The sequence below is a fragment of the Loxodonta africana genome, chromosome 1 (genome assembly GCF_030014295.1).
Source record: "Loxodonta africana isolate mLoxAfr1 chromosome 1, mLoxAfr1.hap2, whole genome shotgun sequence".
In the NCBI taxonomy this organism is placed as follows: Eukaryota; Metazoa; Chordata; class Mammalia; order Proboscidea; family Elephantidae; genus Loxodonta; species Loxodonta africana.
The window spans coordinates 76730771-76802859 of NC_087342.1; the positions used below are offsets into that span (position 1 = coordinate 76730771).

General features: G+C 40.0%; 8 non-coding genes across 8 annotated transcripts; 4 read left to right on the plus strand and 4 right to left on the minus strand.

Annotated features, from left to right (window-relative positions):
* Positions 1-1153: 1153 nt before the first annotated feature.
* On the minus strand, positions 1154-1235 carry TRNAS-CGA (transfer RNA serine (anticodon CGA)). The gene has a single exon. It is a non-coding gene; the product is annotated as a tRNA-Ser (tRNA).
* A 4107-nt stretch (positions 1236-5342) lies between these two features.
* TRNAV-AAC (transfer RNA valine (anticodon AAC)) lies at positions 5343-5415 on the minus strand. The gene has a single exon. It is a non-coding gene; the product is annotated as a tRNA-Val (tRNA).
* A 3718-nt stretch (positions 5416-9133) lies between these two features.
* On the minus strand, positions 9134-9207 carry TRNAT-AGU (transfer RNA threonine (anticodon AGU)). Its single transcript has one exon. It is a non-coding gene; the product is annotated as a tRNA-Thr (tRNA).
* An 821-nt stretch (positions 9208-10028) lies between these two features.
* TRNAI-AAU (transfer RNA isoleucine (anticodon AAU)) lies at positions 10029-10102 on the plus strand. The gene has a single exon. It is a non-coding gene; the product is annotated as a tRNA-Ile (tRNA).
* Positions 10103-39521: 29419 nt separating this feature from the next.
* On the minus strand, positions 39522-39604 carry TRNAL-UAA (transfer RNA leucine (anticodon UAA)). Its single transcript has one exon. It is a non-coding gene; the product is annotated as a tRNA-Leu (tRNA).
* Positions 39605-45649: 6045 nt separating this feature from the next.
* Positions 45650-45723, plus strand: TRNAT-AGU (transfer RNA threonine (anticodon AGU)). Its single transcript has one exon. It is a non-coding gene; the product is annotated as a tRNA-Thr (tRNA).
* A 6607-nt stretch (positions 45724-52330) lies between these two features.
* TRNAV-AAC (transfer RNA valine (anticodon AAC)) lies at positions 52331-52403 on the plus strand. Its single transcript has one exon. It is a non-coding gene; the product is annotated as a tRNA-Val (tRNA).
* Positions 52404-65910: 13507 nt separating this feature from the next.
* On the plus strand, positions 65911-65983 carry TRNAV-AAC (transfer RNA valine (anticodon AAC)). The gene has a single exon. It is a non-coding gene; the product is annotated as a tRNA-Val (tRNA).
* The last annotated feature ends 6106 nt before the right edge of the window (positions 65984-72089 follow it).

Consider the following 72089-nt stretch of genomic DNA (forward strand, 5'->3'; position numbering starts at 1 on the left):
AGTCAATTTCCACCTTTGAAACATTGCGTATGTGGTAGAATGAATGTTCCTCCTTTAAAACAATATTTGTGTGTGCATTTTCTCCCTTTTGTGTCTACTTTTGAGCTCTTCTTCATTTTTCTATTATTCTGTTCTCACCTGAGCTTAAAAAATTTTTTTTGTATACTTAAATTGGGCCTTGATGTGTATGCGAACCAGTAATAAACCATCCTCACTATTTCAACTAAAAAATTACAAAAGAGTGTTTTCAAATATATTTGTGGAGGTATTAATCATATTATTTCCCTCTTCCTGTCCAGCAAATAAAAAGGTAATGACTCAATCTGGGGAAATTTATTGTAAAATTGTTTTATAGGTCAACGTAGCAGACGGAGGCGCTCAAAGATAAACCAAAAATGCAATATGGAGTCAAGAATTTAATAAAAATCACATTTTAAGAATCATATTTGATATAGAAACTTAGAAATTAGGAACTCATTTACTAACATATAATTGGCTTAACATCTATTTAGCTGTTCAAAGTAGGCAAAATAGTTGAAAATGTAAAAGTGTTTCTAAGAGAGGGGTCCTGTCCATTGAGAGGGAGAAGTTTCCTATGGACTTTAAAATTCAGTCAGAAGCCAAAATGTGTCCTTTTTGCGCCTCGACTTCCTCATTCATATAAGTGCTTCGAAGACCGCCTGGCACATGCGACGGACTCGTATTACCCTAAATCTTTAAGGCTTTCACCAGCCTGTGATGTCAACACAAACATTAAAGATTGCTGCCAGAGAGCACTTCAAGGAAGCTGTTGAGCTCTCTATAATAAGAAAGGGAAATTTTATTCACAAGATTTTCAATGTTTTCTCCTTTTTTCTTTGCTGTTGAAATCAGACGCTCTGATAAGATTTATCAACCTCATCTCAACACTACCAGCATTGTTTAGCACTTTGTAAGTAAGCACCATGTTTCGTGTGGACAGCGGTGAGACTGAGCTCAATTAAGCACCACCCACAGCTCAGTGCGTTCACAGGTGAACAGGCACGAAACAACTAGATAGAATCCTGGATACGCAGGGAGAACACAGAACTCCTGTCACTTAGCGCTCTCCGGCTTGTACAATTTCAATCGCCTCGAAAGTACGTAGTAGAAGGACCCAGACAGAAAAGTGGATCGCTGTGAGCAGGATTTGAACCTGCGCGGGGAACCCCCATTGGATTTCGAGTCCAACGCCTTAACCACTCGGCCATCACAGCTCCGGAAACTGCTTTCAATCTTTAGTCTAAGGACAAGCGTAGGTCGTTTGCCAGGCAGCGTGGGGGAAAAAAACAGCAGGGCAGTCCTTTGGGAAGAAAGGGTCTCACCTGCAGGTCGGCTCCCAACTTCACGCACCTCATGTCATAGCACAACTCTGGTGTGTTCCTTCCACCACCAAGGCAACAGTCGAACGTTTGTACTGTATGTTGTCAACTGGCTATGTGCCAGGCACTGTGCTGGGCGCTGTGGATACAATCCTGGTAAAATAGGCATGGTTCCTTCTATAATAGAACTTAGAATCTAGTGGAAAATAAATCCACTGTTTCCATCTAGGGACGTTAGGGTGTTAGCTAAAGGTAGTGAACTACTGCACAGTGGGAAATTTCCTTACAGAGAATCCATCTTGCTAAGCTTCCTCTGCCGCGAGATCTTTGTAGCCCCTTTGACAAGTGAGGACTCGAGTGACACATGGTATCCAGTGAAGTGAATGTTGAAAAGCCCTCCTTCATCTCCAAGAGTCTTTCGTGCAATTCTGTTTTTAATCCTGAGCCACTTCTTCTGGAGGCTCTTGAAGACTCTGTTCTTCTGCTCACAGAAGGAAGTGGAAAAATTATTGGTACCAAATCAAGTAGCTTCCTGCAAAAGACCTACATATCTAACTAGAATTTTCCTGATGCCCAATCTCAAGGGCACCAATGTGTATAATTTGCCTTAGACAACATTGCCTTAACATTACTGCCATTGTTCATACTCATTCACTTAAATGAAAAGATTTAGTCTTCTTTTTATTCTGAAATATGCATTTCCCCATTTCCTCCGCAAGGGAGTGGGGTGCCAATAACCGGCATAATGTTTGTGAGAGCTATTTCTGGTTACCTTCCATGTCCTCAGTCCCCCGATACTTGGCTTTCTTTGCTTGTCTTTACCCCAGCATAAACCACTTTCATATTGTATTCTCAGTTTTACCTTCTTAATACTTATGCCTTTCCCTAGACCCTTTCTTCTTCCAGAAGACTGCAATACTGAGGAACATTTCTACCTTAGACCCGAATGGATAAATACTGGCTCCAATTTTTTCAACTTGAGTAAGTTATTTAACCTCTCCACTCCTCAGCTTCTGCCATCTGTAAAACAGATAAATAAAATATCACCTACCCCTTTAGGTGTGCTTCGTTAGTTATACACGAAAAATTACTAAATACTTGATTTAATAACAACAACAACAAAAAAAACCTGTTGCCATTGATTCCAACTCATAGCGACCACACACACGGGGGCCCTAGAGGACAGAGTACAACTGACCCATTGGGTTTCCAGGGAGCTGCAGGTGAGCCAAACGCCAAGCTTTTGGTTAGCAGCCAAGCTCTTAACCACCATTACCATCAAGGCTCCCTTGACTCTCTCTCTCTATATATATATAAAAATAGTAATAAATGGTAGAATCACTATTGTTGTTGTCTATGTTCTAGCCATTTCTTTCCAATTATTAGTTTCAACGGACATGAAAATTGCTTTGGAAATTTGAAAAAAAATACCCATATCCAATGTGATATTAAGGAACGAACACATACTGTTTGAATCATAACTCAGGTAATTGCTATCATACAGGTGATTACTAGGACCCTCAGTAAATCAACTAGAAATTGGGAAAATAATACATTTGTCATGGACTGAATTGTGTCCCCCCAAAATACCTGTCAACCTGGCTGGGTCATGATTCCCAGTATTGTGTGATTGTCTACCATTTTGTCATCTTCTATGATTTCCCTATGTGTTGTAAATCCTATCGCTCTGATGTTAATGAGATGGATTAATGGCAGCTATATTGATGAGACCTGCAAGATTAGATAGTATCTCAAGCCAATCTCTTTTGAGATATAAAAGAAAGAAGAGAGCACAGAGACATGGGGACCTCATACTACCAAGAAGGCAGTGCTGGGAGCAGAGCACATCTTTTGGACCTGAGGTTCCTGCTCAGAGAAGCTCCTAGGCCAAGGGAAGATTGATGCATGGACCTTCCTCCAGATCCGACAGAGAAAGCCTTCCCCTGGAGCTGATGCCCTGAATTTGGACTTGTAGCCTACCAAACTGTGAGCGGATAAATTTCTCTTTGTTAAAGCCACCCACTTGTGGTATTTCTGTTATAGCAGCACTAGATGACCAAGACGACGTTCCTTAGAGAATCATGGTAAGGGTTCATTTTTACATTCAACCAGTATCCACTGAGTGTCCATTGTATACTAGTTACTGTGAAAGACGGTGTGTATTCATTGATGAGCAACAACAGGCACGGCTCCTGCCCTCATGCAACTTACATTTCAGTAAGAGAGACAGACATCGATCAAGTTATCAGACTGATAAATACACAAGGAAAGAAAGTACACATTTCTGTGAGCAGTACGAAACTTTCACTTGGGGAGTTCAAGGAAGTCTTTCCTAAGGAACTAATAATTTAGCTCAGGTCTAAGCCCAAGCAAGAGATAACTAGGCAAAGAGACAAACACAGAGCTTTTCCACTAGAGTGGATCTCGTGTGCAAAGCCTAGTGGTGGGAAAGAGACTGATTGCGTGGAGGCCTATGAGCATGGAACATAGACTGCAAGAGATAGTGAGCTATGACGTGTGGGAGAAGTATTTAAGCATCGGACATGTAAGGCACTTTGGGCAGTTGTAATAAGAATTGTAGACTATAACAGTCATAAAACGTGTGGTATATATTAGACTTCTAAAATGCTAGTTTCTACCTCTTCTTTCCTTTATCTCATCAAATACTCAAAATCTGAACTCTGATATGACTTAAGCTGTAAGGAAAAGCCAATTAAACTTCCTTCCATAAGCTTGATAGTTTCACACTATCAGAAAGATTTTGAGAGTTCCGTTTCCTTAGTTCACTGGGGTTATCTTGGGAAATTCTGAGCCCTGGCTCCTCATCTGGAGAGCCTAGTCTCTGCTACCCCCATGTGGTCACCTACTGCAGGTGCGAATATTTTAACACTGGGTAAAAAAAAAAAAAAAAACACTGGGAGTGAAGATAAAATGGTTTCCTTGAATTGAAGGTAGGGAAGTGGAAGCCTTCCCTTCCAGTCTTAGACTCATTCCAGAAGAAAAAGTGTCCTCCTAAGTTTGTAAATTTTGGCAAAATATGTGATGGAACACACACCAAGTCACTAAAATTTTAAATCCTTTCTTCTTTACCTCTCTTATATCCAAGAGATATTTCAGCAAACAGCACGAACACTAAACTGATTCCAGGGGTCAGGATCCCTCCTTCCGCTTGGAACCATTCTCCGCCTGCTGGGCGCTTATTTCGAGCAAAGCTGGGTGCTAGTCGCTGTGTCCTAGGAGAACTTCGTGTAGATCCCACTGAAGTGCCCAGCAGCGAGTGAGCGCCCCGAGTTCGTCCTGGGCCTGAAGTCACCGCCCAACATTACCCACTGCGGGGGCCACGCACTCGGGTTGAAGAGTCTAAGATCAAGCCCCACTGAGAGCCAAGTCCCGGGGAGTCTTTCCGGGGGCGGTAGTGAACGAGCGGGAAAGAGCAATCATGGAAATCAAGGTAAGAGTCTTCTATGAGCAGCACAGACACCCGGGCAGTTCCCCAGGGCAGGAATCGCTTCTTACTCAACCCTCCACTTACCTCTTTTCCCCATAACTCTTAATCCCCCTCCACGCCTGATGATTTCTGGAAATATTTGTATGGTAATAATGATAATATTGTCGGAGACGGGTGTTGTTCTTTAGCTGACATGCGGTGGCGGTCGCTGGTCAGTTTCGAAGCAGAGTCTTTCTTTCCTAGAAGTTCATGAGAAAGTCACTTCGTAGAAAAGCTGCACATCCCATTCTCGAGATTCCAAGGAAGCCGGTCCCACACGCGCGACACAGGCGGGGGCCAGGGCTGCAGGCGCCACCTGAGGTTGACACCTTTCGCGCCTCTCAGAACCCTTAAGGCTGAGCGGAAGGGGAGGAGGAGGGGCCGCCAACTTGCTGGGGCTGCGAGAGGTAGCGGGACGCAAACCTTTTTATTGCATATGTTTGCACGAATCAAAATATAAACAGATATGCCTTCCCTGTCTCGGTGAAGAATCTCGAAATGAAAAAGCTGGGCTTTGTTTCCGCCCGGTTTCGAACCGGGGACCTCTCGCGTGTTAGGCGAACGTGATAACCACTACACTACGGAAACTCTTGGCTGTCAGTTTGCTCCTTCTTCAGACAGAAGTAAATACTCTTGATGCAGTCAGCTGGGAAACTGACTTCGTTATTTTCTTTGTAGAAAATTATCTGATTGTAGTGCTTTTCTTTCCCTCACATGTTCCACTCATTGAAGTCAACGATATTACATCCCAGTGGCTTGTATTTACCAGCAGAAATGTTTTCACCAAATATTTCTACTATAATATTCATAACAGCCCAAAATTGAAAACTATCCCAGTGCTCATCAAGGAGGGCTTCCTTGAGAAAATGACACTGGATCGGAGACTTAATAGATGAAAAGAAGTATAATAGTTGTAGAGAGATTATGGGAGCAGGGATTTTGGTCATTGGGAACAGAATGGAGTGGCTACAGTGTTGGGGGAGGGGGGAATTCCAAGGATTTGAATCAGGGAGTAGAAAGAAATTACGTGGGAGTATTTTTTTTTTTAAACAGGCCAGATCAGGTAGGAAGAAATGTGCCTCCCAAAGAAAGGAAGTTATATTTTAATCTGAATGTGATGACTGAAATTGGAGAGATTTGGGACTAACCTTTAATTCTTGGAATGTAGATATCATACGATGAAAGTTTTCATTTTGTTTTTTAATCAGAGTGTAATTTATGTACATTAAAATGCACAAATCTTAAATGCACAGCTCAGTGAAAAAATTATGTGTCATCAACTCACAGATAAAATAAGCTCAGCAAATGCCAGCCAGGATAAACATAAAGAAAACTATAATTAGCCAAATCGTATTGAAATGGTTGAAAACAAAAGATTAAAAAAAAAAAGTCTTAAAAGCATCTGGAGAGAAAACCTATTACATTAAGGGAAATAAGGATACGAATGATAATGGACTTCTCAACAGGAATATTCAAACAGGAAAACAATAGAAAAAAATATTTTAAGTGTTGGAAGAGAAAAAACAAAATCTGCCAACCTTTTAGAAGGAAGATTTAAGATTAGAAAGTTTTAAAAAGGAAATGATATTTTTTATTCTAAGCCAGAGACTCTCTGTCTGCTATGTTGAGGATGGATTTAAACAGCCAGTCCTAAAGGCAGGAAGAACAGTGGAGTCTCTTGTGGGTTACAGGTGAAAAAGAGATATTGAGGACCCATAGTGGTCATAGAGGAAGGACATGTTATGTACGTTGAAGGCAAAATCAGCGGGACTTTGTAGTGATTTGATGCTGGGGTGAGGGAGTGATGTAAGTCAAGTTTAACCCCAGATCTCTAGATAAATGATAAGCTCAGTTTTTCATGTACTGGGCTAGAGGTACTTATGTGAAATGCAGGTGGAGATGAAAACATGAATTTGAAGCTCTAGAGAGATCTGGCGAATGTTTCAGGATGATCAGCTCCAGCCACAAAGTTAAGGTCCTAACGGTAGATAAAGTTCTGAGAGATACAGGAAGGATCAGCTCCAGAGGTCCATAATTGCGTCAGCAGATAAATGTCAGTCATGGTCAGTGCCAAGATGCCTGAGATTTTTCTGTGTGTTATCATGGTTTAGTGCAAAGTTCAGAGTACTTAATACTTACCAGTCTGTGGGTGCTGAACACTCTTAATTTCCGTGTGCTGCTTATATGGAATTGTAGACATAGACTCAGCAATAAGTAGTCCCAAAACAGAGAAGAAAGTATGATAATAGGTAACAAGGACAGTTGAATTCTGACCTCAGCAGAGTTCTCAGAGTAACAGTGTTTGGAAGTAGTTATCTGTAGTGAATTGGTTATCATGTTTGTCTCATACACTTAAAGTTCGTTGGTTGGACACCTGGTGGAAACACTTCCTAAGACCATGTTCCTTTCCCCACTATCTTCCATCCTCACTCTACCTTATCTTTTACCTTTTTAGGACCTTTTCATTCACATAAACTCACCAAAGTTTATCCAGTGCCTATTGGGAATGAATACCTGGGCATAAAGGAGAATGAGCTACACAGCTGGTCTAAGACAAAACCGGGCCTATGTCAAGAGCACAAAATAGGAGGTGTCCACCCAAGGATCTCAGGCCAGTTGGGATTTAATGGGACCTTGGAATTTTTTTTTTTTTTTTGAGGGAGGAGGCTCTGTTTGAAAGAAGAATAACTTAAGTTGGGAAAGAAATAGTATTTCAATTAGAGGGAAGACCGTTTAGGGACACAGTAAGTAAGATAAGACCCTTTAGCAAAGGCACAACAGTGCATGTGCAGGCTTTGTTAAAAATTGTTTTATAGAGTAATGAACTTTCATCATTTAATACCTTTAAATACTTAACTCTTCTAGAGCTATGTGATATCACTGTGTTAGATTTAACTCCATTTTAAAGGAGTTAAATATCAGTCTTCTGACATATTTGTACTGTCACATGCTCACCAACAGAGTACCCGGTCTGTTGGAGCATTACACTGAGAAGCAAGACGCTGCTTGAGAGGTAAACCATTGCTTGTGGAATGCTGTGCACATGACTAAGGATGGGGTAGTGTGCGTTTGTAGAATCTGACAAATAATACAAATCTATATCTTGGAATGCCAAAAGACACAGAGCAGATAAAATGGAAAAATCTTAGTCTTCAGGGCTTGATACGTTTTTATGACCTTTTATGTAAAAATCTGTCAAGAAAACAAGACTTCAGGTCTCAAAATACTTCCTTCACTTGTCTTCAGTCTCTTCTTAGACATTTTATGTTGTGTCACTAACCATTCTTTTAAGATGACACTGTGATCTTTTCAAAATTCTCAGTGATGTCCTAGGGTCCAGAATCATGCAAAAAAAAAAAAAAAAAAGAGGAACATCTAGTATAGTACTTGATTTAGAGTTTAAATTAGATTTTTTAGCCCTTTATTAGCTTTCCTTACCTTCCTTTATAATTAGTCTAGGGACAAGCTGCAAAGAGAAACTTGAGGTTTGCTATAAGGTATGGAAAGTAGTTAAAGAGATTCAGGGGTAGAGAATTTAAACTTGCCACCACTAACCATGGATCAATAATGTCTTCAATGCACTCTTCATTGCTCCTCAGAATTAACTGATACACACTTCCACACATTGTTTTTAATTAGAAAAAGCTATTAGTCATTCAATGGTCCTTTCTAAACAATTATTGAGTGCCAACCCTATTTCAGGTATGTTGAGGATGCTGAGATTCCAAAAGCAATTAAATCTCTTGCAGTGATCACGCATTCCAAAGGGTATCTGAAAGTGTTTGCTTGTGAAGTTTTTTAATTTCTCATCACTAGATCTCAAAGGGTATGAAAAAAAATTGCTTGTGAAGTTTTTTAATTTCTCATCACTAGATCTCAAAGGGTATGAGAAAGGGACAAACCTCGCCTATGCTAAGCTACTTACCTACCCACCGCTAATCTCATGATTTTAGGACAAATATTCTGAGTTCTTACTCCTGGTGTATGTACCGGGAATACTTTCCATAATACTGTGAAATTTGTGAGATCCAGGGCTCGATGGGACTGCCTTGTTTTTCCGGGTCTGGCAAATTTTCCACCTTTGACAGGGTGCAGTTTTATTACTTTTCTATAGCTCTTTTTAGTGGAACAAATTCGAGTTTCCTTTCTCTGACAGGCGTCCGCCATGCACTGGCTCTGGCTTTTTTTTTACTGTATTGTTAGACCTTCCATTTCTGTTCTCTACAAAGTACCCTTGCTTTCGGAAGCAAAGCTGAAGGCTTGTAAGTTCCATCAGATGTAAATTCAAGTTGTGTGTACAAAACATAGGCCCCACTGGGAATCGAACCCAGGATCTCCTGTTTACTAGACAGGCGCTTTAACCAACTAAGCCACGGAGCCAGCCCTGAGGCCGGGGCGAGTAAAGTTATTATTTATACGTGATTTCACACTTCTGTCACCTTTAACATCTAGTGACTTATTTGTCATGTAATTGAAAAAAAGAATAAACATCTGCATCTCAGTCAAACCCAGAGAAGAAAGTTCTTTTGGGATTACGAATACAGGGTCTAGATTGAGGTGAGACTCTTTCCTTGGGAAATTGGTCCAACCTCAAGGACGCCCCTAGACTCACTGGGCTAAAAACTCTGGAGGCCAGGTAGAGACTGGACTTGGTTTTGTCCTCTACGCCTAATAACCACCGGCCTCAGCGTAATCTCTCTTCATGTTTGTTCATTTAGTGTAGGTGAGTGATACCAGGTGAATACCCTGGATTCCATCCAAATCCGTCTTTCACTTTCTGTAACATCGCAGGAATCAGCAGTTACCCTGTGTTGTAAAAGATTTTTTGGTCACGGAAAACTTGAAATAGGCCGCCCAGCAGAGCACCTGGAGAACAGTGGTTACATTTCCTGAACGTTTCATAGAGTTGTATTGACGCTATCTGTCAGTTTCCACGTCCTCTATATGGGAATAAGCGTGTCTCCTCAAAATATTTGTTCAAGCAATGAAATTTGTTGTGAGGTTTAACTGAGGCTGTTTTCCGGAAGTGGTAGGGTTCATTCAGGTCGACTGTGGAACGTTTCTCCCTTCTTTTTCTTTTCCCTGTGATGGGGAAGGGTAGAAGGAAGAGAGAATTTTCTTTTCTGAAAATAAACTTCAACGAAGCAATACCATTCTGTCATAGTTTACAATTCGGAGGGGAAAAGTTATATTAGCACCCTGGCTGGTTAGCTCAGCTGGTTAGAGCGTGGTGCTAATAACGCCAAGGTCGCGGGTTCGATCCCCGTACGGGCCAGCGCAGCTCTTGTTTTTGCCTCCACGCTCAGCTGAAAAAAAAAAAAAAAAAAAAACTAGTAGGTCTCAAATCACCAACTCCTTGTGGGAGTATCTGCGCATTTGTCCCATTTGATTCCTTCAATCCGCAGAGATACCTCACATCAAGCCGTTTCAACTCACCCACTAACCAAGTTTTCGTTACTTTAGCTTTTAAAACAACATACGAACGTTAAAGTGGAAATTTTATCGAGGAATATTGGATGGAATGAGAGTCGGGGGTGATCGAAGTCAGTGCCTCTTCTAACTTTCTCAGGGTCTGACACACTAGTGTCATATGTGCCCAACAAGAACTTTCCGCCAGGCTTCCTCTCTCAACAGACACTTAAAAATTATTAGTGGTTTTGTTGTTTGTTTTGTTGTTTTTATTGTTGTTCTAAAACGAATACAAGCATATCTCCTCCCTCAGGAGTTTATCATGTTTGGATGGAACCCATGTGTATAGATAAATATTTGTAGGTATTAAAATCTTAATAAAGTGTTGAAAAGCGAAGATGTCACCTTGAAGGCTAAGGTGCGCCTGACCCATGCCATGGTATTTTCAATTGTATCATATGCTTACGAAAGCTGGACAATAAGGAAGACCAAAGAAGAACTGACGCCTTTGAATTATGGTGTTGGAGAATATTGACTATACCACGGACTGCCAAAAGAATGAACAAATCTGTCTCGGTAAAGTGCAACCAGAATGTTCCTTAGACGCAAAGAAGGTGAGATTGCGTCTTACATACTTTGGACATGTTGTCAGGAGGGATCGGTCCCGGGAGAAGGACATCATGGTTGGTAAAGCACAGAGTCCGCGGAAAGGAGGAAGACCCTCAATGAGATGGACTGACGCAGTGGCTGCAACAATGGGCTCAGCATAACAACGATTATGAGCATGGCGCGGGACTGGGCAGTGTTTCATTTTGTTGAACATATGAGTCGGAACACACTTGATGGCACGTAATAACAACAACAATATATAATAATATCTACCATTTATTCAAAAGGAGCCTTAGTGGCACAGTGGTTAAGCGCTCAGCTGCTGACTGAAAGGTCAGCGATTTAAACCCACCAGCCTCTCCGCGGGAGAAAGATATGGCCATCTGCTTCAGAAAAGATTTACTGCCTTGGAAACCCTACTCTGTCCTACAGGGTTGCTATGAGTCAGAATTGACTGGACGTCAATGGGTTTGTTTTCGTTTACCATTTTTTCACTCATTCAACACACTTTTTTTTCAGTAGGCAATGAGCCAGTCACTGTTTCTGAAACTGGGGATGCATCAGTGAACAGAAGGTATATTTTCAGGCGTCCATGGATATATTTCACAAAATGCCAAAGAGGGCCTATAGCACACACACACAAAAAAAGGTTAAGAACTCCTTCGTAAAGCAAAGCTTACTCACTGGAACTGTCCTGCTCCACAAGACATAGAGCCTTTAGAGTAATCACAGGAGAAAACTGGGTAGTAAATAGTCAAGCACACAGGAGGCAGAGAAGGCCAAGGCCAAAGTCTGACTGATTCATCTGAATTCAGATTCAGTTTATCACTTACATAGAGAAAGAAAGAGTAACCAAAGGTGCCAGATTCCTAGGTCCTTCCCCACACACTAAAAAAAGATGACATCAAAATAAAAGGGGCCAGATAACTGCAACACCAATTATGGAATACCCTGCTGCTGAGGAGCCAACTGTAGACTACAGCTAGGCTTTTTTTTTAGTCTGCAGCTATACTCTGAGCCATGGGCAGGGAATAAAGTCTCAGATCTCTTCAGAGCCTGGGAGGTGACTGAGAAACTCTCATGACAGCTTCCTAGAGGAGATAGAGAAGTGAATGGGAAATGGTGTTGTAGAAGCTCCTCAGAAGCCTCTCATCCTCTCAGGTTCAGGAGGATCACAAGGCATTCTGCCAAGACTCAGATTCATGCAGTTTGATTCAGATTCAGGCCTGTATGGCCTATGTGGATACTTGCAAGGTCTTCAAGGTGCCATGGTGGCATCATTCCCCTACAATTACATGCACAATAGAAAAGGAAATCCATACCATCTACCCAGCATTTCTGGATTAAATATGATATAGCAAACAGGTATATTAAGTGACCACGGGATAAATAGATAATCCTTACAATACAAGAGAACTTAAAAAAAAATACTCAATTTAATACCCCTTGAAAATGTTTAGAAAGACATCACATCCAGATAACAAGAACATCACGCTAAAAAAAGAGAGAAACAGAACAAGAAACAGTTCTTAAAGTCTTTTCTCCCACTCCCACTCCCCCAAATAAGTAGAAGAACTGGAAAGTATGGTGGAGGAAAGCCCTCAGGGTATATATGCCAGAGATAAAACTATAAGAAAACATAAGGGCCAATTCTGGAGATCTGATGACCTATAGAGAAAAATCCCAGAAAGAAATGGAGGGGAGGAAATTATCAAATAAGTAATAGAAAAGATTTATGTAGTGCTGAAGAAAAACATGAGTCTTCCAATCAAAAAGGGCCTGAAAAAAATGCATAGCATGATATATTTTTGAAAGACTAATACCAAACTACATCATATTCTAGAAACTTCCAGGGTGGTAGTGATGGTAGGGTGAAGCATTCGCCTATAATGGAAAGATATTCTTTCTGCATCAGACATTTTGTGGGCAACATTGGATGAATGTTAGATGATAATAGAATAATGCCTCAAAATTCTGAAACTGCGGAAATATTTTTTACACAAAATTCCATAACTATGTAAACCATCAATGAAATGTAAGGTCAGAATAAAAAGATTTATAAATATATGATGATTCAGAAAGTTGACCTACAATGTACTTTATTTTAAGAAGTTGCATGAATATATACTCCAGGGAGAGGGAAGAGGAAGAGAAAGACATGGAACTGAGGAAATGGCAAATGCTATCTAGAGGTTCAAAAAAAAAAAGAAGTGAGGGGGTAATCACAGGATAACAGCTGTGCAAGAGGTCTAGAATGCAACCAACCTGGACTGGGGCAGAAGTCCAGAGTACTTGGGAGAGAGAGAAGGGGAGCATGAGGAAGAGATTTAATTTAGAGCTTGGAAAATATTGAGAATATTGGATCAGGATTCATCCTTTGGCTGAAAAAAAGGAAAAGTCTAATTCAAATTGGGAAAATGAATACAATATGTCAATTAACAGGGAGTTCATAGGTACAGTGGGAGTTTGATCATAGCTCTGACTCTGTTTTTCTATGATCTATTTGGTTCTACGTTCATCTGGTGTTGGCTAACATTATAGTGTAGATAATATAGCTGTCAGAAATATCTGGAACAAAGTGCTCCTTTGGTCAGGACTCCCCCTCTCAATCATGAAAGTCTGATTATGCAATCTTTGGTCCCTAGCCTATCTCTGAACTGATAATAGCCAGCAGGGGAATGTTTATTGATTTAAGCCTAAGTTCTTAAATCAACCACCTATAAAAGCATAGGGTTTACATATTTAGCTTAGACTAATTATGAACTGCCCTGGAACTTAAAATGGGAGCAGAATCCCCTGATCTATCTAGGTTTTGTGCATGAGTAGTGAATATCTGAACAAAATCAGAGTTCTATTAGGAAGAAGGAAAGATGAAATGAATACCAGCAACTGTGACTGATGATATAGACTAACTTACTCTATACCTCTCCAACTTCATTGTAGTGTGCCTTCTTGTGCAAGAGAGGCTGGACAAGTTAAAGCTACGTTTCTTAGACTACGTTGCCACTGGATTGCCTGTGTGACTTAGCTCTTGCAGAAGAGATGACCTTGTAAAAGACTTGGAGAACTGAATAGTGCGAGGTGGAGGCTGGGCAGCTCTTGTGACAAGCATGATTGTTGGGATATTTTAGTTTATAAACAGCTATTGTGACAGAGAGGCTAGGGTTTTTGTGGAACGGGCAATGGTGGTAGTAGTAGAATTTCTACTGAAAAAGTTTCATGATATGATTGGATATTTCTCCAATCTGGGTGATTCTGGCAATCCATGCTTGGTTCTGGCTGACCCAGAAATTCTGTGACTTAGAACAAGTCTGTTTTGATTTATAATAGCTAGAGTGGATTCTGCTTTCTGCAACTGAAAACGCTGCTGCAGATATAATGAAGGGAAAGAGTGGAAAATTAAAAAAAAGTTAAACAAAAAAAAGAGTATATCAGAGCCACAGTCAATGTTTAAAGCAAGATGAAATCTGAAAGAGTTTAAGAAAGTGATAGATGATAAGAGAGGACCTTGATATTAGGAACGTTGTAAATGACTACTGCTTTTTTGACTGGCTTACTGCACAATGACGCTTACCCATCATAGATCAATCTACAGTCTACATAGACTTTGTTACTGTTTTATTTAATTGATGACTGCCATCTTTCTTTCTTTTTTTCCTATTCTATCTCTCAGCCATAATAATATTTTCTAGTTACCTAATCCCACTGCTTATGTCCTTTGTTTCGCCTTTTATATCTCTATTACCTTCTACATTTTTGATTTTTGTTTTTGCTCCACAACTACATCCTAGGGGCTTTATCCACTATTAGAACCATCTGAGAACTTCACATGACAGAACTCATTTAAAGAGCTAGACTAAAAAAAAAAAAAACCCAAACCCATTGCCATCAAGTCAATTCCAACTCATAGTGACCCTAAAGGACAGAGTAGAGTAGTAGGGTTTCCGAGGAGCACCTGGTGGATTTGAACTGCCAACAGTTTGGTTAGCAGCTATAGCTTTCAATTAGTACACTACCAGAGCTAGATAGCTAGGTCAGTTTCTCAAAATAAACAAAGTAATGTGTTTTTTAAATATTAGGCTTTTTTTTTATAAAGCAGTCATAGGTTTACAGAGAAATTGCTAGAGAAAGTGTAGACAGTTTCTCCTATTATTAATAAACCAAAAAAACACAAAAGACAAAAAACCAAACCCATTGTCATCGAGTCAATTCTGACTCATAGTGACCCTATAGGACAGAGCAGAACTGCCCCATAGGGTTTCCAAGGAGCGCCTGGTGGATTTGAACTGCTGACTTTTTGGTTAGCAGCTGTAGCACTTACCACTACGCCACCAGGGTTTCCCCTATTATTAATATCTTGCATTAATGTGGTATACTTATTACAGTTAATGAACCAATATTGATACATCATTATTAATTACAGTCCATAATTTGAATTAGGATTCTTTGTGTCATACAGTCTTGTGGCTTTTAACAAATGCATAATAATGTCCTGCATCCACCATATACAGTATCATGCAGAGTAGTTTCACTGCCCTAAAAATGCCTGTGTTGCACCTATTCATCCCTCTCCCCCCGCCCAAAAAAAAAAAAAAAAAAACCCATTGCCATTGGGTTGATTCCAATTCACAGCAACCCTATAGGGCAGAGTAGAACTGCCCTATAGAGTTTGCAAGAAGCACCTGGTAGATTATGAACTGTCAACCTCTTGGTTAGCAGCCATAGCTCTTAACCAGTGCACCACATAGGCCCCTGGTGGATTTGAACTGCCAACCTCTTGGTTAGCAGCAATACCTCTTAACCACTGCTCCATGTAGGCCCCTGGGAAACACTGGTCTTTGTACTAAGTCAATAATTTTGCCTTTTCTAGAATGGCACGTTATTGGAATCACACGGTATGTAGCTTTTTCAGATTGGCTTCTTTCATTTAGCAATAGGCTTTAGAGGTTCCTCCATATCTTTTCGTGGCTTGACAAGTCATTTCTTTTCCTTGCTAAATAACATGCCACTGTATGAACGTACCACAGTTTATTTATCCATTCACCTATTTGAAGGACATCTTGATTGCTTCCAGTTTTTGGCAATTATGAGTAAGGCGGCTATAAACATTTTTATACAGGTTTTTGTGTGTGCATAAATTTTCAACTCATTCTGGTAAATACCAAGGAATGTGATTACTGGGTCATATGATAAGCTTATGTTCAGCTTTGCAAGAGATTGGCAAACTGCCAAAGTGCCTCTACCATTTTTCATTCCCACCAATAATAAATGAGAGTGCCAGTTATACATGTTATAGATAATAGTACATTTATAAACTATATGAAACAACTGGAGAAATTTGATCAATGACTGGATACTTGACCTCATTGTTTTTAAATGTGATAATGATATTGTGATAATGCTTTTAAAGTGTCTTTATATTTTAGAGATGCATACTTAAATATTAGTGTTGTGCCAGGTTATATTGGAGCCTGAAGCAAAAGGGAAAATCAGTGATACTGATCCTGTTTGTATTTAAAATTTGATAGTTTGTTCATCATGAATTTTTGCATTAATTTTGATTCTTAAAATTGCATTAAAATATTATTTGTTTAGATTACTAAGTTTTTTGACGGTTCCCTAAATTTAGCGCTCGAGGCTGATACCTCACTCTCCTCACTCTAATCCTGGCTGTGTTAAATTTATGGATGACATGACATGTCTGAGATTTGCTTCAAACAATAGGGAGGAGGGGGTGGGAGTGGGTTATAGATTAATAAAATTGGCCATAAGTTGCTGATAGTTGAAGGTGCGAACTATGTACGTCGGATTCATTATACTATTCTACCTTTGTATATGCATATACTTTTAAGTTTTTCCATACAATTTCTCTGGCAAACTTGAACCTTTCACCGCCCATTTCGGGGCAGGGAGAGACAAAGTCACAAGGCTCATTCCTAGAGTGGTAGAACTAACCACAGAGATGAAGAAACCTCCGAGATTCCTAGAGTGAACCCGGAAATGACCCAAGGGCAGGTTACGCGTGCTGTCCTTTTATGGTCCCCCGGAGGCCTTGATATTTGTGGTCTTGTTTTTCCGGAAGTGGACACCTGAGATCTTGGGGACCAACTAGCCGAAGCTTCTGTGCCCCAGCAGGGCCGCCAGGAGCTTTGAGGCCTATTGGGAAGGGCCGGGCCTGGCAGCCTGACAAAGGTGGGACTTGGGGAAATGTCGAGAAACTTAGGTCTCGGACAGGAGTTGGCCCCCGTGGCCCACATTATTGCTCAGAAGAAGCCGATTGCAAAAATTGGGAGGTGACAGGCTGAGAGGAAGGCAAACAAGCGCTGTTGCTTCGCCTCCGCACGCCAACACAACCTACGGGGCTTCTGGTAGAGAACCAAGCCGACGACTCTGCAGAAACGCACCTGGCCCAGGAGCTGATGGCAATAACCTGGATACCACCCAACACGTAAGGTACATTGGGAAGCTCACTAGCCTTGTGGACGGTAATAAGTCACTGTTTAGGGGTGTGATTGTGAGGGATGGACGCATGCAGGGAGGGATTCAGGTTCTTGGGCTACAGGTGCTGGGGGAGTTTACCTGCCCTGGATACAAAATCTTGTGGAAGAGCATCACTAGAAGGCAGGTATGTCCTGACTGTGTTGGGTATACTGTTTGAGGATTCTGAGCATCAGGTGAATTTGGAATGTGTAATGTTGGGAGTGGGGTTGGTGTTTAGTATCAGACAATAGCAGTGCATCTCAACAGCCTGGCTCTACCTTAGGACCACCTGGAGAGCTTTAATAAGTTCCTAGGTAATGCTAATGTGCAGCCAGTGATGATAACCACTGGGCTATAGTCAGATCCAAGAGATGCATTTCACCCTTATTGTCCAGAGCAGTAACCATTATTCTGACACTGCTCAGCCTTTCTTGTGTAACAGTGTCCTTGCATGGGGAAAGAATAGAGCACTCTTAGAACGTGAGGAGTGGGAGAAAACTTTTGTACAGCATCAGAGAATCCTTGCTAATGAGGGAGTTTGTCAGTATGACTAATTGGAAAGGTTTCTGACAGAAATTTTACTACTTTATACAAATACTAATTGGAAAAGTTTCTGACCAGAGGTCATATCTCACTTGACACTGTATTTAAGGAAACCATGTGTATTAATATTTAACTTAGGGTTTTATGACAGCCCCAAATCAATTTGCCAACTGCTGCTCTGTTCTGATGGTTAAAGAGCAGAAGTTCCAAGAGTACGAACTGGATCAGTGGATTTACAAACTTCAAAAATTTTGTATTTCTTACCAAAGAGCCTGACTTTTGAATGTGGTCACTTACCTTTTCCAAATTTTCTTAAGCCATAAATAAGTTAAGGCTAATACAGAGTAAGGTAACTGGTACATCTGCTAATTGTGAATCAGGACATCTCAACTGTAAAAGAAAGCTTGAGCTTGAATTAGATATTAAACGATACGTTTCAGCAAAAAAGCTTGGGACAAAACTATGTTAAACATAGCACTGGTAGGACAAAACTACACTGAATTTTATTTAAAGGTTGACTTTTCTCATTGTTTAAAAAAGTGTCCTTCGTTTCTTATAAATCACTTGTTCTCTGCACATTGGCACATCCTCTTGATTGGTTTGTAAGTGGTATGGCTCTTTCTATCAAATTCAAACTCATCTACTTTAGGGAGGGAGCCTTTTAGCAAACGTTAACTTTCTAAAATTATTTTTCCCCAGTTTTAAACTGCCATTCTTAAATATCTGTACTCTTTTTCTATTTTAGTATTGTAAATTTCAGAACTCATTCCCTAACCTGATATATACACTTTTTGGCTAATATGTTAAAATTAGTAATTTTGATCTAGTGTTTTCAGAAAGAAGATGAAATTCCAGATGAGCCTGGCAAGTATTTTTGTACCTAAGCCTTGCTTCTTTTGATTAAATGAAATAATATGTTGAGAAATGGAAATTCCTCAGTGTTTAGGTTATAATCCTAAATTAAGCAACTTATGAAATACTCAGAAAAGAAATAAATCTAGTTCTTGCCTCTTTTTTTAAACAGCCATCCAATTTCTCTGGTCCCAACCAAAACCAAACCCATTGCCGCCCAGTCAGTTCTGACTCCTAGCGACCCTGTAGGACAGAGTAGAACTGCCCCATAGAGTTTGGAAGGAGTGCCTGGTGGATTTGAACTACCAACCTTTTGGTTAGCAGCCATAGCTCTTACCCACTACACTACCAGGGTTTCCATTTCTCTGGTCAGAGAACCTAAATTTCTGACTCTGAATGCCAGGAGGAAATTCAGGAAAAAGAAACTTAATGCTCCTGACTCTCCTACTTTGTACAAACGAAACAGAAAGAAAACATACAAAGAAGCCTTTGAGAAGTATATGCTGTACTTGGGAAGTCACATTAGAACAAAACAAAAAACCCATAGGACTACTTATGAACAAGTATTCAAATAATATAAACACCATTTATATCCAGTTCAATAAAAAAAAAAAAAAAATAGAACCTTTTAAAAAGAGAAGAGACAGCAATTAAGAGGTTCCATGGCCTTAAGTTTTATGGTTTCATGTGGTGGCTGGGGTGGGAGGGCACCGGGAGTGAACATCCTTTTTATTAAAATATTCAGACCCCCCTCAAGTCAAGAAATGTGGGCTTGAGAGCTGTAGTTTTTAGACTTTTTAAGAAACTTAAAATACACATACAGTTGAAATTTTGCATGAGTTTCTGTATGTGCACCCTTGGGGCAGGTGCTATGTATTGTTTATCCAAAATACCTTTCTCCTTTGACTTCCTCCACCATGGTGGCTGGAGAGCCAAAAGTCCTTCCCTGTGACCTGGGTCTACCATTGGAATTCAAGTGAAAGTCACTGTCGGGCTTCTGGAAAGGTTTTCTTAAAGGGAGCGACTTGGCTGGCATGCCCCATCAACTCTTTACCTTGTCCTTCTTTGCCCTTGTCTCTTCCTTTCTGGAAAGCAGAGAAGATTCCTGGAGGAACAGCAGCTATTATGGGGCCGTAATGACGAAAGCCACAACCAAAGAAGATTGAGCAGGAAGACAAGAGGAGCCTGGGAACTTGATGACATTCTTGAACGGTGGTATCACCCCTGGATGATTTACCTCTGGACCTCTTGTCAAATAAGTTCTATTAACTCCTTTTTATTTAACCAACTGGAGTCAAATTTCCTGTTACAGAGAATCCAGTCCTACCTGATGATACCGATTAGTACATATTAGCACCTGTTATGTGCCAGGTGCACTCTTAAACACTTCATTTACTGTTTTAATTCTCACAGTGACCTTTGAGATAGGCTGTTGATTCTCAAAGTGTGGTTTCAGGGTCAGCAGCATCTCCATCACCTGGAAAGTTCTTAGAAATGCAGATTTTGGGGCCTTAACCCTAGACCTACTACTGAATCAGAAATTCTGGGGGTGGGGACCCAGCAGTCTGTGTTTTAACAAGCCTTCCAGGCAATTCTGATGAGTGCTAAAGCTCGACAGTCACTGAGATAGGGCATTATTACTATCCCCATTTTATAGATAAGGAGACTGAGCTGGTGTTAAGTCACTTGCCCAATGTCATACAACTAGCAAGATGACTCTTAAGTCTGTGTCTCTAACCCCTACATTATACCCCTGAAGCCCATCACGTGTTAAGAATTTCTGAGTGAGTGTAGTGGTTTTCAAAATTTGAAAGCATTCTCCTGTGAAAAATGGTATGCTTTTAAGATGATATCTAAGAATTTTACATCATAAGTTTAAACAGTTGTAAAGAATATGATTTCCAGTACATAGTAGATTGTGACATTTTAAAATGTGCTTCATAATTCTGCATGTATTTAGTACAGTCTAAATACTATGCTGATTTAAATCTACTATCATCCATTTAAAAAATAAACAAGCTTTTCTTTAACATTAAAAGCTTTACATCTTTCCATAGAAGAATCCTGTTCAAAAGGGGAAAAATGTAGAAAAAAGCTTTTCTTTAACATTAAAAATTTTACATGTTTCTGTAGAAGAGCCCTGATCAAAAGAGGGAAAATGTGTACTCTAGGCTTTCTGGAGCTATGGAAGCTGGATGAACCTCTGAAACAATTGCCCTGGGATAATTTTTAAACCTTAAACTAAAAATATCCCCTGAAGTCATTTTAAAGCTGAGCAATAGTTTAGCTTAACTAGTAAAAAAGATCTGCCTTGAGCATTATGCTCTTTTAAGAACTATCTACATATATGGGATCAAATTGACAATAGTAACTTGAAAGATTAGATAGGAACCTCAGTGGTCAGTGAGTTTATGTTAATGAGGGAGGAACAACTCAGAAAAGGAGGGTGAGAATGGTTGCACAACTCGAAGAATGTAATCAGTGTCACTAAATTGTACATGTTGAAAAAGTTTTTTTTTTTTACATCCTTCACTTTTGTATGTGAACTCATAATTTCATTGCCCTACCCCACAGAAATATGTTCTATTGTAATGTGACTGTTTTTGATCCACCATATTGTACTTTTCTGCAACAAAAAGAAATTTAAAAAATTTTTTGTGATTATATAGTTTTAAGAGTTACCAATTTGTTTTGTGGATTAAGTTATTGAAATTTTTATTAGTATACGATCAGAAGGAATATATTTTGATAACTTATCAGATATGCAAAGTGAAATTTAATTACAAGTGCATCTCTTAATGATATGGATGGGCCTGAGATTTTTCTAATTAATTCATGTATCCATGGATGAATATTTCTTTTTGCTAGAATGAGGCATAGTTCAGCATTAATTCTGTATCTCTGTTTCATTTCACAGTATGAGGAGTTGTGTTCACATAAGTGAGTAGATAGGAATGAAGGAGTTTTGAAACAGGAATGCAATTTTAAGTTTTTGAGCTCCTCTATTGCATGCCAGAATCACATGATGATCTATCACTAGCAACTGAGTTAGGCCTGCCTTCATTTTTGTTGAAAGCAAATGTAATAACCAGAAATGACCTGTCTTGCAAAAGGATTTTGTTACTCAGTCATTTAAGTCACTCACTTTCTCACTGACACTAATATTTCAGAGTTCTTTTGTTTGGTGCCTCGAGGAGGTCTTGCATCTTGGGGTAGTACAAAAGATAAGATAAAGGATGGTTGAAAGTTATGTCTTTTTTTTTTTCCTTAATGGGAGAAGGGCTGTGTTGAAAGGGTGGCAGGAAAGCAGAATCACCACCTTGATTGCAGCAAGTTCTTAGGCATATCCATGTGGAATTTGAAGATGGAAATAGATTCTCTTAAAACTACTGTGCTCATGTATTTCCCATTGAAAACTAGAGGGTACTAAGAGGTACCTCTTAGAGTCACCATATTTACATTCTAGACCTATTTAAGCAAAGAGATTACTTAAGTTTAAATATCTCTGTATATTTGCACAGAGTATGGAGCTAAGCTGCAAAATACACATTCTTTGGGCTAAAAGATAGGCCATAGTCCTTGGAGTATATATTTGAGTACCTTGAGTCCTTTTAAACCTTTTAAGATATTTTCAGATAAATATCCAGTTATCCTGAATATCTTCTAAATCCAGTAGAATCTTTGTCCTGGTAGCAAAAGGCACAGCCAATTTCTTGAGTCTCAAGAGACTGATCATCATGCTACTTTAGGACTATTTGGCCCCAGTCCTAGGATAGAGTTTCTATGTACATTATGCTGAGGAAAGTGAATTTAGAATCACAAGTGTGTAGCCTGCTTCACTCTTTGCTAGTCCCACATTCCACTGGAATTTCTCCTTTGTTTGTACTGAGTCACTTTCCTTCTCATCCATAACCATGTTGATCCATTTTTTATAGTTAACTTGGCCAGTTGACAAGTTCTTGGAGTTAGACTTAGGTGTTCATGGTGAGCTCCACACTTTTATTCACACTATTAACATAATTCTGTTGGCCTCTTCCTGAAAGTGCTGAGACAACCCTGAAAGTTTAACTAGTTCTGTGGTAAAGGAGATATAGCTTGGGGAAATTTTAATTTTGAATATTAAATTAATGTTTTGTCATTTGTTGAGCACTGACTTGAATGATAGGCTCATTCATTCAATATTTACTGACAGTCATCTATATGCTGGACACTTACAGGATTGGGGAAACAGACAAGGTCCCTGCTCTCACAGAGCTTACAACCTAGTAGTAGGAGACAGACAAAAAAATACCTCTGGTAGATAAAAGCTATGAAGAAAAATCAGAGTATGGACAGAGAGTGATGGAAAGAGGGTGCTATATTTTATAGGGGTGGAGACCAATGGTGCTACTTGCAGAAGGAATTGAATGTTAATTACTTATTACCCTTGCACAAAATTGCTATTGTGGTAGGATGGTGTGAGGTATGGATCCCTGTTGCAGTAAACAAGTTGGCCTTTAGTCCTGGTCTTCAGAGTTGGACCATCCTGAGGCCAAGAGTGGGGGCTGACTAGACCAAGAGGGACCACCTGAGGGCCCAATGCTGACTAAGCCTCGGGAGGCATATAATCCATCATGGCCAAGTGGTAAGGCCAATAAAGTACCTTGGAAGACTGAGGTTCAGTGGAGCGTCCTGGGTGTTGACAGGGAACATCTGTTCTTGGGAGGGTACACACGTCCCATGGGGACATGGAAGCTATGCACCGAGACCCCTCCTGGGCCTCGCCATGTGTGTTTGTGTTCTTTCTTTTCTGCTAAAGATAGCCCTTTCCTCGGAGTTTGTGAGTTGTTCCAAACAAATTTTTTGACTTAAGAAACAGAAGGGGCCAGTACCTAGTCCCGGATGAATGGGGATGAGAGAGAGGGCTTCACTGGCAGCTGGGATCTGAACTGACCAGGAAAGGAAAGCTGAGAGCTCCACAGGATGCAGCTGGCATATGAAGTGGGATTTATCCACCGTATGTTTGGTATCAAAGGTTAATGGTCTCAGCCTTCCTGAACTCATTTCATACAATTGGAATGAAGAGGGGATCTTGAGCAGCCCTCTGACATTACAGATGGACAGTTAAGAGATACTACCCTTTCCTTGGCCTTGTATTTTTGAGGGCCTGAATTTGTGGCAAGCTCAGAAGTGAGGGTAGCCTAGGGACCCCTGAGTCTTGAATATAATTTGCCCAGAGGAGAGAGAAGCTGGCAGAGGGCATGGCCTATTATGTTATTATACTGTGTTTCTTCTGACATCAACTGCAAATGCAGTTCTTCTGACCCTAGAAGCCTAGAGTGAGGTCAGGTCTCAAAGTTAAATAGCCTGAGTCTTCAGATACTAGCTACAAGTTCAAAGATTCTCAGGACACTCACACTTCTGACCCTGCTGGCTACAAAATGGGAGTTCCCACTACTCCCTCAGGACCAAAACCAAAAAAACCAAACTTGTTGCCATTGAGCTGATTGTGGCTCATAGTCGTGATCCTATAGGAAAAAGGTAGGACTGTCCCATAGGGTTTCCAAGGAGTGGCTGGTGGATTTGAACAGCCAACCTTTTGATTGGCACCTGTAGCACTTAACCACTGTGCTGCCAAAACCAAAACCAAACCCGTTGCCATCAAGTCAATTCCGACTCATAGCAATACTATAGGACTTGGTAGAACTGCCCATAGGGTTTCCAAGTAGTGGCTGGTGGATTCAAACTGCTGACCTTTTGCTTAGCAGCTGTAGCTCTTAACTACTGTGCCACCAGGGCTCCTAAAATAAATTCAACTTAGTAAGTAAGCTGTTGCCATCGAGTCTGACTCATAACGACCCTATAGGACAGAATAGAACTGTCCCATAGGGCTTCCAAGGGGTGGCTGGATGATTCAAACTGCTGACCTTTTGGTTAGCAGCCATAGCTGTCAAAAACTGTGCCATCAGAGCTCCCCCTTCAGGATACCAGCCATATACTCTGGGGTCCCTAGGCCACCCTCATATCTGAGCTTGCTACAAATTCTGGGGTTCCAACTACCCCCTCAGGTTTGATAATTCACTACAATGACTCACAGAGCTCAGGTCAGTTTTATTATAGCAAAAAGTATACAAATCAGGAGAGCATAAAGAAAAGACGCATAAGACAAGGTCAGGAAGAGTCCCAAATGTAGCACTTCCATGTCCCCAAGGACACATCACCCTCCTGGTGCATTGATGTCTATTACCAACCAGGAAGCTCACCCAAGCTTCAGTGTTCAGAGTGTTTATTGAGGTTTCAATGAAATGTAGATGTGACTGACTGAATCATTGACCACATGGCTGAACTCAATCTCCAGCAGTCCCCTCCCCATCCTATTGGACTGATATCACATGGACCTTTCTGGCATGGCCAGCCCACACCCAACCAGAGTTACTCATTAGCATAATCTCTTAGATGTAGTTGGAAGGCTTCTCTGAATAGCAGAGACTCCAGTCACTCTGGAAATTCCAAGGGTTTAGTGGTTACCTCCCAGGAACTGAGGACAAAGACCAAATTCTTTGGCTAAAGTAATTCTTCATACCACAGCTATTCACCTGCCCAGGTCATCCAGAAGTCTTTCCAATATTCTAATGTCAGTATGCATTCCTTTCATCCCACCCCATCCCTCCTCAGCCCAGAACCTGCAAACTGCTTGCCACTTCCTGCTCTCTCACTAAGTAACCCTGACATCTCTTTTAGTCGCCTCTGGACTTTGTTCCTGAGCATAAGGTTTCTTCTTACTTTTGGAACAGAAAAAGGCACAACGGATGGCTTTGTGTTGGGTGCCAAAGAAAGCTGAGAAATAACACATTTGCTCTCTTAGCAAGGACAGATTAAACCGTCATAGTGGGGCCAGAAGAGTTTTTGCACTTTTATGATGTCACTAAGCGATTCCACCAATGAGGAGGCAGGATAAACAACCTATATTCTCAGTCTCTTCTCCCAACTGTTCCTTTAACTGAAATCGGTTCTTCCACACCTCTTGTACCACTGGACGTGGAGGTGGTAGGTTTTCCCCTTGTTCCTTATTGCCTCCTCCAGACTGTTCTTTCTTCCCTCCTCCATAAAAACTCCTAGCTTTGAAATTTATGTCCTCAGGCTCCACCATCCCTTCCCCTTAGTTTTGCTGTCATCTACAGACTGTTGGGATAATTCCTCTCATTCCTTGGAGATTTATGCTCCTGGATCACTTTCTGCAGGACTACTCCGACTCCTGATGATTTTAGTATCCATGAAGACACTTCCCAGTACTCTGGCCTTTGAATTCCCTAATCATTTGTCCAGGGTCTTGCAACCTCCTCATGTGGTCAAAACTTAGGCGAGTGTTTTCCAATACCTTTTACTTCGACTCACTGTAAAACATTTTTCATCATGACTTCATACATGCATTTGCGTATGTATAATGGATTTGTGTACGTAAAGTAGTGGATTTTAAAACTTTGTTATAATATGTATTTGTAATAGTTTTACAATCCACTACTTTCCTTGCTGCTTAAAATTAAAAACATAGTGTCAAATATATATTCATTAACATTTAAATACATTTAAAAAATCCAAAATAAATAGAAAAGCAAAAATTAAAAAGCTGGTTGTGACTTTCAAAATTGATTTCTCAATCCACTAATGTTTTTCTGTTCTAAAAGCTGCAGTTTAAAAAAACTGCTTTAGACCTTATCAGACCCACTCCATAATCTTTTCCTCAAGCATCTCACTCTCTGTCAATCACCTCCTATCCTTCTAACTCACTTCCTTTAGGACCTTAACTCCAACAATGGTTTGACCAACTAAGGTTTATAATTCATTGTTTCTGTCTCTTCTCATATCCTCATTTCTCTCCTTACCTAAATTAGATCCCATGGTTCATCTTTACGGTTACTTTCTTGCATACAGTTTCAGCTTACACGCGCCATTATACTTGCTGTGTGAAATTCTAACCCTTGTAAAAATCCACATTTCCATTTATTCATAAATTTTTTTTTTTAATTTATACCCATCTGGGTGAAAATGACAAGAAAAACACACACCAGGCTGACTTGTCCACCTTTAAACTTATGGCCATTAACCTCGAGTAGGTCCTTAGTAAAACCCAAAACCCATTGCTGTTCAGTCTGTTTCGACTCATAGCAACCCTATAGGATAGAGTAGAACTGCCCCATAGGCAGCGGCTAGTGGGTTTGAACTGCCAACCTGTCAGTTAGCGGCTGAACACTTAGCCACTGCACACCAGGGCTCCCCTGTAAATCAGCACATTTCCCTAACATTCACTTTCTCACTCTCCTAGATAACTTTTTCACACCTCTGTCTTCAACAACTTCTCTCCCATGCTCACCTCAGCTGACCTTGCTTTCTATTCCTTTAAGACAATAGAAGCAATCAGCAGACATTTTCCACACATTCTCATTATCTCACATATCAATTTACCAGCATATATTGTGCCTTTCCTCCTAATTATTATAGGTTGTTTGTTCATTCTTTTACCTATGGGCAACCCCAGGAAAAAAAGCCCTCTTTCACTCAAATCACCAATATTTTTTTCCTCCACCTTAAAAAATAAAAAGATCTTCTCCTGACCCCACATTCTCCTCCAGTTGCAGCCTCTTTCCCTTTTTCTGAAAGCTCTTCAAAGAGTTGTCTGTTCTCACTATCTCCATTTCTTTTCTTGCCAGTCTTCCCTGAACCCCCACCCCTGCCCTGGTCAAGCTTTTTGTCCCTAGCAGTCCACTCAAATAACTTTTGTCAGGGTTGCAATGACCTTCTCATTGCTGAACCAGTCAGTTTTCATTCTTTGCCTTACTTGTCCTATCAGTAGCATTTGACACAGATGTTTCCTGCTTCTTGAAACATTTTCTTCTCTTGGCTTATGGGACACTACTTTCATTTGGTTCTCTTCCTACCTCACTGGCTACTCCTTCCCAGTCCTCTCTGCTAGTGCTTCTCACCTTTGCACCTCTAAATACTATGACCACTTCTCTTGGGCCACATTTACACCCTGGACGATCTCATTCATTCTTTTGACTTTAACTCCTATCAATTTGTGATGTTTCCCAAATTTAAGTCCCTGTGTCTCTAGGCCTGGCTTCTTCCTTGATCTCTAGGCAAATAAATGCAATTACTTACTTAACATCTTCTTAAGTCTAATCTGCATCTCAAATGTGACATGTCTAAAATCAAATTGCTTCTGATTCCCTCCTTCTTCCAACTTGCTCTTTTATGGTCTTATACATACCAGTAAGAAGCAACTCAGTCTTTACAGATCTGGAACAAAAAGCTTGATGCCATTCTTGATTCCTTTTTCTCTCATACCCCATGTCTAATCCATCATCAAATCCATTAGCTGTGCCAGCAAAGTAAATCCAGAATGTGAGATTGCTCAAATCTTCCACTATTAAGAACATGATCCAAACTACTATCTCATATTGCATCATCATTGCAATAACTTATTCACTGAGTTCCCTGCTTAAACCCTTGTCCTTCTGTACTCTAATCCTCACACAGGAACTCAGTGAGTTCTTAAAATGTAAGATGATGTCATTTCTTTGATCAAACCCTCCAATGGTTTCTCAGAATAAAAACCAAATTCCTTTCTAAAATTACCCACAAGCCCTATATGCTCTGGTTTGTGGCCACCTTTCTGACCTCTAGTACCTTCTCCCTCTCTCAATCCACTCCAGCTGTCATACTGGCCTTTCTTCCTTTGTCCTACCTCTAGTCCACTGGACGTGAATCTCCCAGATATTTGCATAGCTCATTCTCTAAACTTCTTAGGTCTCTGCTCAAATGCCACATTATTAGATCTTTACTGACCATCCTATATAAAATAGTAACACTTGCCACATCTCCCCCACGCCCACCCCACCCCTCCAGCCTCTGAGTTATCCTTCATTTGTCTGTGGGTTGTCTTCTCCCATAAGAATGCAAGTACCATAGGATCAGGGTCTTTCTTTAACTACTGAATCTCCAGTGTCTAGAGCTGAGCCTGGCACATAAGAGACATGGTCAATAAATATTTTCTGAATGAATGTTAGAGGCGCCATACAGCAAAAACAGCCGTGTCTGGTTGAAATTAAAAGTAAAGAGCTTTTATTGAGAGGCAAGGCAATTTGCAAATTGAAAATCACAAGGTCTAGAGGATTCCGAACTAAGTGATCTGAGGAAGAGGCAGTTTTCAGGGAGTTTTTATAAGAAAGTACAAGGAGCTTCAGTAAAAATTTAGTGACTGGTTGACATTTAAGTAATGGTTACAAAATTGGGTGAGGCTACATCTGATTGGTAGGAGATTACACGTTTCTAAATTTTTTTTAAGTTACAAAGTAATCATTAAATTGGGTACATCTGGCCTTGAAACAATCATAAGATCCTCTTTGTGTGACCACAGCGTTGACATGGGTAATTCTAAGGTTTATCCTGAATAAGCACCTGATCTGAGAATAGTTTTCAACCTAGTTTCCTGAGCAGGGTATATTAAACAAGCAAAACCCTTAAGCAGCAAAATTACTTCTCTAAAATTGTTTACCAAGTAATTTTCTCGAGGTACGGTGGAAAGTTACAGAAATGACAGGCTGCATTCTCGGTGGAGAAGTTACTTTTGAGTCAAAACTTCTGGCCTTAGTATAGCCACCATCTCATGGCGGGAGCCCTAAGTTAATTTCAGGTGCTCTTATTCAGGGAGGAGAACAGGACTGAGCCTCATGGGATAAGAGCAGAGAGCATGGGGAGGGAGAAGGACATGTGTGTCTGTGACTGTGTATGTTGGTGGGGGAAGTTCACTTGGAATAACAGAAGAAAAAAGAGTGAAAATGAGAAGACAATATACTTAAAAGAAGACAAGTAAAGCAGGAAGATAATGAAGTACTGGGAAGGAAACAGAAGCAAATAGTAATGAGAACTATGTGATATGGGAATGGTATAGTGGCCTAGCACCTCAAAACTGTCCCTCTTAACTAATGAAGCTGTGTGCAGAAAGCTGAGGAACAATAGAGTTGTTCTTATTTTTCTATTATTCACTAAAAATTACTTATTTTGTATACAAAGCATTGTCTTGAGTGCTATGGATGACAAAAATTAGAAGTCCTCAGGACATTTCATCAAGGTAGGAAGTCAAAACATTCAGAGAGGAAAAGATAAATATATGAAGCAGTACATAATTAAATATGAAACAGGGCAGTCAACCATCATCATATATGTTTGCACAGGAATAGACCAGTTTAGACAGTGTGGTTGACTTCCAACCCAAGCTTGGGGCTTGAAGGACAGATTTATACTGGCTGATAGGAAAAGGGAGGACCTAGTAGATAGGGAACAGGATGAACAATAGCAAGGGGTTGTGCCACTTTGAAGATGTATGCATACAACAACCATATATTTTTTTGCAAAGCGACATCAGGCACCTAGAATGATGTAGATACTATAGGTACATAGTAGTGCTTAAGACATGTTTCTTTACTGAATGAATAAAGAATATCTGGATGATACTAAATTGACAGTGGGGTAGAAAATTTTGTCTTGAGCACTATGGATATTGGGGCTAAAAAGGACAATTTAATCAAGTGTTAAGAATTGTTTTTGAAGAATGAGAAATATGGAGGGCTTGAGGAAATCTTTCCACTTTCCTTTCTTCTTAGGTGACGCCACTCTGTAGGTGATATAGGATGAAGAAACTGAACAGGGCCATGGTCCTCACCTTTAATTTACTGGCCACCGCTATGCTTTGGTGGGCTTTCCTCGTCTCTTCCTGGGTAGAAATTGAAGTGCCCGGGAATCCCAATGTTTTTGTCAGTGCACTTTTCATTGAGTGTAGTGGTGAGACAATGTGTTGGATTCCCAAACGCAAGCCAAGTAAGTCCTGGTTTAAAAGGGAAGGGCTCTATTATTCAGCCATGAAGAGAAATGAAGTCTTGATACATGCTTCAACATGGATAAACCTTGAAAACATTATGCTAAGTGAAATAGACACAAAAGGACAAATATGGTATAGTCCCATTTATATGAAATATCTAGACTAGGCAAATGCATAGACACAAAGGGTTATTAGCGGTTCTCAAGGGTGGGGAGAGAGGTGCATGCGGTATTATTGCTTAAGAGGTAGTAAGTTTCTGTTTGGGTTGATGAAAAACTTGGAAATAGATAGTGGTGATGGTAGTACAAAATGGTGAATGTAGTTAATTGCCACTGAATAATATACTTAAAAATAGTTAAAATGGCAAAATTTTTGTTATATATATATTTTACCACAATAAAATTTTTCAAAAGGGGTGGGGAGGGCTCAATGTCATTACCAGCCTGCAGTCTCAGCACTCATTCTCCCCGTCTCCCTTACAACTACTCCTTTTCATGAACATTTAGAAGCATCTCAAACATAAACATCTGCAATGCCACCTTTAGAACAGGGGACTCTGAAAACCAGAAAAGGCTCCCAAAAAAGAAACAATTTATCACTCTCTTTCTTTTGTCATTATTCCCTTGTTTAGCCTACTTCATACTGGGTGGAGTTTTCATGGTCATCAGCCTTCTGCTCGCACTCTGCTTGAACTTTTTGTTGCTGACCTTCCCTCCGCTATTCCCTGACACCCAGAAACAGGTTCTTTTCTGTGCTTTTATCTGCATCATCACAGGTAAAGAGAGGCAGGAATGAATTCTGAAGGTCTTGGCCTTGGGGTGAGGTTGGAGCTTGATTAGCCTCTTGGAAAAATTTCAGGAGGTGTAAGGGGGGAAAAAAAAGCTAGGCAAGAAAATGGTCTCAAAGGAGAGAGGAAGTGACTATGAAATAATTTTGGTTCACTAATCATAATACTAGAGTAAAGCCTTTAAGTATGAGGATAAGCTAACCAAGTCTCTCTCTCCCCTTTTTGGGGGCTGACAGGTTCTTTTGTGCTCTTCTCTTTACTGATGCACTATATGCAAATATTGGAAGTGGCTCAGGAACCTACTCCAGCAAAAGTCATTTTTAAGCTTCCTTACACCGTACTTTTATCCAGCTCTGTCTTATTTCTTCTATCTGGTAAGTGATCATTGAGTTCTGTGAAGTTGAGGAGGGAGAGCTAACCTCCAGCTGAGTATTTTAAGCTTATTTCTCTGGTCTTTCTTTTTGTGGAATAGTCTCAAACAGGGGAAGTTACAGTAATGGTCAATCATCTAAACTTCCTGCTTCCTCTTTGGTTTCTGGGCATGAATATCCCCTGTGATGCTCATCCATGACTTCTTCCTGTTAGAGTGACATTTTTCTTTTTTTTAAACTTAATTTCTTGATTTTCTTCTGCACTGCAGTTGTCTGATCCAATATAAATCCCAAAATTGGGGTTGGGAAGCAATCTCTGCACCAAATGTATTTTGAACAAGGGATAGAATGCAGGGTGTGGGAAAGAATCATTTCTTTTCCTTGACAAGAGACATTTGTGGCCACATAATTTGTGGGCTTGGGGCAAAATGATAATGTAGACTCTCTTGTTCTAAAATTATTAACAGTTTCAAGACAACAATAGCAAAGCATTAAACTAAGTGTGGGCTCTTCTGACTGCACAGGTTGCATGCCCATAAAGATGGCTTGGACAGTGTGTTATAGGGTGGTAATAATAACAGTTTAGATAAGTAGCCCGCACTTTAAGGAGCCCTGGTGGTACCATGATTAAGCACTCAGCTGCTAACCGAAAGGTCTGCAGTCTGATCCCACCAGCCACTCCACAGAAGAAAGATGTGGCAGGATGGTTCCGTAAAGACTACAGCCTTGTAAACCCCATGGTGGCAGTTCTACTCTGTCCTGTAGGGTTGCTATGACTTGGAATTGACTCCATGGCAATGGGTAACTCACACTTTAGGTCTCTGGACCCTGAATGGTCATCACCAGAATCATCAGTGTAATTATTATTTCTCCAGGAGTCCTCTGCTTCTGCAATTTCCAGTGTTTCAGAGCTGTTGGAGTTTTAAAATCTCAACCAAGCCACACGGCTGCCATTTCATTAGAAGAGACAAAACCGAGCCTAAAACCAAGCATAAAGAATGAACTCAGTGAAGAGGATTTTCCACCCATAATTCAGAAAAACTCAGCCACTCACATTTCCTCCAAGAGCAGTGTCACTCATTTTGAAAAGGCCTAACTTCTTCCCCTTGTTTGCTCATTTATCTTTCTAGAGCCCAGGCTTATAGCCCTGTTTCATGGCAGGGAAAAGTGAAGTGCATGTGTGTGTGTGTGTGTGTGTGCGCGCGCGCGTGCACACACACACACTCATGAGGGAGAAACAAAGTCTTACACTTTGGCTCAAGATTAGGCAGGTCCTCTTCTCTGTCATATCCACAGATCTAGTCACTGGGCTTCCTATTCTGCAGAGGAGTTTCATTTTCTGTAACAAAGCCCTTTCCCTATTTTTTAAGTTTAAGTTTTCATAAAAATTCTCTTCCCTCTGGAACTGTTGTGACTGGTAATTTTCCCCCAACAGTCTTATTGCAGCAAGTGTTTCTAGTGGGCACAGCCTCTGTGTTTGGTGGAGAGGCCTTCCTCACACTGGTGTCTAGTCATCTGATTTCACCAGAAGGGCAGTGACCAGTGACCCTACTACACCTGAATACCATTGCTGTGGAAAAGTACTGCATGGGGATCCTAGAGACCAAATTTAAATTGCCTGGCTACAGTCTTATGCACAAGACTCTGGGGTGAAATATTGCCAGCTCCACTGAGAATATCTAATATAGGTAGGTATTTGATTACCAAAAGTGTTGATAGATGATAAACATTTTTAAACAAGTTAGAAATGAATACCTAGAATATTTTAAAAACTACAGAAATTGGACAGGAACATTTTAAGAACAACTTATAAAGGAAGAAAATGGCTTTCTTTTAAGGGGCAAAGGAATTACTATTTATTGAGCACTTACTATTTACCAGGCACTGTTGTGGGGTAGTGGTTAAGTGCTACAGCTGCTAACCAAGAGGTTGGCAGTTTGAATCTGCCAGGAGCTCCTTGGAAACTCTATTGAGCAGTTCTACTCTGTCCTATAGGGTCGCTATGAGTTGGAATCAACTCGACAGCAGGGGGTTTGGGTTTTTGGGTTTATTGTGGTTAAGAGTTATGGCTGCTAACCAAAAGGTCAGCAGTTCGAATCCACCAGGAGCTCCTTGGAAACCCTTTGGGGCAGTTCTACCCTGTCCTATGGCGTTGCTGGGAGTCAGAATCGACTCTACAGCAGTGGATTTTTTTTTTGGTTTATTATTGGCAGTTCCAACTCACCCAGTGGATCCCCAGGAGAAAGACCTGGTGATCTGCTTCTGTAAAGATTAAAAAAAAAAAAAACAACCAAGAAATTCCTATGGGGCAGTTCTACTGTATTACATGGGGTCACTATTAGTCGAAATCTACTCAATGGCATCCAACAACATTGTACATACAGAGTCCCTGGGTGGTGCAGTTAATGCTATCAGCTGCTAACCAGAAACACCTTCGAAGAAAGGCCTGGTGATCTACTTCCAAAAAATCAGCCATTCAAAACCCTACGGAACACAGTTCTACTCTGATACATGTGGAGTCGCCATGAGTTGAAGTTGACTCGGCAGCAACTGGTAATAGCAAAATAAAGAAATGAATAAATTAATTTAAAAAATTAAGTACATCATTTCCTTCTCCCTCCAGGCACAATATACACGCTTTGTTCTCATTTTCTCCTTCAGAGATGCAATGGAAAAGTGGTTTTCAGATTCAATTACTGCCTGGCTCAGTAAACGCGTTTGAAAATAGCCCAATTTTTTTCAGTATGCAAATATGAAAGTGCTAAATGTAAGTTAAATACTGGTAAAATAGAGATCTCCAAAATATAGTAAGTGAAAAAAATCAGACTGTAGAATTGTTGTTGTTACACACCCTCGAGCCAGCTCTGACTCATAGCAACCCTATGCACAACAGAAGGAAACACTGCCTGGTCCTGTACCATTCTCACAATTGTTGCTACACTTGAGCCCGATCCATCTTGTCAATTCATCTTGTTGAGGGTCTTCCGCTTTTTCACTGACCCTCTGTTTTGCCAAGCATGAGTTCCTTCTCTGGGGACTGATCCCTCCTGATAATATGTCCAAAGTATGTGAGATGTAGTCTCACCATCCTTGCTTCTAAGAAGCATTCTAGTTACATTTTTTCCAAAACAAATTTGTTCTTTTGGCAGTCCGTGGTATATTCAATATTCTTCTCCAACGTCACAATTGAAAGGCACCAATTCTTCTTCGGCCTTCCTTATTCATTGTCCAGCTTTTGCACGCATGTGAAGCGATTGAAAACACCATGGCTTGGGTCAGGCGCACCTTAGTCTTCAAGGTGACATCTTTGCTTTTCAACACTTTAAAGAAGGTCTTTTGCAGCAGGTTTGCCCAATGCAATGCATCTTTTGATTTCTTGACTGCTGCTTCCATGGCTGCTGATTGTGGATCCAAGTAAAATGAAATCCTCGACAGCCTCAATCATTTCACCGTTTATCATGATGTTGCTTATTGGTCCAGTTGTGAGGATTTTTGTTTTCTTTATGATGAGGTGTAATCCATACTGAAGGCTGTGATCTTTGACATTTATCAGTAAAAGCTTCAAGTCCTCTTCACTTTCAGCAAGCAAGGTTGTGTCATCTGCATAATGCAGGTTGTTAATGAGTCTTCCTCCAATCCTAATGCCCTGTTCTGCTCCATGTAGTCCAGCTTCTCAGATTATTTGTTCAGCATATAGATTGAATAGGTATGGTGAAAGGATACAACCCTGACACACACCTTTCCTGACTTTAAACCATGTGATAACCCCTTGTTCTGTTCAAACAGCTGCCTCTTGATCTATGTACAGATTCCTCGTGAGCACAATTAAGTGTTCCAGAATTCCCATTCTCCACAATCTTATCCATAGTTTGTTATGATCCACACAGTCAAATGCCTTTGCATACTCAATAAAACACAGGTAAACATCTTTCTGGTATTCTTTGCTTTCAGGCAAGATTCATCTGACATCAGCAATGATAGCCCTGGTTCCATGCCCTCTTCTAAATCCAGCTTGAATTTCTGGCAGTTCCCTGTCGATATATTGCTACAGCCACTTTTAAATGATCTTCAGCAAAATTTTACTTGCATGCGATGTTGATACTGTTCATAATTTTTGCATTTGGTTGGATCACCTTTCTTGTGAGTAGGCATAAATATGGATCTCTTCAGCCAGTTGGCCAGGTAGCTGTCTTCCAAATTTCTTGGCATAGACGAGTGAGCACTTTCAGTGCTGCATCTGTTTGTTGAAGCATCTGAATTGGTATTCTGTCAATTCCGGGAGCCTGGTTTTTCACCAATGCCTTCAGTGCAGTTTGAACTTCTTCCTTCAATACCATCGATTCCTGATCGTACGTTACCTCTTGAAATGGTTGAACGTCAACCAATTCTTTTTGGTATAGTGACTGTGTGTATTTCTTCCATTTTCTTTTAATGCTTCTTGCGTCATTTAAGGTTTTCACTGGCTAATTCTTTTCAGAAGTAGGCTGTCAGGTCCTTCTTCTTAGACTGCCTTAGTCTAGAAGCTCAGCTGAAACCTGTCTGCTATGGGTGACCCTGCTGGTATTTGAATACCAGTGACATAGTTGCTAGCATCACAGCAACACACAAGCCCCCACAGTACGACAAACTGACAGATGCGTGGGGAATTTTAGAATAATGGGTAAATATTTTATCTTTTGTGTAAAAAGGCAAAATAAGACCATGTTCTATTTGCAAGTATCATAAAGAAAATCAGGAAGGATGCATAAGAAACTAAGTAGAGGTGGTGATGAGACTTGGGGAGTTGGGGGAGGAGGAGGAAGGGGCCAAGGACGTTTTACTATGTCTTTTAATATTTTTTCCTTTTTGAACCATGTAAATATATTCCAAACCAAAAACCCACTGCCGTCGAGTCAATTCCGACTCACAGCGACCCTATAGGGTAGAGTAGAACTGCCCCATGGAGTTTCCAAGGAGTGCCTGGTGCATTTGAACTGCTGACCTTTTGGTTAGCAGCTGTAGCACTTAACCACTACGCCACCAGGGTTTCCTGTAAATATATTACTCATGCAAAAATATTTAAATTAAGCAAATAAAAAAAAAAATCTGTTTCATTCTTACTATGGTAAGTTTGGTGAAAATTGTTCTTCCTTATTTTTTAATCTTGTTTTCTCTTACACTGAATTGATGAAGACAGGATGGCTCAGAGAGAAGTGGTAGGAGTGTAGGTGGTTTTACGATTTCTGTACAAAGACAAAAACAATCCAAATAGCCTTAGGTTTTTTTTCTCCTTAAATCAGTTCCCCACTGAAAAGAAAAGCCACCTGTGGAGTTATGTCTTCTGCCTGCAAAGCCTGGAAATGCAGGGACTCAAGTTTTTGTTTTTTTTCAATGCTGCAGTCATAATGTCAAGAAGCATGCTCAAAAAAATTTAGCTTAAGGAATGAATAATTGGCAATTATTATTACATTATGTGTTAGATATGAAATTGATATGCATATATAGTTATATATTATTACACTTGGAGAAAAATATATATTACACGTGGAGAAAAATATGCTTACTTTAATCTAAAATATGAATATCAATCTTCAAGTATTCATTGAGAGGAAGCATGTTAGAGTCACTCAGGTGAATGACTCTAAAATGAATCCTGCCAATAGCAGGGCCCCAAAAAAGGGAGAGGAAGAGCAAGGTGCTCAGATGGAGAGTGGCCCCCAAACCATGTGTCACCCCATCCTACACCACCCCATTTTCTATTATAACATTTCCATAACCGAAATAAAAAAAGGAATAGTTTTCTATAATCACATTATCACAATTTAGCAGTTTAAACCAGTACGCTTTTATCCACTCAGGTCTGTAGGTGAGAAGTCTGGTCACCAGGTGCCTAGGTTCTCTGCTCAGGATCTTACAAGGCTAAAATCATCACCTGAGCTACATTCTTACCTGGAGCTTGGAATCTTCCAAGCTCTCCTGGTTATGGTAGAGTCCTGTTTCTGTCAGTGGGGTGTTCTCACTTCCTAGAGGGCTCACCTGCATTCCAGTGGTCTCCTCTAATTTCAAAGCTAGCAACAGAGTGTCTCCCTGGCTTCAAATCCCTCAATTCCTCTTATGCATCCAATCTCTGACTTCAGGAAGAGCCCAGTCCCTATTAAGGGCTCACCTAATTAGGTCAGGCTCACTCCTGATAATCTCCTTTTCTTAAAGTCAGCTTTGCCACATAGCATAACCTAATTCACAGTCCAGGGGATTATGCAGGGCTTGCACACCAAGGTGGTGCGGGAGCATCTTGGAGGGCATTGTCGAATTCTGCCCTAGCCCTACTGCAAGAAACAATAACAAGAATTTGGAGCTGAGTAGAATTTGCCAGCATCCTATTTGCCAGGCACTTTCTTAGGTAAGTTATATACATTATTTTCATCGTTGCAACTGCCTTCCATTAGGTAGGGATGACGACCTCAATTTAACAAATGAAGAGTCAAGACTCGGAGAGTGAGAGGGAAAGCCAGAATTAGGGCAAATGACTGCTTAAAGTCCATGCTCTTTCACCTTTTAAAGTCACCAGGCTCTGATCCTCTGTATTTCACTTTAAAGTGAAAAGAATTTAGTGCATTTCAATCAATGCCAATACAGGTTATTAGATAATGGTGTTAGGACTACTGGTATCTGGAAATAATGTAGAGTTGGACCCATACCTCACATATTGCAACAGGAAAAAAACTTGGATAAATCAAAGAATTAAATATAAAAGATGGACATTCTAAAAGAACTCAGAGATCTTAAAGGATCTTGTAGTGAGGAAAGGCGTGTATCAAAGTAAGACACAAAACCGTAAGAAAAGATGGATAATTTTAGCTGCATAAAGATAATTTTCTACATGTCCAAAATTACCACAAAGTTCAAAGTCAAATAACAAACTGGACTACTTCCGACCGATATCAAAGCAAAGATTAATCGACTCATATTTAAAGAGCTTTTGCAAATCATTAAGAGACAGACCTAAAAAATAAATAAGAAAAATGAATAAAGGATACTAACAGAAAAGGAAATACAGACGGCTCTGAAACACATAAAAAGCTGCTCAACGACACTGCAATTAGGGAAATGCAAAATGAACTACATCAAGGGACCATTTTCACGTTTCAAACTGAAAAAAAAAAAAATTGAAAAACTCACACTCTATTGGTGAAGATTCATTCGTGCGTTCTGCTAGATACCGCCCTCTAAAGGAAGCCGCTGGAGTTCTATACCTTCGAGTCGCTTCCGACTCCTGGCGACCGTGCAGGACAGGTTAAAACTGCCCGGATTGGTTTCCAAGGAGCGGCTGGTGGGTTTGAACTGCAGACATCTTGGTTGGCAGGCGAAACTCTTAACCACTTCACCACCAGGAAGAGCCTTGTAAAACGCTGCGCTTTTCTGCGTACAGCCATTAGGAAGCAGTGAGGGCTCTGGGTGGGTAGTTTTCATCTCCTGAAGACTACAGGGAACTAGAGTTTCTTGGTTGCCTTAGCAGCAAATGACCTCACAGATTCCATTCAACGTGTAACCAAAAGTCTCATTAGGCCGACAGTCTACTTGGGTGTTTTTTCCTTGTGTATAAAAAAAAAAAAAATTTTTTTTTTTTTTAAGCAATCTGTTGGAATGGTGGTAGTAATTCATTGAAGCACTTACTTGGTGCCTACAGAGGCACTTTCTGTAGGTTTGACGACAAATTTTTCTTAAAAGAGCAAGGCAATAGACAAGTTGTTATGTATAATGCCAGCAACTGATACGTACGAAGGATTCTCTAAATGAAAAACTTATCTACCGAGAGTGGGGTTCGAACCCACGCGGGCACTAGCCCATTGGATCTTAAGTCCAACGCCTTAACCACTCGGCCATCCCGGTGCTGTAAGTTACTGTTTGGTAATCATTTCTTTATTAGAAACATTGCATTTGTTGACAGAGATGATTTCACAGTGGTGAGACTTGGGGCCAGGCTTTAAAAAGCCTAGGAAGGAAACAAAGCTTTTTAATGTTACTTGGAGGGAAGTTAATGAAAAAATGTATTTTCGACAAATATTCTCTAAGCATTAATTTCTACCACACATTGTGCTGAGCTTTAAGGAAACACTCAAATATTCCTATTCTTGTAGAATTTCGTTAAAATATGAGGAGGGTTACGATAGCGCAGGAGTCCCTGGGTGGTACAAATGGTTAATGCTTGGCTGCTAACCAAAATGTTGGAGGTTTGAGTCCACGTAGAGGTACCTCAGAAGAAAGTCCTGGCTATCTACTTAAAAAAAAAAACAGCTACTGAAAACTCTATGGAGTACAGTTCTACTCTGACACACATAGGGATGCAATGAGTCAGAATCCACTGGATAGCAACTGGTTTATGATAGAGAAACCACAGAATGTTTTAAATAATGGTGTTGGGACTACTGGTATCTGGAAATAATGTAGAGTTGGATCCATACCTCAGTATTACAAGAGGAAAAAACTCGGATAAATCAAAGAATTAAATATAAAAGACGGACATTTTAAAAGAACTCATATAGAGTTCTTTTCTTAAAGGATCTTGTAGTGAGGAAAGGCATATATCAAAGTTTTCTGTGATTTCAGAAAGCGCCCACTTTTCCTGAGTCCCTTCACTTGATCACCACTTAGGTTCAATAGAAGGCATTGCTTTTACTTGATCTGGAAATAAAACATAGTTGGCTCAGGGAGTGCAGGGGTTGCCACCACATTAGCACTACTTTCTACCTCTACTTCACCAAAAGTACTGTTCTATTTTCCTTCAGCACCTTTGCCTGCATTTTGCCTAATGAATTCAAGCCTCTACTCCAGATGCACTGAAATATTGGAGGCATCAGGGTTGGAGCTCAAGGGATATTATATTAAAAGGAACTTCCCTTGGGGTAAATTTGGAAATCTCTAGTAGACACAGAGGTCGTTCATATTTGTGAATTTGATTTTAATGCTTTAAATGACAACCCAAAGTGTCCACAAAAACAACACACTGAGCCCAGTGTGGGCTACACCAAACAGTAAGGCCCTACCCCCGAAATTCTAGTGCTCCCAGAAAAGTCAGCCCAAAAAGTCAGGTCTGCAATTGTTACAATGGAGAATCCAAGCTATGCGGCCAAAAGTACCCCCAGGAAGACTATTGTAAATGTAGATTCTAGAACCCCTCTTTTAAAGCCCCTAGCTAAAGAGGTTTAGGGTGAATCCCAAGAATCTTAATTTTACCAAGTGTCCTCAGGCAATTCTCATTCAATATCTGCTGACTACACTCAGTTAAGGATGCTAAAAGCAGTCATTGGGAATTTAAAAATTCATGAAAGAAGTTCCCAGATGAGAAGTTTAGGGTCTCTGGAGGAGACAGAGCTGAAATGAAATCCTGAAGCAGAGATTGGAATATAATTAATTTATATTACAATACTGAGCATCTAGCATGGTCATGTCTTCCTGTTTCAGGTTACCAGGGTCCTATCAGCTGTACCAGACAAGCAAAGAGTGTCCAAGAACAACTCTCCCCACAGTCTCATCAGCTGACGAAGAAAGAGCTCAGCTTTTGTTGGGAATACTCAGGACTGACTGGGTACTGATACACATTTTCCCCTTTGTGTGGTAAGTCTATGAGCAAGAAATAGCTCCCTCAAGTCCTTTGGCTGTCCAGCTGTGGGTTTTGTCTCTGGCCAGTTTGAAGTTCCATTCCTGGGAGAGGAAAGATGGCCTGAGAGATCCTGTCCTCTTCCAAGCTCTTAAGAAAATCCAGGCATGTCAGTGCTGGGGCCAGAAATGGATCGGTGAAGGGGAGGGAGGTGATTGCAGGGTTCTACAAAAAAGCACATCAGAGAAAGAATCCATCACACATAGACACAAAAGTTTTTAGAATATTCTGTCACTGTTATTCTTAACATGGTAGAATCAGCTATGACATTAAAACATATATATATATATGTATGGTAGACTCAGCACCTGAAACCAGGTAGACTGGCTCTAGAGTCCTTCTATTTACTATTAAACTGCACTACCAAAAAACCAAACCCATTGCCCTTAAGTCAATTAAACTGCACTAAAAGTACTTAAAAAAAAAAAAAAAAAAAAAAACAGCTGTCCCTGTGGTGTCTTCTGACTCATAGCAACCCTATGGGACAGAGTAGAATTACCCCATTGGGTTTCTAAGGATTGGCTGGTGAATTCAAACTGCTGACTAAATACAGTTAACTATTAAGCTATACTATACTAAACTGAAGAGTAAGTTCATAATTTTGTCAATGAGTTACCGTATTCTGATAAATCCTTGCATTCAGATAATTAAATTCATAAATACTGTCTTAGTTTCTTAGTACTGCTGTAACAGAAATACCACAAGTGAGTGGTTTTAAAGAACAGAAATTTATTTTGTCATCGTTCAAGAGGCTGAAAAGTCCCCAGCTTTAGGGGGAGGCTCTCTGTTGGCTCTAGGGGGAAGATACTTGCCTCAGCTTCTGTAACTCAGGCATTCCTCGGTTCCTTGGCGATCTCCCTTACCATCTCTCTTTCCCCCATTTGTGCTTGCTTGCTCTGTGCATAATCTGCCTTTTTTTAATATCTCAAAAGCCATCAGATTTAAGACACACCCCACTCTGATATGGCCTTGGCAATACAACAAAGAAAATCCTATTCCCAAAGGGATCACATCCACAGGCACAGGAGACAGGATTCCAACACATATTTTGGGAGGACACAATTCAATACACAACAAATACTGACTTATAAACTAGGATGTGGTTGTAGCCAGCCTCTAAGATGGCCTCCAATGCCCTTTACCTCCTGGTATCCAGGACTTGGTGTAGTCCTTTCCCACACTGAATCAGGGCTGGTCCTGTGTGGGCAATGGAATACAATACAAGAGAATACAGTGGAATTGATGGTGTGTGTCTTCTGAGGCTTGGTTATAAAAGTCATTGCAGCTTCATGTGCTCAGTGGGTAGCTGGATACCTCGCTGTGAGGACACTCAAGCAGACCCATGGAGAGACACACCTGGGAAGAAACTGAGGCCTCTTGGTTGCATTCAGGTCCGACCTGTCAACCATGTGACTGTGTTACATTACAAGCAGGTCCTCCCACCTCAGTCAAATCTCCAGATGATTGCAGTCTTAGGCAAAATCTGACTGAAATTTCAGGAAAGCTTCTCCTAAATTTCTGACTCACAGAAAATATTAGAGATAATAAATAATCTTTTTTTTTTTTAAGCCCAAAGCCAACCCCGTTGCTATCGAATCCTACTCACAGTGACCCTTCAGAACAGGAGAGGACTGCTCCTTAAAGTCTCTAAGGAGCAGCTGGTGGATTCGAAATGCTGCCCTTTTAGTTAGCATCTAAACTCTTAACCACTGTGCCACCAGTGTTCCTCTTTTAAGCCAGTAAGTATTAAAGTGATTTGTTACGCGACCATCGTAATCACATTTTAGTTTTTGAAAGTGGGGTGCTAGTAACAAATACAGCAAAATGTGGCAGTGGTTTAGGGATGAGCTGATAGGTGCAAGTTGGAAGAGCCTCAAAGCCACTGTTACCAGAAGGCCGGTAAGGGCTTAACAGGGCAGATTAACCAGTAAGCAAGGTACACATGGGCTTAATTGGGTTTATTTACTAATCTGTAGTGCACAATTTCATACAGTGTGGCGAAAAACAGGTGAAATTGTGCACTACAGATTAGTAAGTAAGCGCAAGTAAGCCTGTGCATACTTTGCTTATTTGGTAATCTGTCCCTGGGCTTAAATATAAAAAGAAAACATTATTTGAACTTGGAAGAAATAAGATTCTTTTAATGAAGTGGTAGAAACATTAGGAACCTTGCTGCCTGCAGTATACTGGAATGTAGAAAATAAACCAATGAACTGGACAATTTAGCTAAAGAGATTCCCAGACATAATTTTGGAAGTGCTGCTTAGCAACTTATTGCAGTTTATAATAAACTGTAAGAGGAAAGAGGTAAGTTAAAGGAAGAACTATTTTAAATACAAATGAAGCAGAGCTTGTTGGATTTGAAAGGGAAACCATTATTTCCAGTCTGTCCAGATGGCAAATGATGCTAAAATTAAGAAATGACTTTCAGGCAAAAATCAGATCTAGAGCACTGTTAGAAAAATATAGTCCAAAGAGGGAGTCAAAGATGTAACTGCAAAATCCTTTGTTAAAACCCAGAATGACGTAAGGTGGTACTCAAACAGAAAAACAACCCTCAGAGGATCTTAAGGGCATACCTTAAGATCCTGTCCATTAAATAATAGTTCTACAGATCTTAAGGGTATGGTCAACCCAAAAGGAAGCCCAGCATAGAGAAGGATTTATTTTCACAAGGACTGTGGATGGAGCTTTTGTTTACCACAGGATTGGTAAACTTTTTCTGGAAGGGCCATATACTAAATATTTCAGGTTTTTCGGGCTGTACAGTCTCTGTCACATCTAGTCAACTCTGCTGTTGTAGCACGAAGGCATTCATACTAACTGAATGAACATGGTTTTGTTCCAGTACAATTCTACTTATAAAAACAGATATTTGGCAAGATTTGGCCTATGGGCCATAGTTTGCCAATCTAAAGGAAGAAACTCCAATAACATTCATAAAATCACAAGCTTTTAAAGAGAATTGTAATCCTAAAAGGGATACACTACCATCAAGTCTATTCCAACTCATAACAACCCTATAGGACAGAGTAGAGCTGCCCCGTAAGGTTTCCAAGGAGCAGCTGGTGGGTTTGAACTGCTGACCTTTGAGTTAGCAGCTGAGCCTTTAACAACTACATCACTGGGGCTCCACAAAAAAAAGGTATAGAACAGTACAAAATGAAAGAAGGACTTTGGACTTAGAATATTGTGGGAAGGAAGCAAACTAAGAAAATTACACAGCTGCAGGCGCCAGAAATTTCCTATTATGAAGAAGGGTAAGTCAGCTCCGAACGTGGACCCAAGAGCCATGGAGAATCACTTCCAGACAGCATTACTGAATCCCAATCAAGCACTAGCATCATGTGCCCGGTTGGATTCCAGAATTGCTGTTGACCAGTATGTCTGTTGTTTTCGCCCCTTTTGAAAGAGTGTGTGTGTTGTGCGTAATGAGGTGATACTATGCCTGTTCCGCCATCTTATGCTGACTGTGTGGGACACAGGTAACTTGTATCTTAAGTACATAGTTGTTCAAATAAAGAAGAACTTTACTTGATGATACTACTCTAGGAATTTCATCCACATCTTCACTTGATTTATATGATGCAATCTTGGACTTGCTCAAGGTCACACTGCTGATAAATGGTAGAGCCAGCACCAGAACTCAGGGAGACTGGCTCTAGATTCGTTCTATTAAGGGACTAAGACCATATTTATGAATTTAGTTATCCGAATTCAAGGATTAATCAGAATATGGTAATCTACTGACAAAATTATGAACTCGCTCTTCAGTTTAGTGTAATATAGTTTAACTATACTTGTAGTGCAGTTTCATAGTTTAATGTTATAAAGGAATCAGACTTGAAGGAGGGGGGTGACTGTATTTTTCGTGTAGGAGAGATGCAATCATTGAGGACCAAAAGTCAGAGAAAAATGAGAATTAAATCCAGGATGTTGCTCCTGATAGTCACTCACTCACTGAATAAACAAATTAAATGAAAGTTTATGATAAGACAGACCCACTTCTACGCATTGGGAATATAATGTTTCTCAAAACCAAGTGAGGCTGTTGTCCAGCCGACAGCTTATTGTCTAGTGACATCCTTGACATTAGAGCAGCTTCCCAAGGGATGATGTTCTTCTTAGCCCAGGTCTTGTTCTATAGCAGAAACGTTCATTGGTTCTTGCTGAGGCCCAGGTTTATCTTCTTGTTATGTCTCAAGAAAATCAATGGGACAAAAACTGAGATATACAGTTTTGCGAAATAACGTGTGACTTCCACCTGCTTACTGTGAGGCTCTGTGGCTTAGTTGGTTAAAGCGCCTGTCTAGTAAACAGGAGATCCTGGGTTCAAATCCCAGCAGGGCCTATATTTCTTGTGGGAAGGTTAAACGGAGGAAAGCTTGATTTTTTATCTGATGAAGCCTCTAATATTCAAACCTTGAGTCATAATATGTCTGAGGTACTTTGTAGAGGAGGGTTAGAGATGGGAGTTAAAAAATTATTCATGATGAATTACCAAAGTCTGTGCCAGAGGCCCATCACCTAGAGTCAAATTATAAGTTTTCTAATTTTAAACTTTTGTAGCTACTTTCCACACCTCCTAAGAAACTTACAGTTCCACTTAACATTTTTGCTTTTAGTACAATTCAAAATGAAGGTAAGAAAAAAGAGGTAAGGCATACATACTGTATCTACTGAGTGCTATAATAACTGCTTCTTCTTGTATGATTGTAGGCTCTAGAACATCAACAAATATTTTGAGAAGTAGAATAACATGATGATATCTTAAAATAGAGTAAAAAGAATGATTAGTGATAAAACATACAAAAATACTTAACAATTGAGACTGGAGGCAAATGAGACCTGAAGTCTAGGATCATTTCTTAGATTAACATAAAAAGGTAGAAAAAATTGATCACCCTGGACTAGAGTTTCTATATTTTACTTGCTTTTTTCTTTTGATATTTTAGGGCATGTCTTCAAAGTATTTATCACATTGTACAAATGCATCCCCTCATCCTTAATAAAGTACACAACATTCCTTGTCAAGCAAGCATTGGCACTGTTTGTTGTTTCTTGCTCCTGCCTGTCGTGAATGTTTCAACTGGATGATTGCTTCTCTTGTGAGCATTTGGGAGAAAAACCAGTTATATAATTTCTTTATGAAATTATAAAGAATTTCTAGACGGCTATAGCAGAGCACTAAATTAAGTGAAGCGTCCTTGGGAACGCATAGGTTACTCCACTATGAAGCTAGACCTGTTTCTTGGAAGGTTGGATTTTAAAGGACACCTTAAAATGGGATGGAATCTAAAGCAATGGTCAGTGATATCAAGTACCTATAGAATGCTTGAGAACTTAAAAGTACTAAATAGGGAACTATTGATACACTATAAGAGTAATTCTTAAAGCTATGGACTTGGTTAGTCTCTCCAACTGTTATCCTTGAGACCCTGGTTTCTAAAGAGCCAATCTTTGTCATTAGTGGGTGAATGCCAGGGTGCATTGGACTGGACAGAGAAACAGCATAGGACAGTCCAGAGGAAGAGATCTTGAAGTCAAATTTCTAAGAGCCTGCCTGAGGTTTCCAGGCCCGGAATGTTTGAAGGATTTGGGTCACTGGGGAAAAGGCCTTCTTTGGTCTTGAGTCGTGTTTGATATTGATGGTTTTGAGGTGAAAATAAACATGGTGCAGATATGAAAATGTTCAGAAGGAGGAGACAATTTTAACTTTACTGAACATGGGACATCCTGTAAACATCCGTTTGATTCTTCGGAGGCATCTACTATCTTCTTGGTAGTTTCCGTTAGTGTAGTGGTTAGCATGTTTGTCTTACACGTGAAAAGTCCCTATTTCAAATCCAGGCAGAAGCAAGTCGTTTTCTTAGGATAAATAATGGCTTCCTTAATGCCATATGGACGTCGGTGATGCCCAAAACAGTCAAGTAGTAAATTTTTTTACTATCGTGTGCAAGCGTGAAGTGTAGATAACTAGGTAATCAGTAAGTAAAGACTAGTTGTACCATTTCTTCATGACCCAGCTTATTCTTTTCTCAAACAACTCCTCCTCTTCTCAGTTCCCATTAAATGTAACCTGGCATGGGCTCGTCCTAGACCTCTCCTTCTATTTATACCCTAGTCTCCTGTTGTCTTGGAGAGTCCATGCGGCTCTCTCCTCTAGATCCACTGTGCGAAGAGACCAGGTATATTTGGTACTGCGGTATTGCGAATTGGATACATTTTGGGTAATAGATTTGAATGGATCCTGTTGAAAAAGGTAGAAGGTGTGGATGTAAAAGTTGACCACAGGAGGTGTTTCCGTCAGCTTCCAAACCCAAGACCTTTCCATGTGAGATGAGCACAATAACCACTACACTAGGGAAATGCCTCGCTACCAAATGCTACTCTAGTAGACCCAGTCTAAATGTCCTTTATTCATAAGGGCCCATTGCTAAAAATCGTGTAGCCTCTCCATTCAGGCATGCTACTGAGTCATTGTCTACAACTGCACTTTAAAATTGATCCAAATCAAGCACCATGAGGAGATTGGCAGCGTCCAACACCAAAGAGTTGTTAAGTACTGTAAGTAATTTCTCTGAGCATTATACTAAAACCATGACCACAGTCAGAAACATCTCATACATCTTGGAGCTGACCAGGTGTAATGAATTGAATTGTGTCTCCCCACAAAATATGTGTCAACCTGGTTAGGTCATGTGTGGTTGTCCTCCATTTTGTGATTTTCCTATGTGTTATAAATCATAATCTCTGCCTGTGGTTAAAAGGATTAGGGTGGGATGTAACATTCTTGCTCAGGTCACCTCCCTGATCCAATGTAAGAGTCTCCCTGGGGTGTGGCCTGAACCACCTTTTATCTCTCAAGAGATAAAAAGGAAGGGAAAACGAGCAGAGAGCGGACCTCATACCACCAAGAAAGCGGTGCTGGGAGAAGAGCACATCTTTTGGACCTGAGGTTCCTGTGCTGAGATGCTCCCAGTCCAAGGGAAGACTGATGCATCATAAATGCCTTACTCCAGAGCCACAGAGAGAGAAAGCCTTTTCCTGGAACTGATGCCCTGAATTTGGATTGTTGCCTGCTAGACTGTGAGAGAATAAATTTCTCTTTGCTAAAGCCATCCACTTGTGGTATTTCTGTTGTAGCAGCACTAGATGACTAAGACACCAGACTTGATATTTATTTCTTGACATGATCAGGGAGACACTGGAGCTCATCCACCTGCATCTCTCAGAATTTCCTCCCACCTTGTCACAGCATCAAAATCATGTAAAGTTCTGCTGAATTTACCTTCCAATTCTATGAAATATCCTTTCCCTCTTTTCTTTACAGGTATCTAGTTCTGGCCCTTGATATTGTTCTTCGCTACTTTCCACACAGCTCCCAGGCTTGATTCTCTAAATCTATTCTGAGCATAAATTGAAATCAAAAAAGTCATTGCCCTTCTTAATATCCCCCAAACACAAACCTTTCTTATTTTCTAATATATGCACCTAAAGTTATAATTTTTTTATCTAAGAACTGTTTTTTAGCAGGTATCCACAAATTTCAATACATACTACTTCCATTATTTTTCCTATCAAACTATTTTTTATAATTACCTTTCTAATTCCTCTTTTGACTTATGAATTATTTAGAAGTGTGATGTCAATTTCCCAACATTTGGAGATTTCCCTGTTTTCTAGCTTAGTTCTATCTTGGTTAGAAAACACTTTATTATTTCAGTCCTTTAATATATGGTGAGATTTTAATTGTCCATTAAGGCCCAATTTTTGTGAATTTTCCATGTGCACTTGAAAACAATGTGTATTCTGTAGTTGGGGAGGATATCTTATAAATGTCAAGGAGATCAAGTTGTTAGGTTAAGAGAGTAGTTCGAATCTTCTATTCCATATTGAATTTTTTATATCTGCTTGTTGTATCATTTGCTAAGAGAAATATGTTAAAGTAAGTATGGATTTTTCTACTTTTTAATTCAGTTTTTTTGTTTTTTTACTTTTAATTTTGAAATAAGTACAGATTCACAGAAAGTTGCAAAGATAATACAGAGGAGTCCCTTGTATCTTTCGCCCAGTTTCTACCAATAGTTACACGTTACAACTCCAAGTTCAATATTAAAATCAGGAGTTAAACTTTAATACAATGCAACGTGTGTGCATAGTTCTGTGTCATTTTATCACATGTGTAGATTCATGTAACAACCACCAGAGTCAATATGCAGAACTATTTCATCACCACAAAATCCCTTTCCTTTATAGTCACACACACACACACACACACACATACACACACACACACACCCTCCACCATTTCTAACATTTGGCAACCAGTAATTCCATTTCCGTCTATATAATTTTATCATTTAGTGAATGTTTTATAAATGGAATCATACAGTATGTGACCTCTGATGCTATTGTGATTTTCTTTTTTAACTCAGCCTAATGCCCTTGAGACTATGCAAATTGTTTTGTGTATCAAGGTTTTTATTGCTGAGTTGTATTCCATGTTATATATGATCCACAGTTTTCTTAACCATTCACCTATTGAGGTACTAATTCAGTTGTTTCCAATGATTTGCTATTACAAATCTGCTATGAACAGTTGTTCTGGTGTATTTTGAGGCTTTTTTTTTTTTTGGTTGTTAGATGATACACATTTAGCATTAAGTTGCTCTTTTATAAAATGTCAATTTTCCATGACTATGAAATACTGCTTTTATCATCATGTAATATCTGTGGTAATACTTTTTTTTTTTTTTACAGTCTATGTTTTTTTTTTACGGTAAAACAGCCTTATCAACTTTTTTGTTTATCCTTTGAGGGTTTATCTTTCTTTATCTTTTCATGTTACATATGTCTTCTGATTTTTTCTTTTCATTTTTCTCTCTTTTTCTTCAGTTTAGATAACTTCTCTTGGTCTGTCTTCAAGTAACTGCTCTTTTCTTTCGCTATAAGCAGTTGGCCTTAAAGCCCATTCAATAAATTATGAATTTCAATATTTCAATTTTCAGTTCTACTGATTTTATTTTTTTTCTTTTGATATCTTCCTTGTTTTTATTCATTTTGTTCATCTTTTCTTCTATTTTCTGTGTCGTGTTTATAACAGTTATTGAAGTCCTTGTTAGTTAATTTCAGGTCATTTTCAGGTCTACTTCTATTGTCTGTGCTTTTGTATATTTAGTCATATTTTCATGTTTTTTTGCATATTACAATTTTCAATTGCATGTCAGGTATTGTGTATAAAAATCAAAGATCAAAAAGATAAAATTTATATTACTTTCTCCCTGAGAAAATAGACTTTCTTTTGTCAGGTCTTTAGTGTAAGAAAAAGTACAGGCGCACCTCCTGAGGTGAAGGAAATATTCTATATCTTGACCTTGGTCTGTTACACACACACATGCACACTCGTAAGTATATATTAATCTTGCAGTGGATTGAATGATGCCCCCAAAAGATACGACTACTTCCTAACCTATGAATGTGACCTTATTTAAAAAAACAGTTTGCAGGTGGAATTAAGGAAATGGAGATGAGATCACCCTGGATTATCTGGGAGAACCCTAAATTCAGTGACATGTGTCTTTATGATAGACAGAAGATGAGAAGACACACCCATAAGAGAAGGCCTTGTGAAGATGGAGGCAGAGATTGGAGCAACCACCACAAGCTAGATGAAGCAAGGAAGGATTCTCCCCTAGAGCTTCCAGAGAGAGTGCAGCCATGCCAACACCTTGATTTCAGACTTTAGGAGTCCAGAATTGTAAGAGAATAAACTTCTCATGTTTTAAGCTATCGGGTTTATGATAATTTGTCATGGCAGCCCTAGAAATTTTATAAAAATTTGTACACTTAAGATACGTGCATTGTACTGCATGTACATGACATCTTAATTTAAAACAAAAAACCTAGGTAATGTCTACATTAAGGTTAATCATTCATTGAGTAAAAAATAAACTTCTGTCATTAAATTCACGTTAAAATATCATTTTCTTTCTGTGGATGCACTTCTCCAGCCTTGCCCATCTGGTTCATTTATTCCCAACTGGTCTCAATCCTTTCCACTTTTTGCTGCAATCTAGAACTCCTTGATGTTCCCTCCAAACCTCTCACCTCCATTCTATCTCCAGTGCTGGAGTCCTCACTCATCTTGTTCTCTCTACACTCAACTCACTTTGTTTTATCTAGTAATTAATGACCTTATCTGTGTATCTTCCCCTAATAATTAGGACTGGGGGTGATGCCCCTTCTCAGTTCTCCTGTTATCCTGTCTTTTGGATATTTGTTTCTGTTGTTTCACTTAGCAATTTAATGATAATTAGCCACTCGTGCAATTTTTAATAAATGATTAATTTATAGGCTACTTTCTAGACTCTCAGTTCCTTCACACAACTTGAATCTCCCTTCAGTACCAAGCATGGGATTGGGCACATAGTAGGCTTTTCAGTAATTTATTTAAAATAAACAAAAATATATGCATATAATAGAAAGGCAACTTGTGTTGCAGACCTGATCTCAGAGGCTAATTGGGAAATATTGGGCTGTTAACAATAGTCCTTCAGCAGGGTCTTAGGACTTTGTCAGGGAAGTCACTCTCCTTTTGGCAACATTTTCAAGACTGATGAGTAGGTTCAAGCACCATCTCTTCGCTGAACAACTTTATAGGTGTTTGCACGTTGTGGGAAAGGAGCAAATTTTCTATCTAGGAGTGTGTTCGTGTGGGGCGCAGATGCGGGGACAGCAATGTAATTGATGAAATGAGTTGAAAAACTAATAGCCAAATACATCCCTAAAATCATCCTTAAATCATGCATTTAAACAGATGATCACTAGGTGTGAAATAGATATAATCCAGAGCTACAAATGTGAATGATACAAAATCAAAATTTCTGAATAGACGTTTCCACGCTGGAGCATGCGGCAGTATGATCTTAAATTCTAAGCAGAAATACACTCAACGTGTTTCCGTAGTGTAGTGGTTATCACGTTCGCCTAACATGCGAAAGGTCCCCGGTTCGAAACCGGGCGGAAACAAAAGCAGAGTATCTTAAGCCCGTATTTTGCATCTTGAGATCGTGAATTTCGCGAACGCCAACATGCGTGCTCTCTTTGTCCCGATCCTCACTGAGGCCCGTGTCCTCCCGCCTGTCCCCAAGTTGCTGGCTCCACTTCCGCTGAAGCTTCGCGTGTTCTGAGCAGCCCGGTTGGTGGCGACCTGAGTACAGAACAGGACTTTGCTTGTGCAGCGCGGGTGGTACTTGCTCCTTTGGAGTACCAACGGCGGGGCACGGGGGTTGTAAAGGATTTTATCTCAGGGATTTCAAGAAGGAACAGGGTTTCACTTTGAGCCCAGCGGGGAATTGAAAACTCCATTCTCTGCTCTTCATAGCTCAAGCGCAGAAGGGATATTCCACGAAATAGGTAAAGTGGGCCTTACGTGGACTGGGCAGTTATCACAGAAACTGTCCGGAGTATTAAAAAAAAAAAAGGATCTAGTCCCTAGCTCATATGGAAGCCGAATTCTTAATCCGGCGTCAATAAGAGAAGGCTCTGATCAACTAATTTGTTTTCTCTTTTACAACGCAAGCATTGTCATTAGCGTCCCTCTAACAAAACAGACAATTCCCTAACTCTTCTTATTTCCCCCTTTCTTAATCCACCCCTTGCAACCCACCCAGTTTCAATAAGCTAACCATCCTAATGGAGAGTTTTTAACAACAAAACCAAACAGCAGCAGCAAAAGCCTCTCAAGAGTCGAAAAAACTTGGCAAAGAGAATGCTCCAGCAGATTCTTGGGTGTATTTTTCGGAAGGCTGAATTTCTATCAGAAGGCCAACACTTGCTCACAGCCCATTGACAGGCTTAATACCCATGAACTTGAAACATCACACTACACACACACACACACACACACACACACACACACACACAAAGAGTCCTCTCTTTCCTGGGAACGAGCAAAATTGCTGTAGGCCCAAGGCAAAAGCTGTATTTCTGCCTCCTCCAGTCTGCCCGACAAGTCGGGGCTACTTGAAATTGTACTAACAATTAAGACACGATCATAAACTAAGAGTCTTACCCACATTTTGGGTACTGGGCTTTTTCAGGAGAGAATTACTGAGAAATACACAAAGTTCCTCTTGCAGAAAATTTTAAGATTCTATAAAACAAATTTCCCCACGTTACTGTGAAACTCTAAAAAGGGCAGCCCCACAAAAGATTATAACATTACAGAAAAAAAAAAAAAATTTAGGTCCTTGATAGCAAAAAAAAAAAGTATTAATAGCAAAGAATGCATTAAACTTGAAAAGCTCCCTACATCTGAAATACCTTCTCTCCTTCTGCCCCTCTAGTTTACTCATTATTTCAGTTTTTCCTCAAAGGTTATCTTCCCCTGGGACAATTTTTCATGCCATGTGAGTTAGATGTCCTTCACTGTTTCCTTTTATGATGATAAAAATAGTATACATGAATTCGTACATGGGCTAACGATAAAATCTTAGTCTTGAAAATCTAGGTTTTAGATTTTGCAGCACTGGCATTAAATGAGTTTATTCCTGTATAACCTTTTAACTACCCATTTCTGTTAATTAGTTTTGAGTCATAGTGACCCTACAGGGCAGAGTAGAACTGCCCCCATAAGGTTCCCTAGGCTGTAATCTTTATGGAAGCCAACTTCGGAGCTGCTGGCTGGTTCAATCTTCCAAGCTCTTAACCAGTGTGACACCAGGGATCCTTACCTTTTAATTAGTACTCAGCAATTCTACTTCTAAGAATGTTTTTCAGTAAAATTCCAGCTCAGCTCCATCCCAGTTGATGTCACCAAGGTTAGTCATTGTAATAATTCGAGGTAGCAGAGAGTTGGAGACAACCTGGATGTCCATCACCAGAACCAGTAAATGCACTGTAATGGCTACAAACGCTATACTGTGCAGCAGTCACAACTAATGAGGCAGATGTATATGTAGCAAGATGAAAACAGTGTCAAGTGAACACTAATAAAAAACAGATCAGGGTCAACAGCACAATAGCAAATTTAAAAGTCACACAGGTACACATAAAACAGATGAGTGAGGCAGCTGCTGAATGATTAAGCCATGGAGAAAAGCAGAGAATTATCACTGGGTGCCCCTCAGGGCATCCTGTGCTGAAGTCTCTCTGAGCCAAGCATTCCCTCGCAAAAAGTGCAGGTGGTCTCCTTGGGATGCTGGTTTCTAAAGGGCCAATCTTTGTAATCAATAGGTGAATGCTGGAGTGCATTGGATGGGCAGAGAAATGGCATAGGAGGATCGTTAACATCTCAGAGGTAAGATTTACAACACATGTGAAAATGACATCAGATGACAAAAGGGTGGGCAATCACACAATACTGGAATCACAGACTAGCCAAGTTGACACATATTTTAGGGGGACACGATTCAATCTGTAATGATACATAACAACCATCGGAGTCACTTTTACTCTCACCTTGGATTTGGGCTTCCTTAATGCCAGACAGGTGTCGTTAATGCACAAAATAGTTGGATAGTGGTTTTTTGTTGTTGTTCATTTTACTAATTGTTGTAAATGGGAACTGTCAAATATTGAGACAGTTGGTAAGTGAGGAGTAGTTGTACCATTTTTTCCTGACCCAAGTTATTCTTTTTTCAAACAACTTTTCCTCTTTACAGGTCCTATTAAATGTTACCTGGCGTGGGCTCTTTCAGGGTGGTTATACCTCCCCTCTTTTATGTCCTATTCTCCTGTTGTCTTTGAGACTCCCTGTGGCTCTCTCCTTTAGGTTTGCTGTGGGAAGTGACCAGGTGTATTCAGTACTGCAATATTCTGCACTGGATACATTTTGGGTAATTGATTTGAATGGATCCTGTTGAAAAAGGTAGAATGTATCAAAGTAAAAATTGATTGCAGGAAGTGTTTCCCTCTGCTTCTAAATCCAAGACCTTTCCATGTGACATGAGCACGATAACCACTACCCTAGGAAAACTCCTTGCTAGCCAATGCTGCTCTAGTAGACCCAATCTAAGTGTTCTGTATTCATCGGGGCCTGTTCCTAAAAATCATATAGTCTTCTCTCTATTCAGTCAGTGTCTACAATTGTGCTTTAAAATTGGTCTGAAACAAGCATCGCACCAAGATTCCCAGTGTCCAACACCCAGGAATTGTTAAGTACTGCCTTTAACTTCACTGCGCTTTATAGCAAAGTTATGACCACAATCAGAAAAATTTCAAACATCTTGGAGCTGACCAGACTTGATGTTTATTTCTTGACATGATCACGAAGACACTGGAGTTCATCAACCTGCATCTCTCAGAATTCACTCCCACCTCCTCACAAATCATTGTAAACTCCTGCTGAGTTTACCTTCAAACTCTGTGAAACATCCTTCCCGTCTTTTCTTTATGGGTTCTAACTTCTGGCCCTTGATATCTGTTCTTCACTACTTTCCACACAGCTCTCAGGCTTGGCTCTCAGAATCTACTGAGCCTAGCTTGAAATGCAGAACTTCACATCCCTTCTTAAAATTCCCCAAACGCAAACCTTTCTTATCTTCTAATATATGCATCTAACGTTATAATTTTCTCATCAAGAACTGTTTTTAGCAGCTATTCAGAAATTTTCGATAACTTCTACTTTCAATATCTTTCCTTTCGGACTATTTTTTCTGACTTCCTTTTTGATTCCTCTTTTGGCTCATGGGCTATTTAGAAGTGTGATGTTAATTTCCCAACATTGGGAGATTTTCCTGTTTTCTAACTTAATTCTATGTGGATTAGAAAACACTTTATTATTTCAGTCCTTTAACATGTAGTGAGATTTTAATTGTCCATTAAGGCCCAGTTTTTGTGAATTTTCCATGTGCACCTAAAAAGAACGTGTGTTCTATATTTGTTGGATATTGTCTTATAAATATCTACTAGATCAATTTGTTAGGTTAAGAGAGTAGTTCAGATCTTCTATTCCACTTTGAATTTTTTATATCTGCTTGTTTTTTTTTTTTTAATTTTTTTTGTTGTTATGTCATTTGCTAAGATAAATATATTAAAATCAGTTTGGATTTTTGTATTTTTAGTTCTTCTTTTTGGTTTTAATCTTGAAATAATTACTGATTTACAGAAAGTGCAAAGATAGTACAGAGGAGTCCCTTGTACCTTTTGCCCAGTTTCCACAAATAGTTACATCTTACAACTTACTCTAACCACAATATTAAAACAAGGACTTAAACATTAAAAACAATACAATGTGTATGCATAGTTCTGTCATTTTATCTCATGTGTAGATTCATATAACCACCACCACAGTCAACATACAGAACTATTTCATCACTACAAAGATCTGTATCACGCTATTCCTTTATGGTCACGCACACACCCTCCACCATTTCTGACATTTTGCAGCCAGTAATCCCTTTTCCATCTCTATAATTTTATCCTTTAGTGAATGTTTTATAAATGGAATCATACAGTATGTGACCTTTGATGTTGCTGGTTTTTTTTTTTTTTTTTTTAATTCAGCCTAATGCCCTTGAGACTATCCAAATTGTTGCGTGTTTCAAAATTTTGTGGCTTTTTATTGCCAGGTTGTATTCCATGATATGTATCAACCGGTTTTCCTTTAATTGTGCATTAGGTGAAACTTTACAGGTGAAGTTTATCTCTCATACAAAAATTTACACACATACTGTTACGTGACACTAGTTGCAATCCCTATAATGTGACAGCACACTCCTTCTTTCCACCCCGGGTTTGCCGTGTCCATCCAACCATATCCTGTGCCCTCCTGCCTTCTCATCCTGCCTCTGGACAGAAGCTGCCCATTTGATCTCACGTATGTGCTTGACGTGGAACCAGGGATACCATTGCTGATGTCAGATGGATCCTGGCTGAAAGCAGAGAATACCAGAAAGATGTCTACCTGTGTTTTATTGACTATGCTAAGGCATTCGACTGTGTGGACCATAACAAATTATGGATTATATTGTGGAGAATCGGAATTCTGGAACACTAAATTGTGCTCATGAGGAAGCTGTACATGGATCAAGAGGCAGTTGTTCAAACAGAACAAGGGAATACTCCATGATTTAAAGTCAGAAAAGGTGTGAATCGGGGCTGTATGCTTTCACCATACCTACTCAATCTATATGCTGAGCAAATAATCCAAGACGCTGGACTATATGACGAAGAACGGGGCATCAGAATTTGAGGGAAACTCATAAACAACTTGCATTATGCAGATGATACAACCTTGCTTGTTGAAAGTGAAGAGGACTTGAAGCACTTACTGATGAAGATCAAAGGCCACAGCTTTCAGTATGGATTACACCTCAACTAAAGAAAACAAAAATCCTTACAACTGAACCAATAAGCAACATCATGATGAATGAAGAAGAGATTGAGGTTGTCAAGGATTTTATTTTACTTGGATCCACAATGAACACCCATGGAAGAAGCAGTCAAAAAATCAAAAGACACATAGCATTGGGCAAACCTGCTGCAAAACACCTCTTTAAAGTGCTGAAAAGCAAAGATGTCACCTTGAGGACTAAGATGCACCTGACTGAAGCCATGGTGTTTTCAATCGCCTCATATACATGCAAAAGCTGGACAATGAATAAGGAAGACGGAAGAAGAACTGATGCCTTTGAATCGTGGTGTTGGTGAAGAATATTGAATATAACATAGACTGCCAAAAGAACGAACAAATCTGCCTTGGAAGAAGTACAACCAGAATTCTCCTTAGAAACAAGGATGGTGAGACTATGTCTCACATAATTTGGACATGTTTTATCAGGAGGGATCAGTCCCTGGAGAAGGACATCATGCTCAGTAAAGTAGAGGGTCAGCAAAAAAGAGGAAGACCCTCAACAAGATGGATTGACACAGTGGCTGAAACAGCAGGCCCAAGCAAAGCAATGATTGTGAGGATGGTGCAGGACCGGGCAGTGTTTCGCTCTGTTGTGCATGGGGTTGCTATGAGCCGGAACTGACTCAACAGCACCTAACAACAACAACAACAACAACAGATTGAATCAACTAGAGCAGCATTTGCTAGCAAGGAGTTTCTCTAGTGTAGTGGTTATCGTGCTCGTCTCACATGGAAAGGTCTTAGGTTTAGAAGCAGAGGAAAACACGTCCTGAAGTCAGCTTTTACATTGATACCTTCTACCTTTTTCAACAGGATCCATTCAAATCAATTACTGGACATGTATCCAATGCACAATATTGCAGTACCAAATGCACCTGGTCTCTTCCCACACCGAATCTAGAGGAGAGAGCCACAGGAACTCTCCAAGACAGCAGAAGGAAAGGGCATGTCTTAGTCATCTAGTGCTGCTATAATGGAAACACCACAAGTGGATGGCTTTAACAAAGAGAAATTTATTCTCTCACAGTCTAGTAGGCTAGAAGTCTGAATTCAGGGAGCCAGCTCCAGAGGAAGGCTTTCTCTCTCTGTCAGCTCTGGGGGAAGGTCATTGTCATCTGTCTTCCCCTGGTCCTAGGGGCTTCTCCATGCAGGAATCCCAGGTCCAAAGGATGTGCTCTGTTACAGGTGCAGCGCTCTTGGTGGCATGAGGTCTCCTGTCTCTCTGCTCTCTTCTCTCTCTTATAGCTCAAAAGAGACAGGCTCAAGACACAGTCCAATCTTGTAGACTGAGTACTGCCTCGTTAACGTAACTGCCGATAATTCTATCTCATCACCCCCACAGAGATAGGATTTACAACACATGGGAAAATCACATCAGATACAAAATGGTAGACAATCACACAATATTGGGAAACATGGCCTAGCCAACTTGATACACATATTTGCCCCGGGGACACACTTCAATCTATGACAGAGCATATAGGAGTAGAGGTATAACCACCCTAGTGGAGCCCATGCCAGGTAACATTTAATGGGATCTGGAAAGAGGAGAAGTTGTTTGATAAAGAATAACTTGGGTCAGGAAGAAATAGTACTACTACTCCTCACTTATCGAGTATCTCAGTATCTGACATTTCGCACTTAAGATCATAGGGAAAAAATTATTATCCGACTATTTTGTGGATTAACAAAGCCTGTTCAGCACAAAGGAAGACATCATTTGTCCTAAGAAAAAGACTTATTTCCATCTGGATTCGAACTAGGGACTTTTCATGTGTAAAACAAACATGTCAACCACTGCCCTACAGAAACTACCACATAGCTAGCAAATACCTCTGAACAATCAAATGGATGTTTGCTGGATGTCCCATGTTCAGTAAAGTAAGATTTGTCTGTTCCTTTTGAACTTTTTCATATCTTCAGTGTGTTTATTTTTTCCTCAAAATCATCAATATCAAACATGACTCAAGACCAAAGAAGGCCTTTTGCCCAATGACCCAAATCCTTCACAAATTCCTAGCCTGGAAACCACAGGCAAGCTATGAGGAATTTTATTTCAAGGTCTTACTCTCTACTGTTCTATGCTGTTTTTCTGTGTGTCCAACGCACTCCTGCGTTCAATGACTGATTACAAAGACTGGTCCTTTAGAAACTAGAATCCCAAGAGGACCACCTGTACTTTTTGCCAGGAAATGCTTGGCCCAGAGAGACTTCAGTGCAGCATGTCCTAATGGGTGGTCTGTGATAATCCTCTGCTTTTCCCCACTATGAGTTAGAAGCAACTCAGTGGCTCCTAACAACAACAACAACAACAACTGCAACAACATGTACTTGAACTAAGAAGCATGGTCTTCACGAGTATTATTTTATCTTTTATAGTCCAGTCTAATCTATGTCTGAAGAGTAGGCTTCAGAAATGGTTTTAGCTCTGGGTTAACAGAGTGTTTGGGGGCCATGGCTTCAGGGGTTTGTCCAAGCTCAGTCAGAACAAAGTCTGGTCTTTCTACGTGAATTTGAGTTCTGCTCCACACTTTTCTCCTGCTCCGTCAGAGACTCTGTTTTATTCCCTCTCAGGGCAGTCATTGGTGGTAGACACGTAACACCCAGTTCTTCTGGTCTCAGGCTGATGGAGTCTCTGGTTTATGTGGCCCTTTTGTCTCTTGGGGAATCCTGGTGGCGCAGCAGTTAAGAGCTATGGCTGCTAACCAAAAGGTCGGCTGTTAAAATCTGCAGGCACTCCTTGGGAACCCTATGGGGCAGTTCTACACTGTCCTATAAGGTCACTATGAGTTGGAATTGACTCAACATCAGGGTTTTTTTTTTTTGTCTCTTGGGCTAATATTTTTCTTGTGTCTTTGGTGTTCTTCATTTTCCTTGGCTCCATATGAGTTGGGACCAATTGATGCATCTTAGATGGCTGCTCACAAGCTCTTAAGATCCCAGATGCCACTCACCAAAGTCAGATGCAAAACATTTTCTTAATAAATTTTGTTATGCCAATTGACCTAGATGTCCTCAGAAACCATGGTCCCCAAACTCCAGCCCCAGCTACTCTGTCCCTTCAAGTGTTTGGTTATGTTCAGGAAACTTCTTAGCTTTTGGTTTAGTCCAGTTGTACTGACTTTCACTTGATTGTGTGTTGTCTTTCCCTTCACCTAAGATAATTCTTGTCTACTATCTAGATGGTGAATTCCCCTCTTTCTCCCCAACCTCATAACCATCAAAGAATGTTTCCTTCTTTGTTTAAAACTTTTTTTTTCTTTATTGTGGTTTAGGTAAACGTTTACAGCTCAAGTAATTTCTCATACAAAAATTTGTATACACATTACTATGTGACGCTAGTTGCCATCTCCACAATGTGACAGCACACTCCTCCTTTCCACCCCAGATTTCCTGCATCCATTCAATCAGCTCCTATCTCTTTCTGCCTTTCCATCTCACCTCCAGACAGGAGCTACCCACTTAGTCTCGTGTCTGGAACAAAGAAGTACACTCTTCACAAGTATCGTTTTATGTCTTATAGTCCAGTCTAATCTTTGCCTGAAGAGTTGACTTTGGGAATGGTTTTAGTTCTGAGTTAACAGAGAGTCTGGGGGCCATGTCTTCTGGGGTTCCTCTAGTCTCAGTCAGACCATTAAGTCCGGTCTTTTCACGTGAATTTGAGTTCTGCACCCCAGTTTTCTCCTGCTCCATTGAGGACTCTCTGTTGTGTTCCCTGTCAGGGCAGTCATTGGTGGCAGCTAGGCAAAATCTAGTTCTTCTGGTCTCAGGCTGATGGAATCTCTAGTTTATGTGGTACTTTCTGTGCCTTGGGCTCATTATTTTCCTTGTGTCTTTGGTGTCCTCCATTCTCTTTTGCTGCAGGTGGGTTGGGCCAACTGATTCATTTTAGATAGCCATTTGCCAGCTTTTAAGACCCCAGAAGCCACTCACCAAAGTGGGATGCATAACATCTTCTTAATAAACTTTGCTATCCAGTTGACCTAGATTTCCCCTTAAACCGTGGTCTCCAGACCCCTGCCCCTGCTACTCTGTCCGTCAAAGTATTAGGTTGTGTTCAGGAAACTTCCTAGCTTTTGTTTAGTCCAGTTGTGCTGACTTCCCCTGTATTGTGTGTTGTCCTTCCCTTCACCTAATTCTCGTTTAGTTAGTGAATTCTCCTCTACCTCCATCCCCACCCTTGTAACCATTAAAGAATGTTTTCTTGAATTTTTATAAAAGAGGTCTCATATATTTGTAGTTTTGTGACTAATTTCACTCAGTATAATGTCTCTCAGCTTCATCCATGTTATGAGATGCTTTCATCTTTTTGCTATTGTGAATAGTGCTGCAGTGAACTTAGTGCTGGTCGTGTGATGCCTCTTATTTCTCTAGGACATATTCCAAGGAGCGGACTTGGTGGATTGTATGGTACTTTTATTTCCAGCTTTTTGAGAAAGCACCAAATCGATTTCCAAAGTGGTTGTACCATTTTACATTCCCACCAGCAGTGTATAAGTGTTTCAGTCTCTCCACAACCTCTTCAATATTTATTATTTTGTGTTTTTTGGATTAGTGCCAGCCCTGTTGGAGTGAGATGGTATCTCATTGTAGTCTTGATTTGCATTTCTCTAATGGCTAATAATTGTGAGCATTTCCTCATGTATCTGTTAGCCACCTGAATGTCTTCTTTGGTGAAGTGCCTGTTCAAATCCTTTGCCCATTTTTTTAATTGGGTTATTTGTCGTTTTGTTGCTGAGGTGTTGCTGTATCTTGTAGATTTTAGAGATTAGACCCTTATGGGATATGGCATAGCCAAAATTTTTTTCCCCAGTCTGTAGGTTCTTTTTACTCTTTTGGTGAAGTCTTTAGATGAGCATAAAAAAATAAAAATGATTTTTAGGAGCTCCCAGTTATCTATTTTCTCTTCTGGTGTTTGTTCATTGTTATGGTTTGTATTCTGTTTATGCCACATATTGGGGGTCCTAGCATTGTCCCTATTTTTATTTCCATGATCTTTATCATTTTAGATTTTATATTTTAGGTCTTTGATCCATATTGAATTAGGTTTTGTACATGATGGGAGATATGGGTATTGTTTCATTTTTTTACAGATGGTTATCCATTTATGCCATCACCATTTGTTAAAGAGACTGTCTTTTCCCCTTTAATAGACTTTGGGCCTTTGTCAAATATCAGCTGCTCACCGTGGATGAATTTACATCTGGAAATTCTCAGTTCTGTTTCATTGGTCTGTATGTATCTGTTGTTGTACCTGTACCAGGATATTTTGACTACCGTGGCAGTATAATAGGTTCTAAAATCAGGTAGTGTGAGATCGCTCACTTTGTTCTTCTTTTTCAGTTATTTTTCACTTATCCAGGGTCTCTTCCCTTTCCATATGAAGTTGTTGATTTGTTTCTCCGTCACTTTGAAGAATGCTGCTGGAATTTGGGTTGGAATTGTATTGTGTCTGTCGATCACTTTGGGTAGAACTGACGTTTCCACAATGTTGAGATTTCCTATCCAAGAGCATGGTATGTTTTTCCACTTGTGTAGGTGTCTTTTGGTTTCTTGCAGTAGTGTTTTGTCATTTTCTTTGTATAGGTCTTTTATGTCTCTGGTTAGGTTTATTCCTAAGTATTTTATCTTCTTGGGGGCTACTGTAAATGGTATGGATTTGATGATTTCCTTTTTTTGAAGTTCTCTTTGTTGGTGTAGAGGAATCCAACTGATTTTTGTATGTTTATCTTGTATCTTTATACATTGCTCAAATCTTCTATTACTTCCAGTATTTCTCTTGCGCATTCTTTGGTGTTTTCTGTGTATAAAATCATATCATCTGCAAATAGAGATACTTATACTTCTTCCTTACCAATTTGGACGACCTTTATTTCTTTTTCTAGCCTAATTGCTCTGGCTAGGACCTCCAGCACAACGTTGAATAAGAGTGGTGATAAAGGGCATCCTTGTATGGTTCCCGTTCTCAAGTGGAATGCTTTCAGACTCTCTCCATTTAGGATGATCTTGGCTGTTGGCTTTGAATAAATGTGCTTTATTATGTTGAGGAATTTCTCTTCTATGCCTGTTTTGCTGAGAGTTTTTATCATGAATGTGTGTTGGACTTTGTCAAATGTCTTTTCTGCATCAATTGATAAGATCATGTGGTTCTTGTTTTTTGTTTTATTCATGTGATGGGTTACATTGTTTGTTTTTCTAATGTCGAACCTTTCCTGCATACCTGGTATGAATCCCACTTGGTCATGGTGAATTATTTTTTTGATATGTTGTTTAATTCTATTGGCTAGAATTTTGTTGAGGATTTTTGCATCTAAGTTCATGAGGGATATAGGCCTGTAATTTTCTTTTTTTGTGGTATCTTCACCTGGTTTTGGTATCAAGGTTATGCTGGCATCATAGATTGAGTTTGGGAGTATTTTATCCTTTTCTATGCTCTGAAATACTTTTGGCATTAGTGGCAATAACTCTTCTCTGAAAGTTTGTTAGAATTCTCCATTGAAGCTATCAGGTCCAGGGCTCTTTTTGTTGTCTTTGGGAGTTTTTTTTAATTACCTCTGCAATTCTTGTCTTTTTCTTAATAGTTTTATTTAGTTTTTCAACCTTGGTTTGTGTTAGTATAGATAGGTAATGTGTTTCTAGAAACTTGTCCATTTCCTCTAGGTTTTCAAATTCGTTGGAGTATAGTTTTTCATAGTATTGTTATGATTCTTTTAATTATGGTTGGGTCTGTTGTGATATTGCCCATCTCATTTCTTATTCAGGTTATTTGCTTCCTCTCCTGTTTTTCTTTTGTCAGTTTGGCCAATGGTTTATCAATTTTGTTGATCTTTTCAAAGAACCAGCTTTTGGTCTTGTTGACCCTTTCATTTTTCTATTCTCTATTTCATTTAATTCTGCTCTATTTTTAATTATTTACTTTCTTCTGGTGCCCGAGGGCCTCTTTTGCTGCTCTTTTTCCATTTGTTCAAGTTGTAGGGTTAATGTTTTAATTTTGGCCCTGTCTTCTTCATGCAGTTAAGATTTGTGCATTGCACTGCATGTAAAGTATGTCTTAATTGAAAAAAAAAAATCTACAGTCAAGATGACCTCTATATTAAGGTTAATCATACACTGATTTAAAAATAAACCTCCTTCATTACATTCACATTAAAATATCACTTTCTTTTCGTGGATGCTCTTCTCCAGGCTTGCCAGCCTAGTTCATTTATTCCCACTTGGTCTCATTTCTTTCCACTCATTGCTGTAATCTAGAGCTCCTTGATGTTCACCTCAAATCTCTCACATCCATTCTGTCTCCAGGGCTGGAGTCCTCACTCCTCTTGTTCTCTCTACATCCAACTCACTTTGTTTTATCTAGTAATTAATTACTTTATCTGTGTAGATTCCCCTAATAATTAGGACTGGGGGTGATGCCAGCTCTCAGTTGTCCTCTTATGATCTCTCTTGAATATTAATTTCTGTTGTTTCACTTAGCAATTTAATGATAATTATCCATTTATGTGCAATTTTTAGTAAATGATTAGCTTATAGGCTACTTTCTACACTTGCAATTCCTTCACACAACTTGTCTTTCCTTCAGTACCCAAACAGGATTGGGCACATAGTGAGTTTTTCAGTGATTTATTTAAAATAATCAAAAATATATGCATGTAATAGAGAGAAAATTTGTGTTGCTGATCTGATCTCAGGAAAGTAAAGAAAGTATCTAGATTATGCTAATTGGGAAATATCACCTTATTGGGCTAGCAACAATAGTCCATCAGCAGGATGCCTTAAGTTTGTCAGAGAAGTCATTCTCCTTTTGACAACCTTTTCAAGACTGATGAGTAGGTTCAAGCACCATTTCTTTGTTGAACACCTTCATAGGGGTTTGCTCATTGTGGGAGGGTAGGAAACTTCTATCTGGAAGGTTGTGTGTGTGCGGGTGGAGGGCGGTGGCGCTGGGAGAGGGGACAGGGATGTAAGTAATGAAATGAGTTGAAAAACAAACAATAACCAAATACATCTCTAAAATCCCCTTATCCATTAAAACAGATTAATAGTCGTTAGATATGAAATAGATATAATCCAGAGCTACAAATGTGAGTGATACAGAATCAAAATTTCTGGATAAAAATCCGAACTTGGACCATGCAGCCATATACTCTGATATTCCAACAGAAAAAGAACATAGAGCATGTTTCCGTAGTGTAGTGGTTATCACATTCGCCTAACACGCGAAAGGTCCCCGGTTCGAAACCGGGCGGAAACAACAGCTCGGTATTTTAACTCCGAATTTTGAATCTTGAGATTCTCCGCCTGAACCCCATAGAATCTGTGTATTTCCACAAACGCACCAACCTTCGCGCTCGCTTTGTTCCCAGCCACTCTGAGGCCCACATCTTCCAGCCCCAGCAAGTTGTTGGCTCCCCTTCCGCTGAAGGTCCGCGGATTCTGGTGGCGACCGGAGGACTGGACAGACTTTGAGCAGTGCGGGTGAAACAGGCTGCTTTCAAGTCCGGGGCGCAGGGGTTTTTCGTAAAGGAGATTTTCTCAGGAAATTCTAGGAAGAAACAGGGCTCCACTTTGATCCCAGCGGGGAATTGGAGAGTCCATTCTCTGCTCTTTACAGCTCAAGTGCAGAATGGATATTCCACGAAATAGGTAAGTGGACCTTAAGTAGACTGGGCAGTTATCACAGAAGCTGTCCGGAGTATTAAAAAAGAAACAAAGAAAGAAAGAAAAGAGCTTTGGCTCTAGCTGGTATGGAAACTGAATTCTTAACCACGGCGTTCATTCTTAACCACGGCGTTCATAACAGAAGGCTCTAATCAACTAATTTCTCTTTTACAATGCAAGCATTGTCACTTAGTGTCCCTCTAATGAATCAGGCAATCCCCTAACTCTTCCAATTTTCCACTTCCCTAATCTACTCGTCCCAAACCACCCAGTTTCAATACTCTCTCATCCTAACGGCTGTAAGTTATCTGTTTTAAGTACGAAAACGAAACAGCAGCAACAAAAGCATCTCACGAGCAGAAAAAGCTTTATAAAGAGAATGCCTAAGCTGATTCTTGGGTATGTTTTTCGGAAATAGGAAAAAAGTCCTTTTCCTGTGTTGTACCGTATCTATATAAAAAGAGAGACATGCTTCCTCACAGAGAAAAAAACCAGCATTTAAAACAAAACTGGCAAACTTGAAGGAGAAGGTTAATGTTGTTTCAATTGTATAGCTTTGGCCCAGAAAACCCACGGACAAGGTGCTATGGTGACAGACTTTCTTTTGCAACCCCTAGAACATCCTAACTCTCTCCAGTCGAAATACCTTCTGCCCTTCTTTCCCTCTAGTTTGCTCCTTATTTCAGTTTTCCCTCAAAGGTCATCTTCCCGTGGGACAATTTCTCATTTCATGTGAGTTAGATGTCTTTCCCCTGTGTCATTTTATAATGATACAAAATAGTGTATGTATGAATTGTACATGGACTAACGGTAAAATCTTAGTTTTGAAAATCTAGGTTTTAGAGTTTGCAGCACTGGCATTAAATGAGTGTTTATGCTTGTATAGCCTTTTGATTATCTGTTGCTGTTGAGTCATTTCTAACTCATAGTGCCCTTCAGGGGAGAGTAGAACTGCACTATAGGCTTCTTTAGGCTGTAATCTTTTTAGAAGCCAACTGAGGAGCTGCTGGCAGGTTTGAACCACAGAGTGCTTAACCAGTGTGACACTAGGGATCCTTGTGTTTAATTAGTACCCAGTAATTCCACTTCTAGGAATGTTTCTCAGTAAAATTTCAGCTCAACTCCATCCTAGGTGGTGTCATGGAGGTTAGTCACTGTAGGAATTTGAGGCAGCAGAGAATTAGAGGCAACCTGGATATCCATCACCAGAGCCAGTAAGTGCACTACAGTGGCTACAGATTTCATACTATGCAGAAGTCACAACTAATGAGGCAGAAGTATATGGAGCAAGAAGGGTAGATTTTTCAGTGTTAAGTCAAAACTGACAAAAAAACAGCACATGACGAACAGCACAATATCAGTTAAAAGTCATACAGATGTGCACACACACACACAAAGATGGGAGAGATAGCTGCTGAATTAAAGAGCCATGGGGAAAAGCAGAGGATTATCACAGACCACCCATTAGGACATGCTGCACTGAAGTCTCTCTGGGCCAAGCATTTCCTGGCAAAAAGTACAGGTGGTCCTCTTGGGATTCTAGTTTCTAAAGGACCAGTCTTTGTAATCAGTCATTGAACGCAGGAGTGCGTTGGACACACAGAAAAACAGCATAGAACAGTAGAGAGTAAGACCTTGAAATAAAATTCCTCATAGCTTGCCTGTGGTTTCCAGGCTAGGAATTTGTGAAGGATTTGGGTCATTGGGCAAAAGGCCTTCTTTGGTCTTGAGTCATGTTTGATATTGATGATTTTGAGGAAAAAATAAACACACTGAAGATATGAAAAAGTTCAAAAGGAACAGACAAATCTTACTTTACTGAACATGGGACATCCAGCAAACATCCATTTGATTGTTCAGAGGTATTTGCTAGCTATGTGGTAGTTTCTGTAGGGCAGTGGTTGACATGTTTGTTTTACACATGAAAAGTCCCTAGTTCGAATCCAGATGGAAATAAGTCTTTTTCTTAGGACAAATGATGTCTTCCTTTGTGCTGAACAGGCTTTGTTAATCCACAAAATAGTCGGATAATAATTTTTTCCCTATGATCTTAAGTGCGAAATGTCAGATACTGAGATACTCGATAAGTGAGGAGTAGTAGTACCATTTCTTCCTGACCCAAGTTATTCTTTATCAAACAACTTCTCCTCTTTCCAGATCCCATTAAATGTTACCTGGCATGGGCTCCACTAGGGTGGTTATACCTCTACTCCTATATGCTCTGTCATAGATTGAAGTGTGTCCCCCAAATATGTGTATCAAGTTGGCTAGGCCATGTTTCCCAATATTGTGTGATTGTCTACCATTTTGTATCTGATGTGATTTTCCCATGTGTTGTAAATCCTATCTCTGTGGGGGTGATGAGATAGAATTATCGGCAGTTACGTTAACGAGGCAGTACTCAGTCTACAAGATTGGACTGTGTCTTGAGCCCGTCTCTTTTGAGCTATAAGAGAGAGAAGAGAGCAGAGAGACAGGAGACCTCATGCCACCAAGAGCGCTGCACCTGTAACAGAGCACATCCTTTGGACCTGGGATTCCTGCATGGAGAAGCCCCTAGGACCAGGGGAAGACAGATGACAATGACCTTCCCCCAGAGCTGACAGAGAGAGAAAGCCTTCCTCTGGAGCTGGCTCCCTGAATTCAGACTTCTAGCCTACTAGACTGTGAGAGAATAAATTTCTCTTTGTTAAAGCCATCCACTTGTGGTGTTTCCGTTATAGCAGCACTAGATGACTAAGACATGCCCTTTCCTTCTGCTGTCTTGGAGAGTTCCTGTGGCTCTCTCCTCTAGATTCGGTGTGGGAAGAGACCAGGTGCATTTGGTACTGCAATATTGTGCATTGGATACATGTCCAGTAATTGATTTGAATGGATCCTGTTGAAAAAGGTAGAAGGTATCAATGTAAAAGCTGACTTCAGGACGTGTTTTCCTCTGCTTCTAAACCCAAGACCCTTCCATGTGAGACGAGCACGATAACCACTACACTAGAGAAACTCCTTGCTAGCAAATGCTGCTCTAGTTGATTCAATCTGTTGTTGTTGTTGTTGTTGTTAGGTGCTGTTGAGTCAGTTCCGGCTCATAGCAACCCCATGCACAACAGAACGAAACACTGCCCAGTCCTGCACCATCCTTACAATCGTTCTTATGCTTGAGCTCATTGTTGCAGCCACTGTGGGTCTTCCTCTTTTCTGCTGACCCTGTACGCTGCCAAGTCCTTCTCCAGGGCCTGATCCCTCTTGACAACATGTCCAAAGTACGTAAGACACAGTCTCACCATCCTTGCCTCTAAGGAGCATTCTGGTTGTACTACTTCTAAGACAGATCTCTTCGTTCTTTTGGCAGTCCATGGTATATTCAATATTCTCCGCTAACCACAATTCAAGGGCATCAATTCTTCTTCGGTCTTCCTTATTCATCATCCAGCTTTCACATGCATACGATGCGACTGAAAATACCATGGCTCGGGTCACGCGCACCTTAGTCTTCAAGGTGACATATTTGCTCTTCAACACTTTAAAGAGGTCCTTTGCAGCAGATTTACCCAATGCAAAGCATCGTCTGATTTCTTGACTGCTTCTTCCATGGGTGTTGATTGTGGATCCAAGTAAAACAAAACCCTTGACAACCTCAACTTTTTCTCCGTTTATCATGATGTTGCTTATTGGTCTAATTGTGAGCATTTTTGTTTTCTTTCTTTTGAGGTGCAATCCATACTGAAGGCTGTGGTCTTTGATCTTCACTAGTAAGTGCTTCAAGTCCTTTTCACTTTCAGCAAGCAAGGTTGTGTCATCTGCATAACTCAGGTTGTTAATGAGTCTTCCTCCAATCCTGATATCCTGTTCTTCTTCATAGACTCCAGCTTCTTGGATTATTTGCTCAACATACAGTTTGAATAGGTACGGTGAAAAAATACAACCTCGATGCACACCTTTCCTGACTTTAAACCAATCAGCATCCCCTTGTTCTGTCTGAACAACTGCCTCTTGGTCTATGTAAAGGTTCCTCATGAGCACTATTAATTGTTCTGGAATTCCCATTCTTCACAATGTTACCCAGAATTTGTTATGATCCACACAGTCAAATGCCTTCGCATAGTCAATAAAACACAGGTAAACATCCTTCTGGTATTCTCTGCTTTCAGCCAGGATCCATCTGATATCAGCAATGATATCCCTGGCTCCACGTCCTCTTCTGAAACTGGCCTGAATTTCTGGCAGTTCCCTGTGGATATACTGCTACAGCTGTTTTTTAATGATCTTCAGCAAAATTTTGCTTGTGTGTGATATTAACGATATTGTTCTATAATTTCCACATTCCAGTTGGATCAGCTTTCTCGGGAATAGCCATAAATATGGATCTCTTCCAGTCAGTTGGCCAGGAAGCTGTCTTCCATATTTCTTCGCATAGGCAAGTGAGCAACTCCAGCGCTGCATCTGTTTGCTGAAAAATCTTAATTGATATTCCATCAATTCCTGGAGCCTTGTTTTTTGCCAGTGCCTTCAGAGCAGCTTGGAATTTTTCCTTCAATACCATTGGTTCCAAATCATATGCTACCTCTTGAAATGGTTGAACATGGACTAATTCATTTTAGTATAATGACTCTGTGCATTCCTTCCATCTTCTTTTGATGCTTCCTGCGTCGTTTATTATTTTCCGCATAGAATCCTTCACTGTTGCAACTTGAGGCTTGAATTTTTTCTTCAGTTCTTTCAGCTTGAGAAACACCGAGGGTGTTCTTCCCTTTTGGTTTTCCAGCCTCAGCTTTTTGCACATGTCATTATAATATTTTACTTTGTCTTATCGAGACATCCTTTGAAATCTTCCGTTCAGTTCTTTTACTTCATCAATTCTTCCCTTTGCTTTAGCTGCTCATCATTTGAGAGCAAGTTTCAGAGTCTCCTCTGACATCCATCTTGGTCTTTTCTTTCTTTCCTGTCTTTTCAATGACCTCTTGTTTTCTTCATGTATGATGTTCTTGATGTCATTCCACAACTCATCTGGTCTTTGGTTACTAGTGTTCAATGCGTCAAATCTATTCTTGAGATGGTTTCTAAATTCAGGTGGGATATACTGAAGGTAATATTTTGGCTTTCATGGACTTGCTTTGATTTTCTTCAGTTTCAGCTTGAACTTGCATGTGAGCAATTGATGGTCTGTTCCACAGTCGGCCCCTGGCATATGGAGCTTTTCCATCATCTCTGTCCACAGATGTAGTCAATGTGTCTGTCAGTTTGTTGTACTGTGGGGGCTTTCGTGTTGCTGTGATGCTGGAAGCTATACCACCAGTATTCGGATACTAGCAGGGTCACCTATGGAGGACAGATTTCAGCTGAGCTTCCAGACAAAGACAGACTAGGAAGAAGGACCCGGCAGTCTACTTCTGAAAAGCATTAGCCAGCGAAAACCTTATGAATAGCAGCAGAACATTGTCTGATAGTGCTGGAAGATGAGCCCTCCAGGTTGGAAGGCACTCAAAAGATGACTAGGGAAGAGCTGCCTCCTCAAAGTAGAGTCCACCTTAATGACGTGGATGGAGTAAAGCTTTCGGGACCTTCATTTGCTGATGTGGCATGACTGAAAATGAGAAGAAACAGCTGCAAACATCCATTAATAATCGGAACCTGGAATTTACAGAGTATGAATCTAGGAAAATTGGAAATCATCAAAAATGAAATGGAATGCATAAACATCGACA